At 34.0% G+C, this 55454-nt stretch overlaps 2 protein-coding genes, 2 long non-coding RNA genes and 3 pseudogenes across 7 annotated transcripts; 3 read left to right on the top strand and 4 right to left on the bottom strand.

The window, feature by feature from the left end:
- Positions 1 to 5002: 5002 nt before the first annotated feature.
- Positions 5003 to 9890, top strand: LOC143599094 (uncharacterized). 3 transcript variants are annotated; one of them, XM_077077139.1, is made up of 8 exons: positions 5003 to 5052; positions 6198 to 6954; positions 7534 to 7652; positions 7851 to 8525; positions 8607 to 8820; positions 8910 to 9072; positions 9189 to 9252; positions 9767 to 9890. In XM_077077139.1, the coding sequence occupies exons 2-8, from the start codon at positions 6250 to 6252 to the stop codon at positions 9846 to 9848; spliced, it is 2022 nt and encodes a 673-aa protein (XP_076933254.1). In that variant the 5' UTR covers positions 5003 to 5052; positions 6198 to 6249; the 3' UTR covers positions 9849 to 9890. The 3 variants fall into 3 exon arrangements, with proteins under 3 accessions (XP_076933254.1, XP_076933252.1, XP_076933253.1); XM_077077137.1 differs by having other exon boundaries at positions 9764 to 9865; XM_077077138.1 differs by lacking the exon at positions 5003 to 5052 and having other exon boundaries at positions 5820 to 6954; positions 9764 to 9865.
- A 4236-nt stretch (positions 9891 to 14126) lies between these two features.
- LOC143599093 (RING-H2 finger protein ATL57 pseudogene) lies at positions 14127 to 14771 on the bottom strand (annotated as a pseudogene).
- A 4450-nt stretch (positions 14772 to 19221) lies between these two features.
- On the bottom strand, positions 19222 to 21255 carry LOC143599092 (uncharacterized; annotated as a pseudogene). The gene is made up of 2 exons (XR_013147237.1): positions 20656 to 21255; positions 19222 to 19584 (listed from the first exon to the last, which is right to left on the bottom strand). The product of XR_013147237.1 is annotated as an uncharacterized LOC143599092 (transcript).
- Positions 21256 to 29902: 8647 nt separating this feature from the next.
- LOC143599091 (uncharacterized) lies at positions 29903 to 30340 on the top strand. Its single transcript, XR_013147236.1, has 3 exons — positions 29903 to 29928; positions 30039 to 30106; positions 30176 to 30340. It is a non-coding gene; the product is annotated as an uncharacterized LOC143599091 (long non-coding RNA).
- Positions 30341 to 38561: 8221 nt separating this feature from the next.
- Positions 38562 to 39844, bottom strand: LOC143599090 (protein SENSITIVE TO PROTON RHIZOTOXICITY 2 pseudogene; annotated as a pseudogene).
- An 8459-nt stretch (positions 39845 to 48303) lies between these two features.
- Positions 48304 to 48741, top strand: LOC143599089 (uncharacterized). The gene is made up of 3 exons (XR_013147235.1): positions 48304 to 48329; positions 48440 to 48507; positions 48577 to 48741. It is a non-coding gene; the product is annotated as an uncharacterized LOC143599089 (long non-coding RNA).
- Positions 48742 to 54770: 6029 nt separating this feature from the next.
- LOC143599095 (protein SENSITIVE TO PROTON RHIZOTOXICITY 2-like) lies at positions 54771 to 55444 on the bottom strand. Its single transcript, XM_077077140.1, has one exon. It carries the CDS (start codon positions 55442 to 55444, stop codon positions 54869 to 54871), a length of 576 nt encoding a protein of 191 aa, XP_076933255.1. The 3' UTR covers positions 54771 to 54868.
- Positions 55445 to 55454: the final 10 nt, after the last annotated feature.

The following is a 55454-nucleotide window of genomic DNA, read 5'->3' as shown; positions in this document are numbered from 1 at the left end:
AACTCTTTAGATAATATTGCTAATAATAAAAGTAATAAATAAAAATTAACGAGTCAAAAGAAAACAACTAAAAAGACAAATATAAAAAAAATCAGTCTCCTACGATTAGGGCTGTCCAAACTGCTCGCCGTTCGTTCGTTGTTCGCTCGAAAATTGCTCAAAAAATGTTTGTTCGATTTCGGCTCGGTTTGGAAGTGAGCCGTTTGGCTCGGTTCGGTTTAAAAGCAATCCAAGCACGAGCAAAGCCTCGCTCGGTTTGGTTCGGTTTGTTTTGCTCGAATTATTTTTTATTTATTAGTTTTATATATAAAAGTATACTATTTTTTTTAAGTTTTTAAAATATCCCTATTGTGTGTTGAATTCAAGGTTCAAATTTAAACCATATTAACTCGTTTTATATATGTTTTGTTGTTAACTATGAGTTTTATACATTTTAAAGGTGAAAGTTTAGACAATTTAGAGTTGAAAGTCTTGAATTAATGATATTTTAAAGTTTTGTAAATTTAAAATTGGAAACTTTGTACGATGTCAAGCAAAACCAAACCGAACCAAGCCGCTCGGTTTCAAAACCAAACCAAGTTCAAGCATAAAGATGTCGCTCGTTTATTTAAATTCAATCCGCTCGGTTCGGCTCGCTTTCAAACCAAACCAAGTATGAGCATGCCCGCGTTCGGTTCGGTTCGGTTCGTGAACAGACCTACGATATCTTTTATGGTGTGTGATAACTGACAAACATAAAAAGAGATACGTTTAGCATAACCTTCTAAATAATTAAAATTTAATTTTATTTACTTTATTATTATTATTTATTATTATTTGTCACTTATTTTCTGTTTAACGGTAAAATGAATGACTACATGTTAATCTTCTACTTGTTTCTTTCACTCTAAAGCTATAGATTGAGACAAGTGGAATATGTTTGTTGTGCTTTTCCGGTTAAACAGCATAAAAGATTAACAAAATTTATATTTCGTTCCAAAAAGAGGCAAACAATTTAGAAGTGACAACTTGCATCACCTTTACATGCACATGCAATTAATATTTTTTTAATAGTTAAATCTTTATAGTTCTAGTGTTTATTTGATTAAACAAATATTTTTAATGCTTGATAAACGTCTATTTTCCATCGAGCCACTGAAAGGGATATTAATATATACATTCAAAACCCGACAAGTTTAATCCAAACCATCCAACTACCACGACCCATGTCTAGTCTTCTATTATTTCCTATATGATAATTACATATTTTAAATATGAATTTTGATGTAACTTTAATCTTGGCCATTTTACTTGGTAACATTGTGGTTGTATCTCATGGGTTTTGTATAGAAGTGTGCATGTGTTGGTTTTGTTTGGTTTGATATTGGGTTAAAACTGAATCAAATACCGAAATGACAATTTTTGAATTTTGAAACCGTTTGTTTCGGTTTTCTCAGTTTATCATCTAGGCTTGAAAATTTTGGGTTGAAAGAAAAAAAAATGATAAAAGACAATGAATTTGGGTTTGAATTTGTTTGTCAATTAATAATTAATGATTTACGATATATTTAGCCATTTAGGTTGATATATTTTTATTAAGGTGTATATAAAACAATTATAATTTACTTAAATTAAAATAAAAAAATTATAAGTTTGGTTCGGTTTTTACGAAAACATACAACCAAACCGTTGATTTTATTTTCGTTTCGGTTATTTCAAGTTTTTTTCTTTTTGGTATGAAACATGTGTATATAATGTTTTTGGTATGAATGAATTTAAATAATACATCACTTATACAATTATACTTAGTCTTTGTGTTCGAATGCATTAAAAGTGCAAGGGAGGAGACATAAATTTTAATTAGTTTAGAGTTTGGACAAAGTGTTGTTGATGGCTATGGCGGCGCCACTCATGGCTACGTGACTTGTTTTTCTTGGTCTCAACTTCTCCACCTATTTAACGTCTATCAACCTCCCTCGCCCCCCCCCCCAATGGGCGTCTGCGTAATGGTGTTCAACACTCTTTGGTGACCTGGAAGATGTTGACATGACCATGATTGGCACCCCATAACTCATGGTTTTATGTTGTTAAATAATATTTATATAAATTTTTACAAATAAATTATAAATACATAATTCTGGCTCTTAGAAAACAAATCTCTCTACATATATATACAAACATGTTACAACAAGATACATAATGCATACAAAAATGACAAATAATTTCATGCTGTTCAATATGGTGACTAATATTCTTCCTTGGTGGAAAAAAATCACATTCAAGTGTATGATATATTTACACGTTGGTATACTTTGTTTTGTACTATATATATCATAAATCTATAATAGATACGTTTTTGTTTCTTATACACTTGTGTAGTATATATTGATTGCTATTTATGATTTGTCTAATATGATTATATATATATATCTTTTCTAAATGTCACGTTCATTAAGGTTTACTAGTCAAGTTTTAATTAGTTAGTAATTTATTAATATATTATATTAAAAATTTTGATGTTTATCTTGCAATCTCTTGATTTTTATGTAAAAAAAACGTGTTGCTAGTGCAGAATATATAAATTTTGAGAAGTTTATAACTATAGCATGATGTACAATTTTCGGGTTTAATCATAATATTGTTTCATTTATCTATGATTACATATACAACTTATAGGTAAATTGTATATTTGTTGGTTAGTTGAAAGATTTTTGGTTGACGGGTTTATATGTTGAATATGTTAACCCGAACATAACTCATATAGTTATTTGAGTTAAATACAGTCAACCCTGACATGAAAACACTTAAAATTGTGTCGTGCTTTGGGTTGACTAGTCAATGTTATGTAACGATGTTTGTTTACGAATATAAGTAATACCATTGATTTAGTAATAATAAATATAAACAACCAATACTTTCAGCTTGAATGGTTTTATTTTATAATTTAACTTTTTTTTTAGAAAAAAAATTGATTTTATATATCTTATCTTTAATTTTCAAATAGCAATCTTGATTTTATATATAGAAAACAAGAGCAGGAAAAATAGAAAAAAGAAGTTAGTGCCCGATACTCTCGTGAATCTCTTTAATAAAAAGTTACGATTAATTATTAATTGTTAATTCATAGTTAATAAAAGAAATTTTAAATTTAAGCCTATAAAAGTATATGGTAACTTTTTAAATAGTTATTAAAGTTTTAAACTTAAATGGATTAACTAGTCAACATATTCAAAAAAAATATTAAATTTTTAAACTTAAATGGATTAACTAGTCAATGCATTTATTCTTCTTTTACCCAATGAACACACAAGTCTTTACTACATATATAGAATTAAAATCCATTATTTTACCACCAAACCAGTGAACACATTTATTAATCGAGTCTTTTAATAAACGATTCGGGTTTAAATAATCCGTTAGAAAATAATCATTCGAAAAATCAACACCTTGATTACTTTTGATCCGAGTCGTGTTAGAAATTGTGGTTTCAATTAGAGGTGGGCATATAAATGGTCAGGTAGAAACCGATTAGAGAAAAATCAGTCTGGAACAAATTGAAACCGTATGTTCTTAATGGTTTGTAATTTCTCCATCAAAATCGGTTCGAAACCGATTAATTGAACCGAAACCGACCAAAAATCGGGAAAAAACAGTCAAAACCCGAACCGAAACCTATCGTAACCTGGTCAAATAACCGGTTTCAACCCGAAATAAAACCGAACATAAACCGATTTTGACTTTTGTTGACCAAAACAAATCGGTTTCAACCCAACCCAACTCAATTTTTAAGTTTTAGACTGATTTATGAATCCATTCGACTACATTGAAAATTTCAAATAAGTGTATAAATTATTAAATTAGATGCACTTTCATGGATTATTTCCAAATAATGTGTAAACTATGTCTAGTCTCTACCCACCCTAGTAATGAGTCATCACTCGTCTTCCCGTTGAATTAAAGACTCCGTAAATCGCGTAGTGAAGCAAGTGAAAAAAAAAGACGGTCCACGTTCCACAACTATTAAAATATACACCACAAAATATAATATTACGAAAATTCTAGAAGGACATAATGGTCAAATGTTATTTTCCATCAATGGCTCCACCTCCTTCATTCTCTCTTACATAAAAAATATAAATTAAAGTTATTGGTTATTATATAAGTAAATAAAAATAAGTGAAAATAAGCATATTTCAACAATTTACTTGGAATTTTATAAAACTTTTGTATTTTGAAATTGTGAAAAGAAAAATAAAATAGGTATAAGACTAGTTATAATAAAATAAAATCCAAATTAGAAAAATTTAATGAATGGTTTTAAAACTCTAGTTGTCGTTTTTAGTTTGATCTCCGACACTGGTAATTTAAGAGACATTTTGTGAATAAAAGGTCAAATGATTATTTCAAGACCTTTAACTTCTAAAAACGGGAATAAAGGTGTGATATTACTCTAGCATTCGCATACAACTTTAATTATTTGTTTGTTTCTCACGTAAAGTCATTTGCGTTTAATTTAAACACTATGAAATTAGCTTAACTTCAGAAAATAAAGGAACAACTGATGACGACGTGATAAGGGAGACACCTGTTGTTTCATTTGATCTACGTTCTATTCCTATCACATCATTTATGATAATGAGAGACTAGTCAAGTATGCGAAATTTACTAGTTGTATCATTGAACTAAACAAGTTTTATCTTATCACACTATCGTGTAATCGGACGAGTTGTCAAAGTTAAATATTTTTCCGTCAATGGCTCCTTGTATTGATTATCTTTTATGAGAGAAAAAATAGACGTTACACTCACGCCATAATATATGCACCTTCCAACTGAATAACCTCATTTTACTCTCTCTCTCACACACACACACACAAATACATACAACTACTCTATCTCTATATACATCATCTATACGGCGTGTTTGTTGAAAATTAATATTACTACTATTTAGGATTCACCTTCTACCCACCCCTGAACTATAGACGACTCTTTTAATCTTTCATTTCCATCAGTTTTCATAGAATTAATAATATTCACAGAAGAAGAAGAAGAAGAAGAAAAGTATTTGCAGGTTTTAACTCTTTCTTCATTTCTTCGCTTATAGGCAGAATAATAATCTGTTAACTGCTTGCTGTATAGATGAGTTTCTGTTCATGTTAATCGATTCATAATTGTTATATATACATATATATTATATTATATTATATTATGTCTACTCTTTTGTACAGGTTTGAATCTGGTGAAATGAGTGGTTTAGATAATTAGATGTAACATTTGTGCGGTTTATTTATTTAATAGCAAGTTTTAATTTCTGAATTATTATTGTTCGTCTTAATCGATTAATAATCTTATAATCAGTCATCGTTGTGTTGTTAGCTGGATTATAATTTATAAATATGTTTTAATCAATTTCATTTATGTCGGTGAATTTCGTTGTTTTGAAGAATAATTAATACTAATAATATCTGTATCAGTATTCATTCATTCTCTTCTTTTTTTTTTTTTTAGCTTTTTTATGCTTTTTGTGATTTGGATTTTAATGTGTTAGATTAGGAAAAAAATATTCATAATATTGTGTTTTCAGTTGAATCTAAAGTGTTTTAATTTCTGAATTATTGTTCGTGTTAGTCGATCCGTAACCAGTTGTTTAATCTTGTTGTTTTGAAGAAATATTATGTGTATGAGTTTTTTTTAACTTTTTTGTGATTAGGATTTTAATATGTTAGATCAGGAAAAAAATCTATTGCCATTTTTTTAGAAAAAAATGTGTATCGAATCTTATTTCTATACTGTATTTAGGCATACATCATTTATTACCGAAGTACAGATATCATATCCGTACCGTATTGAACAGGTACCGGTATTGGCATCCAATTTTTCATGATTTTGGTATATGGTTTTACTAATTTCCGGTATCTGTAGTTTTTAGTGTTATACTGATCTCATCCCGAGCTATAATTGTTGGCATGTTAGATTCGATATGCGCGTGTTCACATGGAATTATTCTCTGGATATTGTAGCAATTCTATTAAATTGGATTCCTTTCTTGCCAAGGATAAGTTATCTTTGTAATATTATCTAAAACATGAATTATGCAATGCCATTATTTGCGAGTACAATATTAATTTCGCGGGCATTGGCTCTTAAATGCCATTAACTATCAAGATTTCATTTTTTTTGAATTTTAAATCAGTATTTTAATTTTTATGGATTCAGGTTTTATGATGATTACAGTTAATGCTTAACTCTAGCGGTCAAGTGTAAAGCAATGGCTGTTGCTGGAATAAACAACGTTTCGGTGCTTGAATCTTCTTATTTTGGTAATCAAGAGAAACCCGTCACCCGTACATCTTTTATCCGGAAACTGTGGCGGGATCTTGACGATGAAACGAAAAACAAACAGACCAAAACGAAACAGACGAATGTTAATGACAATATTACAGGAGGCCGATGTTCATGTTCTTCAGAGGGCGGTGAAAGTGAGAATATGTCAACAATTACTAGTGAAGCTGAAAACGAGTGTCCTTTGAATCAGATCTCGGGCTTGCAGCCATCTCCTGCTATTGGTACGGCTGACAAAGAGCGTGTGAGACGAGTTTTTCGTGAGTGGGGAAGTAAGAATATTAATAGTAACGAGCGTGCATTGAATGTTTCACATACTAGTAATAATGATAATAATTGTTCGCGGGCTCGTTTGGTTTGTGATACTGAATCCTTGAGGGTGAGGACAGTGAGACAATGGTTAGAGTCAAACACTCAGCAAGCGGAAACGTGTGTATCTCCTATGGAGGAACAAGATGGATTAGGTGTCGGTCAAACGAGCGTTGGTGGACGAAAGTGTTTGCGTTTGTTATATGGTAGACATGCTCTTCTTGACTTGCTAAAAAGGTTTGAAGCGGAAAGGAAAAAAGAGATGCGGAGTTTGTTGGAAAGTCAACCCGTGTCAACTTTTGCTCATCGGAAACGAATTAAGGTTTGAACATTTTTGTGTATTTAGGCGTGTAAATGAACCGCAAGAACATGAACAAGGGCATGTTCGTTTATTTAGCATTAGCTGAACACAAACACGAACACGACCACACACATATAATCGAACATATTTTTTTTTCATGTTTGTTCATTAATTAACTGGGATGTGCATGTGTGCTCATGTTCTTCGGTTTAAACCTGAAGTAACAGTTTATGAATGTAAACAGGCATAAATGAATATAATTGACCAAACGTAAACGAACGAAATTAAGCGTACTTGACCAAACGTTCATCAACATAAATGAATGAACAGCGCGTGTATTAGTGTTTGTTTGTTTAATTACATGAACAAAAAAATTGTGTTTATGTTCGTTCATTTACTAAATAAACGAACATAAATGAACACCCCGCCGAACAGTTCATGAACGTTTGGTTCGTTTACTCTTATTTTTTTAATCTTTACACACAAAAATTGTGTGCATTGCATCTTTTCAAAGTTATTGAATTTGTTATATTATGTTTTTTATCTATAAACATATATCATTAGTTCGATAATTTGAGGCAACTTGTGATCCTGTTGTAGGCATTGCTCAAAGGTAGATTCTTGTTGAATCAAAGATTTGTTCAAGATGAAAAACCAACCTCTACCGCAGCACGTGAGTTGGGACATTTGAGGCAATCACAAACAGTTTCTGATTTGAGGTATATTATCTTTTCACTATTATATTAAACATCTGTCTGATATCAAGAGAATATTCTTCACTGTTTATCCAGTAAAGCATACCTTTTAATAATTATCAAGATTTCAACTTTTTTGGTTGTTATATTTCTAAACTATTAACATTCTGTTCATTATATTGGAATATAAAATGTCACTTTTGTAACGTTTGTTTGAAGCAGAAAAGGGTTCCTTTCCAGAGTGAACAGCCAAGAACAAGCTCATGATGGGCCTCACTCTGATACCGCGTCTATCAATAGCATGAAATATCAAGAAAATGAAGTACATGAAGATATTGTTAATGAATCTGCTACTTTTTCTGAAAATGACACAAAAAATCAAGAAAATCTAGTACATGAAGATATTGTTGATGAATCTGATACCTCATCCGAGAATGACACAAAATACCTAGAAAATCAGTTACTAGATGATACTGTTAATGATAATGAATCCGAGAGACAACAACCACTGCCACCACCACCAACACCGCAACCAACTGAACCGTGTCAAGAGTCTTTGGAGCTTAAAAGTCGGTACGAGTCGAATGTGGATGAACTTGAACTAGAAGTTGACCAGGCATTTGACCATCTAAGTGCATCAGAAACCGAAACGGATATATTGTCTTGGCAAGAAGAAATTGTGGAAGCGGAAGACAATGCGACTTTGACTAATATCGAGTCAACCCAAAGTCAAAATGCAAACTCGGTTGAGAATCAAGATGATTGGATGTACCAAGAAAATGTACATAATGGGTGGTATGATGATGATCATCCGGTGGTCACAACAGATGCATTTTTTATACACGATGATGATACTGATAACAATATTCGACATGAACTTCAACGACTCACGAGCCGGTATTTGACCATCTTATTAGTCTCTATAATCTAATAACAGTTTTTAATATTATTTATGCTTACAAACTTTTAACCTTGTAGGAGACGAGTTTCTAATCTTCTTCAAAGCGGTTTCCGTGTGAGACTCAACCAGGTTTTACAATCCTACCTGGCACGCCAACATCAAGCTTCTGAATCAGACGATGACTGGATGCTAGAGACCGAGCACCAAGAAGATGAAAATGATGAAGTTGATGAGAGTACAGAACTAGGTGACAGCTGGCAACACCCCGAAGTCACACAACAGTCCGCAACTGTAAGTTTAATTTAAATGATCTTATATAATAGATGCAAATATCGTATTTTATTTGTATATTTTTATAATTTTATTTTGATAATGCATAGGATTTGGAGATCATAAATGGTCTACGTATGGATATGGTTATGCTTCAAGAACGAATGAATAGCATGCAGAGCGCTCTTGAGACGTGCATGAAGATGCAACTCGAGCTGCAACGGTCAGTGCAACAAGAAGTTTCATTAGCCCTTAACCGGTCATCTAATTCAGGTTGGCATAATTATTAATATAATTAATCATAAATCAACTTATTCAATTTTTAATATTTTTTTATTTGATATTATATTTGTATTCAAAGTCTTCTCTCATTGTTGACCTTATTTTAGGTGAAGAAAGCTTGCAGTCTTGCTTCTTATGTTGTGACAGCGGGTCTGATTCTTCACCAAATAGGTATATTAGCGGGTTGGATCGGGTAATGGGTCAAGCGGGTTTTGACTAAACAAAACGGTTTGTTGTAAAAAAATATTATACTAATTTTCAAGGTCTATTGTGGTGACCCTATAAAGTCATAACAAACAATGTTTGTTTTCTCAAACTCAACCCCTTTGAATTGGTCATATATAAAATCAATGGAGCGAGTGATCTTCTAGATTTTGGGTGCCCCAAAAAGGTACTAAAAAAAGACCGTTATATATATATATTTTTTCCTAAGATCGACGCATATTATGATAACAATAAATGAATAAACAATAACAAAGCTATTGTGGCGATAATACAAAACAAAATTAAACGAATTCAGGGGCTCTCTTTTTGTTGCAGGCTTAAGTGCTTAATGTAGAAAAAATATATAAAAAGTTAAAAAAAAAATCGGGCCTTTCTTAATATCGGGCTTCACCAATATTTCTTTTTCTTTTTTTAATTATTTTTAAAATTTTATTTGACAATTTTTTGTTTGAAAAAGCAGGTGTGGACATGTGTACGTATGCGCAAACTGTGCAGAGAAGATTAACTGGTCAAAGGTAAAAGAAAGCGTGAGGCACCCGTAGAAAGGCTGAGGTGGACACAGAGAACACAACACTTGATATACCCTTACTAATACAATTATTATTATTATTATTATTATTATTATTATTATTATTATTAACTCCGGGGAAAAGAATAATTAGCAGGTCGAATGACAACAAGGCAGACATACGGATGGCGAGTTCATATCGGATAATTTTATTTATATTTATGAAGTTGACAAAGTGTCTTTTAAGGTTAATGTGCTGATTTAAAAAGATTAGAAGAATGGCTGCTTATGTGTTTTTAATGTGATGAGTAGTGGACAGTACCAGGCCTTAAAGCTTCCGTGTTATCAGTTTATTCGGTTCATTATTGTAACTCGCGTGTCGAATGTGGTGCTTTGCTGGACAACTTGAAATATGATTATTACAAACTCTTTTTGCAAACGTTTTAAAGTTCGACTAATGGCTTCTAAAAGGACCTAATCATCATTGCTTACATTTGTAGTTCATAATATTGCGAGTGAAACTACTTGATGTCTGCGAGTAGTATATGCAAGAGTTTTAACCCTCTCGTTAGTTTTGATTGTGTATACTGAGTTTTAACAAAAATTTTGGCTTGCTTTAACAAAAACGGGCCATCATAAAAATGTGTGTAACGCGACGCTCGTCTTTGAGATTTTTCTTTTAACAACGTTACATTGTGATAACAATAAACAAAAGTAAAGTCGTATATCAATTCTTCATAATTGACACTCTGTTATATCGTTCTTAAAACAATGTGGACCGTATGTACGACTACTTCGATTTTTTATCCCTGATTAAATGTGTAATGGGTTTAATGGACTATATTTTTTTTGGCTATATGTGTAATAGACTAATGGGCTTTATGAGCTATGTTTATAATTTTTTAAATTATATATATGTGGTATTGTGGTGGATGGGTTTTAAGAGTTTTTGAGCTATATTTATAATAAAGCTATATTTATATTATTATAAATATAAGGGTTTTTTTTTTTTTAATTTTCTCATTTTTTATTTTAATTTCACCCCCCCTTTTGCGGGAACGCCCCCAACGGTTTGCCCTTGTATCTGGTATTGTGATTAGTCTCCGTTGTAGATGGCAATGTCTGTGCGACCAATAATGGTAATACATGGGCTGATGAGCGAATCATTGCATCCTCGGTTTGCATTTATGCAAGAGTAATAGTAATATATTCTATTAGTCTCAACACTAAAACATCATCATATTAATAAGGACATCAAATTGAACCAAAACTATAATAATTTCATCTGAATAAATAATATTTTTCATAGACAATGAGATATTATTGCTGGGTATGTGCATAAGTTATAATAAAATGATTTGGGGCCTCCAGCCTTAATGAGAAGTCATGAATGTTCAAGTAACAAAGGAACTAGAAAGTTCTGCTTGGTTCGGTGTTGTGTCCGAACATATTAGTGTTTGCAAAAGTCAAAGTTTAAATTTGTCATTAATTCGTTAAATAAAATTTTATTATTCAAAAATGGTTGTTTATTGAATTACAACAATAAGCATACCAAGTAAATCTCACAAATAACAAAACTATTAATAGGATATGGAGAATGTGATATGTAAAAATCACAAAAACCTTATATTTATCCATGAAAATAGATAGACTGCTTCTAGATAGACCCCCGACACGAGTTTCTTTTATTGAATTACAAGAAACAAAAGTTTACCACTCTAAGGATGGACGGGGTGGGCTCTAAACATATGATGGTAACGAGGCAAAATGCATCATGCGTGGGTTGGTAATGGCGATTCCATGAAAGAATAAAGGCAAAAAGCATCACGTCGGGTTAGAGGATCGGAAAGAATTATGAAGATGGTCAGGACCCCGTGAATTTCGACACATACCCAAAATCCTTCCCGGAGTGGGGCTCGGAAATACCACCCTAATACTCGAGTGAGAATGTTTATTTTATACCATTTGACTACTCATATGTTTATTTTAAGGACTTTTATTTGCAACAAATCTAAAGTGATGGTTGTGAGAGAAAAAAAAGGTTAAGAGCTAGTTAATAATAATAATAATAATAATAATAATAATAATAATAATAATAATAATAATAATAATAATAATAGTTGTATTTTAATCTTTATCAGTCAACTTTTTTGAATTTTGATTTTCATTTATACAATAGTTTATCTTTTTACAATATTTTTCCCTTCAATGATTTGAAATAAAGATATGTTAAATCACATATATATAAAAGAATAGAACCAAAAGGAATATAATGTTAAATCATATATCTCACTGTCCAAACCAACGTACCTCTATAAAAATATTTGTTATCCCATCCTAAACCAATCACATATAATCCAATATCACATCTTACAAAAATATATAAATTTGTGTATTATTGTGATGGTCATAAAACACCTCTTATTGCCACCTATCATACTCTTATTAAGAAGAGGTATTTATTTGCTACTTTCATAGGATACAAATTTACAAGAGAGAGAGAATTTTAAAATATTTGTTTATATATTATTTTGTATTGTATTTAACATATTTGTTTATATATTATGTTAAAATTGAACTTTGTTAAAACTCTTGAGTTTAAGTTTGTTGAATGAAAACTATGCTTTTATATAAATCTGAATGAAATCTATAAAACTGTTAAAACTTAACACTGAAAGTTGTCTAAACCTTTTTTTCTCTAAAAGGAGTCAAACCAAACCGAGATAAAGCTATAATTTTTAACATGTTATTAAATCGAACCAACTGAAATCCGAACTAACCCCAACTACATTCAACCAACCCGTGAAAAATCCTACTGACATTGTAAACCCGGCTTACTTCTTTCATTGAGAAGATATAACTATAGGCTTATAGCATAAGCTTTATTATTTTAATCTTTACCTATACAATATATTGTACCATTTACTATATCTTTTGCTTATAATGTTTAGAAATAATTAATGACATGTTAAAATTTAAATCACATATAAAAGTATACAAGATGAATATGATGTCACTGTCCAAAGGCCAAACCAATGTATCCTGATGAAATATATGGTTATCAAATCCTAAACCATTCACATATTATTATATAGATCCAATTTCACATTTCACATCTTAAAAAAAAAGTACAAATTCATTTATAATTGTGAGTGGTGGTATAATATAACAAATCCTATTTCCAGCTGGCATATTCCTACTGGATAAGAGGTAGTAGGTTGCACAAACCGTACTACACCAAATAAATATTTGCATATATGTAAAATTACTTGTTTAGTAAATTTATTTGTATAAAATATTTAATTATAAAAATTATAATGGAATATGTTTTAAGGGTGAGTTTATTATCAAATGCTAAATTCTTGTGAGAACAAAAAAAAAATACATAAACCATTTAATTCTGTATCAGATTTATCGGTTCATAAATGGAGCGTGCAAATCGTAGCTCGGTTTTGATTTTACTCTTAATCATAACCATAAAAGCTAGCTTCAGTTTTGGTTACACGGTTATGAAGCTCGGTTCTGTTTAATCCCGAGTAAATAACCAAGCCAACTTAGACCTATAATTTGACTTAAATGAACATGGAAAAAGAACTAGTGACATCAATCGGGAATTGAAGCTACTTGGTCCATACGTTTCCTGAATCATGCAAGTATTTCGTTTCAACATTAACATAAATTACATAAACACATGCAATCATATTCATATGTACATATATTCATCTCAACGATAGCGTGTCGTAATTATATTCTTGGTGGTTGATAATTCGGTTCGTGGTGGTCTGGTTAACGACTAAGCTTTGCTCACTCCTAGTTCATATAGATGAATTATCCTACATAAAATACTTAAACTAGATGAATATAAATTATGAGTAGCTAAGAGTCTAAAACAAAAACAAATTTTGTTTTTTTTTCCCTTATTTTTATTTTAAAATAATTGAGTGAAAAAGAATAAAAACCGTCATCAGGGTGTGTTGTCTGCTGGTGTTTTGCTATTTGGTTGCTAGCTTCTTACTAGTATTTGGTTTTTAATAAAATTGGATAAAAAATAACTCTTATGTATTTAAAAAATTAAATAAAACCAAATTATCTCTAGAAGCTTTCATGTCTTACAAGTTTCAATCACTACATATTTATCTAGTATAATTAACTTACACGAAATGCAATTAAAATATTAAAAATTAGCAAACAAAAAAAAAAGACAAAAATTCACATAGTACATTTTTTACATGTCGTCACACGTGCCACTCTCCCACGTGCACCACTGCCAAAAATGTTTCCCGGCAAATTTGTCTACGTCACCTTTGGATACCTATCCGGTACACGATCGGGTTTCATCAACGTTCGTAAACAACTGAGTTGATCTACACAACGGGCACGAGCCGTGCAATGAAAGCCACGTCTCAATGCACATGGGGTGGAACCCATGCCCGCAGTACGGGATCACTTTTACCTTTTCTCTCTCCTCAAACTCAGTTAAACAAATAGAACACTCACTAAAAATATTATTAGTGGAGTCTGTGTCTGCACCATACAGTACATCTGGGAGTGACTGTACGGTGGAGATGTCAACCCCATTATGTTTTGAAAAACGTGGTGGAGAATTCTGAACAGAGTTGTCAAAATTGGTAATATTATTATTGTTATTGGAGAAGCGGCGGATGTATAAGGAGAAAAAAGCCATGAAAAAGAGGACGGTGAGGAGGACGAGGACGGTGAGGACTAGGGAGGAGTCGAAGGGGGAGGTGGAGGTGAAGGAGGGAGCCGACGGTCGAAGGACTCGATCGTCGGCTTCTTCTTGGAGTAAGAAACGATGGTAGGAGAATTGGCTCATGTTGAGTGAAGGGTTTGGAGGGTGTGATGGTGTTTGGTGTGGTATGAGTGACACTCATATTTGGAAGGTTTTGTGACATACGGTTTCACCTCACTATCATAATTATTTGTATGTATGGAGACAAGTGAGTCAATTTGACTCTTTTGGTGTTTTGTGTTTAAAGATTTAACTTGAGTTCGAGTATTTATTTTTTTGTTATTTTCACAAGGATATGAAATAAAGATATGGTTATTTTTTTTAAATACATTTGTGTTGATAATTTAATATGTAACGTATTTAAGTATTACTTAATTATTTTTGTTATGATTGTAACACGTGTCCCATACCAACCTGATACCCGCTGAGTATATGTCAAGTATATATCGAGCATACCCGTTAGTATGTTAAAAATACTCGTTAGGAATTTCAAAATACATTTTCTTACCATGCTAATTTGTGTACAATTTTATGTTTTTAACTTATTTACCATATGATATACGAGCATTTTTACATTCAGTTCCCTACCATATATCCATATATATTATATACATTAAACTAAAAATCACTACATTTTTCTCTCCATTTCAATTAAATAATACACTTTTATCATTATCCTTTATCTCTCTTTCACTCACAACCACTTTTAAAAAAAATATTAAAATATTATACGATGTAAACAGTGAAACCCCAAATTTAACTTTTTGCGTATGACATTTTCTTTCTGCTCTACCCATAAACATTTATAGCCATACCATATAATTCATATTTTTTTCTCAAATATTTTTAAGGAATAGGTTTAGAATGCTCTAAAGCCTCTAATACATGCCTATCACCACTATAAAAAAGTTGACATATCAAAAATATATGAAATTAGATATAGATTATAAAAGCTAAGCTAATGCTTGATATAAAAAGTAGAGAGATTATTTTCCAACATAAAAATAGTCCATTTCTACCTAATAAAACTATATGAATGAATGGTTACTATACCAGGGTGAACGGAAAATAAAAGTTAATATTAAAGTTATGGTATGGGCAAACGGGTATATGTTTACGGATAATTAGATTGGATGTCTAATCTCATACTCATTCCATACCCAAAAAAAAGTTTCAAAACTAATGTCATACTCAGTTTAACACCAAAAAGGACGAGAATTACCCGTCCCAAATGCTTTGGGTTTCATATATGCCCATCGGGTCATGCTTGATTGTCATATGTAATTCTCTTTTAAATTTACAACTTTGTTTATAATGAGACTTGAACTTTCAATCACATGAAATGTAGCTCGGTTTCTTACAACTTGATATGTTTAGAGTTTAGACGATAGTATGCCCTTTGGTTACGAAAGTATGTATATTTAAATACGTAACAAATTCAAAATATAAAACAAGAGTAAAGTTTTAAATATATATTCGGTATATTGGTTTTTATTAATTCCAACTATTGTCTTTTGGTCACTGTCGGTCCCAACTAACGAATTGGCTGTTGACGGTCCCTACTTTTAAAGTATTTGTTTCGAACGGTCCGCGACTAACAGAATCATAAAACCGTTAGTTGCAGGTCGCAGGAAAAACGTTTTTGGCCGAAAAGCTCACATTTTTTTCCCCGAAAACTCAACATTTTCATCCAAAACATCTTGGTAACTTCGTATCGGACATTTAGGAACTGTTTTATAGTAAAATCCCCAATTATTGAGGTCGTCAGAACCCTAAAACTATCGTCGAAATCAGTTTATGGTGCTCAAGTGGTGGTGGTTGGTTGGCGGTGAGTCAATTGCTGGTTATGGCGGTGTTCAGGTGGCGTTTTTCGGCAAAAAATGTGATTTTTTCGGCCAAAAACGTTTTTCTGACGACCTGCAACTAACGGCGTTATGATTATTTTAGTCGCAGACCGGTAGGAACAAATACGTTACACGTTGAGATCGTCAGCAGCCAATTCGTTAGATGAGACCGGCAGTGACTAAAAGACGATAGTTTGGATTAATAAAACCAATATTCTAGACAGAAAATCAATCAAGTAGTTACTCTATTCAATAAGCATTCAATGCTTTTTAATCGTTGTCTGATTTATGCCGTGGCTCGTAGGTCACATTTGATGAGTTTAATGAGGCTGTTTGTGAATGATTAATAAACTATCTATCAATTTTCGAAACACTACACGTAAGTTCGGGTGTAAGTTAACAAGTCACATGAATAATCTTGAAACACGTTACGTTATAATGTTGTAAATTTAGGAGTACGCTTGGAAGTAAAGATAACAAATCATATGGATAACATTCAAAACACGTTACGCTAAAAGGTTGTGTAAATTTATAAGTTGTTTAGAGGTATGGCGTAAGTTAATGCTACTAAGTTAACACAAGTTAGTGACCCACACCGATAGTTTTGAAAGTACGTTTAGAGCTAGGGAGTAATTTAACGTGACCAAGTTTACAACTTACAAGGATAACAAGTCACATGGTAGTTTAATGAGGTGTAAATTTTGGAATACGTTTAGGGTATTCGTAGGGCTTCATCCCCCATTATTTTTGAATCTATAACGCCCAAACACCATTACGCCTTGGACGTTTTTTAACATAATCGGCACTGCATGAGTGCAGGTTATTTTGGCGTTCGTGGCGCTTGTGTATACCCCATTTATTTCACCAACCAATAATAAACCTTATTTCTCACCTTTTTCTTTATTTATAAACTTATTTATTTAGCTTAATTATTATTACAAAGCTTTTCCTCATGTCTCACCTTTTTCTTTATTATAGAATATTTATTTAACTTAATTATTTATTGCAAAGTTCTTCGATCACTACGCTTAGAACTGGAAAAAGTCTGTAACATTGACGTGACATAAAAAACCCGTTTCAGTTGGATACCCTTAGACATAAAAAAAGGTGTTTGTAGTCTGTTACAGTACAACATCGATGAATGTCCTTAGAAATAAAAAGATGCCCTTAGACATAAAAAAGAGGCGTTTCTAATCCGTTTAAGCACTAATGCCCTTAGACGTAGGCGTTAACTAATCCGTTTAAGCACTAATGCCCTTAGACGTAGACGCAAGTTAACAGGTCATGCGGTAGGCTTTTGTAGATGTAAAGTATATTATCGTTTCATTTTTAGAAGTGTTTAGATTTAGGCACTACAAGTTTGTTAACTTGAGACAAGTCATTTAAAAAGTACCAATACTAAAATGGGATAAACCAAACCACTTCTTTTTGTTTAATTATCTTCCATTGAAGCAGAAACCCATTATAGAAAAATTTTGTTTATAAACCTGCTTTAGCAGCTTTACTAATTCCGGACGAACTGTTCAATGTAGTGGGCTTTGTGTCACTTTTGTAAGTCCAAACTTATAATCACATTTTCTGCTAAGTTTAATCTAGTCTTGTTTAGATTGATTTAGTAAGCTTGTCAACTAATTCAATCAATTTCAAACTAAATTTAATCAGTTACTTTAATTTAAAAGTTACCACCTAATTATATTTTAGTACTTTTTTCTTCGTGAAAAAGACTACCTGAAAACCTCTTTAGGACAAGAACGCTAGGGAGTTTCGTTTTAGTATCTTTTTCTTCGCGACGAAGACAACCTGAAAATGTGTTCTAAAAAATTCATAAACAAGGTAGGCATGACTTATATTTTCAGTCGAAAACAAGTAATTTACACTACCTTTAAAAATTTCTCGGTGAATATGGGCACGTATAAAAATTTCAAAACCAAAAACGGATAAATTTACACTATTGTGTAGAAAAACAAAGGGTTGGCTGGGTAAACTTACACCACTGCGTAAAAAAACAAAGAGGACCGAGGCCACCCTGGGTAAAGAAGCTAGTAGTGTAAAAAAAACAAAGGGGGCAAAGCCACCCTGGGTAAAGAAGCTACGTCAGTGCTTTAAACAAAGGGGTAGCCAGGCAAACTTGCACTACTGCGTAAAGAAGCAGAAAGGGCCCGGGTGGGTAAAGAAGCTACGTCAGTGCTTTAAACAAAGGGGTAGTCAGGCAAACTTGCACTACTGTGTAAAGAAGCAAAATGGGCCCGGGTAAACGTAAAAGAACAAAGTGTGCCGGTGGCACCCCGGGTAAAGAAGCTTCGTCAGGGCTTAAGTTTGATATCGTGAAACCTACCAAATAAAGTTTGATATCGTGAAACCTACCAAATAAACCAAAGGGGGTTGCGGCCACCCGAGGTAAAGAGGCTTCAGTTTGATATTGTGAAACCTACCAAAAAAACAAAGGGGTTGCGGCCACCCAAGGTAAAGAGGCTTCGTCAGTGCGTAAGTTCGAAATCGTGAAACTTAATCCACCCGGTGATATTAGATGGTCAAATTGTTTTTGTTCAAATATGGCGTCATAGAATGTTTCAAGAGTAACAAAACTACTTACAACTTGATAGTTGATACTATAATGTATGTTAGTATAGCATACAAACCAACTGCTTTTAACATAACATATACGTTTATCTTCTACGGCGTGTTACTATAGCATGTAAGATAGATATATATATATATATATATATATAAGCCATAGGCGTGACACCCATTTAAAATACAAAACCACCACAACAAAATAAAAACAAGAACAGAAAAAAAAACTACAAGTCCACAACGTTAGTAATATCATACTTCCTAGTCATCACTAAATCTTAACATCAAACCTAAGACTTGGTTCCACCACCATAAGCCACATAACTAGTAACAGCCTTACTCCCCTCCGCGATCGCGTGCTTCCCAAGCTCTCCAGGCAACACTAACTTAACCGCGGCTTGTATCTCCCTCGACGTCAACGTCATCTTCTTGTTGTATTGTGACAACTTCGCAGCCACCTCCGCTAGCCTCTCGAACATGTCACCCATCAAATTGTTAATTATCGTCATCGCCTTCGACGATATCCCTAAATCTGGATGCACTTGCTTTAATACCCTATGCAAATACCTTTTGTACCCTTCACCGGCACCGCTCTCGCCAAGCTTTATTAGAACAACAATTATAATGTTAGTGATAGTATAGGGACTATTTATGTAATATGGTGGCTATATAACTAGGGGTGTTAAATAGGTTGTGCTCGTGGGTCCAACCTCCTGAAATTTTGGCACGCATGAACCGAACCCGAAAATCATGTAACACATGTAAACCCTAACGGCACGTAGTGTTAAACGTGTTGTGCTCGTGGGTCCAATCTGACATGAACCTAAAAATTTGGCACAAACCAAACCCGAAAATCGTGTAGCACATGTGAACCTAGAACGCCAAACGCGGCAGCGTATTTATGGGTTGACCCGGTCCAACCTGACATGAACCTAAAAATTTTGCACAAACCAAACCCGAAAATTGTGTAGCACATGTGAACCCAAAATGCCAAACGCAACCGCGTATTTATGGGTTGACCTGAACACGGCCTATTTGTCTTGAAAGTTCTTTATTTGTTTTTCAAATTTCGAAAAACTAAATTTACATTTTTATGAACAAAATTGTAAATTTATATAAAACAATTATATTAAGTTATAGAATATTTTGCACCTTTTTAGTTTTGAGAACAATTACATTTAATTTAAAACAAAAGTACAAATTTCTATAAAACAATTAGAGCATATTTTTCTATATTTTGTATCGTTTTAGTTGAGAACAATTACATTTAATTAAAGATAAAACTAAATTTTCATTTTTATGAAAAAAATTGTAAATTTGCAAAAAAAAAACAATTATATTAAGTTATAGAATATTTTGCACCTTTTTAGTTTTTGAGAATAATTACATTTAAAACAAAAGTACAAATTTCTCAAAAACAATTATAGTCCCAATATTTTTCTATAATTTGTATCTTTTTAGTTTAAGAACAATTAATTTAATTACAAAATAGGTCCTCAACCAATTAATTTATTAAATAAAAAATATGGTCTAAACACGCTAAACCCGCTAGCCCGACCCATTTAGCTAAACGGGTTCACAGATTCGACCTGAAACTGGCCTAAACCCACAAATTTCCTATTAGGTTCATCATGTCAGGTTTTGGTGTCGTGTCAAATACAATAAATAACTACCTTCCTCTGCTTCTTTTTCTTCCCACCACCCCCGGTTTTCTTCGGGACCGGTGTATCGGCTTCCCGAACTCTAATTTCTCTCGTTTTACGCCCGGTTTTCTTCGGTGTCGGTGTGACGACATCCTGGACTTCAATCTCTCGTATCTTATGCTCGTTTACGACGTCGTCTTCCACATCATCAATATCATCGTTTAACAACATTTGTTGTGGGGTTTGAACCGTGACAATTTCAATCTTTTTCATTAGATGAAATATCCTTAGTGATTGGTGTGTTGGTTTTTTGGTCGATTATTGAAACTTGAACGGTTTCTTGAATGGTTTTCTTGGTGGTTTTGACGACAGTTTTCTTTGGAGCCATTATTTATGTTGTTGTTAAAAGTGTGTGAAAGTGATTTGATTATGATGTTTTTGTTGGATTTTGTATAAGTGGAAGTTGTGTGTGGAGTTGACACGTGGAGGACACGTGGGTAGAAGGTGCTGAGTGAAATAGCTACGTGTGGTAAAACTGTTAAAAAGTTAAAAAGTTGTGATAAACATTGGAGTTATTAATATGTTTATTTATAGAGAAAGGTGTGCATTAAAAGAAGTAATGTTTTTAACGTGATATGAATTTGTCATTATTAAGAAAAATGATTATTTTATTTGTTTGGTTGATTTTTAAAAAGATGGGGGTGTACACTGGTCGAACTGGACCGGACGAGAAGTTGGCCGTGTTCGTTGGTTAAGCTTTTAACGAAAAAACAGACGGTTCACGAACACTCTATCGAACGAAATTCATGTTTGTGTTCGTTCATTAAGAAACTAGCTTTTGAACCCGTGTATTACATGGGATTTATCAAATGATAAAAATAAATAAGTTTATTATTTCAATTGAAATACTTATGAATTAATTTAATGTACAAAGTAAAACTTATGAATTATATTTTTTTTCTTCAGTTCACGACTTATGAAATGTATATTTTTCATATTTCACCATATGTACCACATATGAAAGAAAATATGAACTTAATTAATTTCTCGTGTAATAATTTTAAAATATAATAATTAATGTGTATAGACAATAATCTAGATCATAATGTCATTAAACAATATAAATGCATACATAAAAATATATATTTTCTACAATGCTGAAAAATAACCACCAACCTAAAGGGTTAAGTAAATGAGAGGAAAAAAAAACTATTTTATCCCTAACGATAAAAAAACAAAAAAAGTTTACGAAAAGTACTAAAATAACATGATTTTGGAAACGTTAGGTGTTTATTTGCATGAAATTTAAAAAATGTACTAAAGTTGCATAGTTGGTCAAACCTCGGGTATGAAAATGCACGTAACTCAATGATGAATAAAATTCACACTATGTTATAACCCAATTGACAAAATGATTTTGACCTATGAGCCATGGATATCTAAAATGAATGAGATGAAAGATTATAAATTAGGAGAAATATAGGCTTGACACCTAAGATTCAACCTTTTCTTTTATTAGTATTTTAAGATTAAGATTGAGTTTGTCCGTGTCCGTCTGTTAATATTGTAAACGGACAGTAATGGACAAACGAACACTAATAAACATTAATGAACATGTGAACATTAATGGACAACAGACACAACAAAAATAGACTGTTACATATTAATTCCAAACATAAATCCAAACAACTTTACTTACAAATTTAGAATTACACTATATAGCATCCAAATATACTTAACACTTATGGACTGTTTGGTATGGGGTAATGGAATGGATGACGGAATGGAATGGACATGGTAATGGAATAAACAAAGGAATGGAATGGGTTATTACCATTCCAATGAAATGTTTGGTTACCAAATGGGAATGAAATGAATCATTACTTTGTATTGTTGGTAGGTAAGAAAAAAATAAAAAAATAAAATTAAAATGATAGTGAGTGGTGGTGGTGGGAGTGATGGCGGTAACGGTGGAGGTGGTGGTGGCGGTAACAGTGGAGGTGGTGGTGGGCAACGGAGACGGTGACGGTGGACGGCGTGTGTGATGGTGGGGCGATGATTGATGGATGCGGCGGGCGGCTGAAGGTGGTGGGTGGCTGGCACTGATGGCGATGGTTTGTGGAGGTGGGTGGTGGCGGCGGTGGACGCCGATGGTGGTGGTAGTGACAGCGGTGTCGATGGGCGGCATGTGTGATGGTGGGGCGATGGTTGATATATGCGACAGGTGGCTGGCGGTGCTGTGTGGCTGGCACCGATGGTGATGGTTGGTGGAGGTGGGTGATGGCGGCGGTGGACGACAATGGTGGCAGTGGTGGCGGTGGTTGGTGGTGGTGGTGGGTGTTGATGTTGGGTGGTGAAGGTGATGTAGGGTGAATGAGGGAATGGAATGAAAAAAAAAACATGAGGTATGGATGGAATGAAATTGGGGTATTTTAGAGGGAATGGAATGGACTGTGTAATGGGTCATTCCATTCCTTTGGTTAACTAAACACACTATATTCCATTACATCATAATGGGTCATTCCATTCCGTCCTTCATTCCTGCATACCAACCGTTACCTTAATATATTAACATAATGAATCAATATAAGAGACATTAGACATATGTAGTAATACAAAAGTGTGATTAATAATACTAGAAATTCCACAATTAAATTACATTAACAGATAAATCTAAACACTTACGATACCGGACGTGATTTAACGAACATTACCGGACATTGACGAACACTATCGAAAGGACTTGGCTCTTGTCCATGTTAGTCCGTTAAGCTTACCGAACAAAATTTTTTTGTCCAGTCAGGTTCGTTAATTAAACTGACGAACATTAACGAACTTCTTACCAAATGAATAACCAGACGCCCGATTCGCTTACAGCCCTAATTATAGTCTATTAGTTTTAAGTTTTTCCTCCTGGCTATTTTTCTAGCATAATGGATCAGGTAGTGAGGTTTATTTATTTATCTATTTATTATATATAATTCTTCAAGTAATGTGAGTTCGAGTCTCGTAATAGAAAAATACGTATCTTTTGAAAATATGATTAGAAAAGATTAGTGTTTTATGTATATATACAATGGTATGTTATAAAAAACCATTATATTAAATAACAGTCACATTCAAATTTTATATTTTAACATTTTGAAACGTGAACAATTTTAATTTCTAATTAGTTATTTTAGGTAATCGTTTTATCTCTTTCTTCCGTTTGCTTAAGGTTTTATCTTTCATTGAACTGTCTTCGCCTATGCCTATATTGCTGTCGGGTTTGATTTTGGAACTCTAGGTGTCGGTGTATGGTGGGTGGAAGTGTTAGCTGTTATAGCTATGTTTATGAGGATGGTTGCCGACTCCCTCACCTTCGTTATGATCAACCACCCTTGTTTCAAAAGATTTCAAAAATTTAATCTACCTGAACTTTAACAAATACACAATAAATAAAAAATCTAAGTAGTTGTTCATGCTCATTTTGTTCACAAAGAGGCCATGATTTTTTTTCTTTGCTCGAATGGAGTTTTGTAGGACTGTAAGAGATAAGTCATTTTGAAAGTGGTACTAGTTAGTGACGCTTAATTTTTGAGTTCTTTTACGATAAATAACTATAGCGCCTAAAACATGTTGATAATGTTTAATACAGATGTTTCTTATGTAACATTTTCAATTTCTATGACCCATTTACAATTATGTAGAAAAATTTTAAAGAAATAGTTGCATTATAATTTAACATGAAATAAACATGAAATGTTGTTATTCCCTGTGATTTTATGGGTGTAATTTACTATGTGTTCTTCACTATTAAACTGGAAGTACATTAGAAAAGAGTATATATAATATGATAAATCTTTGATGGGCCTATCTAACGAGCTTTTTAGCCCATTGTATCTGGGCTTAATCCAGAAATATTACCTTTTTTTGTGGTAGTGTGGTACCTTGGTTAACTTAGAGGTGAAAAAAAACCGAACCAAGAACCGGGCCCGAAAAAACCAGGAACCGGTTTTCTTATACCCTGGTTTTTAATACTCGAACCCGTACCCGACTTTACTCGTAGGATACAGATACGGTATGCATTTTAGTACCTAAACCCGTACCAGAACCGGACCCGATTTATATCTGGTAATACCCGAAAACCGACCCGGTTCCATACCCGGAACCGGGTTTTCAAATACCCGAAATTACCTGAAAAAAAAATGAAACTTTTCTGAAAAATATCCCTAAAAGTGCATCCAATCTATACCCAAAAAATATCCGAAAAAACCAGAAAAATACCCGAAGATAGAGTTTTTTCAATACCCGAAAATAGGGTATTCGAATTCACGGTTTTATAATGCGCGGTTCTATACCGACCTGAACCCCCGATACATAGGGTATGGTTTTAGAGACAATACCCGGACCCGAACCGGGTATTGCCAATACCTGATTTTTCAATACCCGGTCATACCGAACCCTATTCCATACCCGAAATCGAGTATTTGAAAAACCCGATTTGTGCACCTCTAACCTTGGTCATATTTCCAAAATAAACTACATTAAAGGTGGACTTATGTACGAGATTTCTTTTAGAGGTGTGCCAGCCTAGCACTTCAAGGTTTCAAACCTAAAAAATGAAAATAATCAAATAGACCAATAGCTGTAAGCCTGTAAGTGATCCAAATAACCGTTAAAAAAATTAAATAAAATTACACTAATAAAAACCATGCCTTACTTTATTATAACTGCAATGCGCAAACTTTTATGAGCTGTAAAACAAATAACGAATCATGGTTCCTTTCAACTTTCAGCATGCAAGGGTTAGATTGAATCGATTGCAATAGTTAACGAGATCGGGTTATTCGAATTTTGAAATTTTGAAGTTTCACAAAAAAAAAGTCACATCAGAGTATAAAATGGATTTATAAGACTGTATTTAAAATCATGTACATGATAAAAATTAAACTTATTTTAATCAAATAAAAATCAACAAAAAATGGCACCAAATTTTGTTAAACTAGAAACCAAATTCAGTTAGAATCTAGAGTTTTGAATTTCATCCCAATTCTAATATTAAACACTCTTCAATTTAATAAAAAAAGTTTGTTAATATATTATTTATAGAAAAGAATTAACTTCACGGTTTAAAAGTTACACAAAAAGAATAAAAATGAAATTGTAACGAAAAACCTTTATTTCTGGAGGGATTTTTCTTTTTATTGTTTGTTGTAGATTGAGTGTAAAAAGTATTAATTATATATATTCATATTTTAAGTTACTAGTTAATTTACACTCAAATCTTCAATCTCAACTATAAAACACCCTAAAATCCAACATTTTTTTTACAAAAATCTTACAAAAAAGTTGTATTTATCAGTGAACTTGGTAGGTTTTATATTTCTTTTTGGTGATTTAAAATATCTTTAGAAAATTCTTCAATATACATATTTTTTTAGGATAATGAGGAAGTCCTATTATGTTGCTTTGAGCTGTGTTTCACTTGTGTTATTCTTTCTACCACTTTTCAATGGAGGATTGACTATGGGTTATGGGACTCCAGATGGGTCAGAAAGATGGGGTTATGTTGAAGTCAGGCCTAGTAAGATTTTATACTTATATTTTTCTTGTTAAAAAAATAATCAATATTCAATCATTTTAACATTTTGTGTTTGTGTGTGCCTGTGTGGGTTTTTGTTGTTTAAAAGATTTTCAAGATTCAATCTTTTAAGTTTTAACATTCTTGTGCAATGTTGTAAAAGTAGGTTTTCAAGGCCGATTACTCGCTACAAGGTATGTCCCCGAGGCGAGTTTCTTTAATTCCGTCTAGTTGCTAAGAACTGATTAAAGGTGGTCAACCTCAATCAGAATCGCATCTAGTCGGTGAACTCGAACCGATTTTGGCTTAAAAAATAAAGCATAACTTCTATATCTTTAATATTAAAGAATAAATATCATTTTTTTAATTAATGACTAACAATTTTTAGAATAATTTATTATTTAAAAATGTATTTCTCTTATTTATATTGTTCTTTACTTATTTTATTATAAATATAAGTAAATTTATGATATTTGACATATATATAATATCCAAAAACTAATTTTCTTTATATATACCATGTCCGAGCAGTGGCGGAGCCAGAAACCTTTTTCCTGTGGGTTCGGAAATTTCGATGCTTGATTTTTTTTTCCGGTGTCAAAGTTTTCACGCCCGAATGGGTCGGGTCGGGTTGTGTTGATCATTCGATTAGATAAATAAAATGCAATATCAACTATCATAACAAACATATCATTAGCATTTAATAAAATACAAAGTCATTAAATATAAAAAAAGATATTGTATATTATAATTTTTCATTAAGTATTTTCATGTTTTAAAAAATATATTCAATCGCGACTTTGAAAAAGAACACATTCTCAATACAACAAATACACGCATCATATATATAATCGTCACCCAAATGATTATGCAAATCCGACTTCACATGCTTCATTGAAGAAAAACCCTTCTCAAACGATAGACAAACGTGTATTGGTTGTTGGCGATGGTTGAAACCTTAAGGCGAACGGCGAAGAAAAAAGTTGATCAGTTGCCGAGTGGATGGCAGATGCTTTTATTTGTTTATTAACTAAATTTTTTATGATAAATGGGTTCGAATATACTATTTTAAAACGATAATGGGTTCGCTCACCAAAAAAAAATGAGTTCGTTCGTTAATTCAACACGATAGGTTATATATAAAACCGAAAAAGGACCGGGTTCGGCCGAACCCGGTGGTTATAGAGTGGCTCCGCCACTGTGTCCGAGTACTCTCCGAGTACTCCCAGCTCCCCAGTCAGCCGCCTAGCGACTTTTGCAACGTTGTTCTTGTGTGTATTTGTGGGTGTTTAAACTATAGAGATTTTCAAGATTCAATCTTTTTAACATTGTGTGTGTGTGTGAGTGTTTGTTGTTTAAAAGATTTTCAAGGTTCAATCTTTTAAGTTTTAACATTCTTATATGTGCGTATTTATAATTTAAAGATTTACAACATTTCATTTAAGTTTGAACATTCTTATGTGTAGAGTGTTTAAACTATAAAGATTTTCAAGATTCAATCTATTAACATTCTTGTGTGTGAGTGTGTGAGCGCGCGTGTGTTTGTAGCGTAAATCTTTTAACATTCTTGTATGTGTGTGTTTATTGTTAAAGCAATTCATGATTTGATCTTTTAACATTCTTTTATGTGTGTTTGTGGATGTTATAATGTTTATAAAAACAGAAGCTCATATGTTTTGGTGGTACTACAAAAGTCCTCATAGAACTCAAGATCCAAACAATCCTTGGCCTATAATTCTTTGGTTGCAAGGTGGACCAGTAAGTATATGTGTTTATGCAAATTGAACCTTTCTATTCTTTAAATCATGCCTAGAAAAACAGTCGGGTCTAGGTAACGTGTCATAACTCATAACCTATCGTCTTAAAAATGGTCTTTTTTCGTTCTGGTCATAACGAGTTTTGATAAAAATGGATACAGGTAATAACGGACCGTTTTATAAATGGTCAATTTGGTTCGGGTGTTTGACGAAAACATCCCATAAATTTTAAATTGAAGTCCAAAACAGCCCAAACTAGTTGATTTCACATAGAAATGCACATCCAAACCGTTAATCGGTTAGTGACCGGTTTCTAACCGGCTAGTAACTGGTCCCCCTAACCGGTTTCTACCCATAAAAAACCGGCGGTTAGTAACCGGTTATACATTTTGGGCCAGAAACCGGATAAACGAAACCAATTTTAGGTTTTTTAAATATTTTTATTAAACCGTTTTTTTTCCAGTTATTTACCGGTCAGTTATACCCGAAACCGGTTATAATGGTTAGGGTTTTTTGCTTAAAATCAGTTAGTATCCGATTCGATTAACTGGTCTAACCGGTTAATTGACCATTGAACACTGACCGGTTATTAAATTAACTGTTTTTCGAATAAACAGGTAACCGCTTTGTTCTCACATAAATGTAGGGTGGTTCAGGAGTTGGGATTGGGAATTTTGAAGAAGTAGGCCCACTGGACTCTTCCTTAAAGCCCAGAAACTACAAGGCTCAAAAAAGCAGATCTTTTATTTGTGGTATGTAACATTTAAAAATATTGTAGCATCATTATAGTGTGTTTCATTTTTATTTTATTTATATTATTTTGATAATTTTTCGCGGGGTGTTACGCAAACAGGATAATCCAGTTGGGACTGGATTCAGTTATGTTGAGGATAATGGGATGTATGTGAAAACTGATGAAGAAGCAGCAACAGATTTAACCACATTGTTGATTGCAATATTCAACAAAGATAAAACCTTACAAAAGAGTCCTCTTTATATAGTAGCAGAATCATATGGTGGCAAATATGCAGTTACTCTTGGACTTTCTGTTCTCAAAGCCATTAAATATAAAAAATTAAAACTTATACTTGGAGGTACATTTACTATGTAATTTAGAATTTAAAGATTAAAGCTCATTCTTGGAGGCATACACATTCATAATATTGTTTTAAGATTTTTCCAAAAAAGATCCATATTTATTTTAAAATCTTGATAGAAAATTAAAGCTTATTTTTTGAGATATAAACATTGATCATATTATTTAAATTTTTTCCTAAAAAGTTCCATCTTTTTAATTTTTTTTATCAAAGATTAAAGATCAATCTTGGAGATTTACATATTCATCATATTATTTAAAATTTTCACAAAAAGATTCTATTTTTTTTAAATTAAAAAGTTTCCTAAAAAGTTCCATCTTTTTAATTTTTTTTTTTTTTATCAAAGATTAAAGATCAATCTTGGAGATTTACATATTTATCATATTATTTAAAATTTTCACCAAAAGATTCCATTTTTTTAAACTTTGATCAAAGATTAAAGCTCATTCTTGGAGGTATACACATTCAAAATATTATTTAAGATTTTCCCAAATAGATCACCATCTTTTTTAAAATTATGAAAAAAGATTAAAGCTCATTTTTTGGAGATATATACATTCATCATATTATTTAAAAACTTTCCCCAAAAGATTCCATCTTTTAAAATTTTGATCAAAGATTAAAGCTCAATCTTGGAGATTTACACATTCATCATATTATTTAAATTTTTCCAAAAAAGATTCCAACATTTATAGATTTTTGATTGATTAATCAATTGACAAACCATCTTTCTTGCACAAAATTATTCATTCTTGAAAATTATTATGTTTTTCTTTAATTTGCATAAATTATGGTAAAAAAAAAACACATAGTAATATGTTTTGATTTGGTTTTATGTTTAGGAGTTGCTCTAGGAGATAGCTGGATTTCACCTGAAGACTTTGTGGTAATTTTGTTTCATTTAATTTTGTTATCTTTTCATCCAACAAAAATGACACTTTTAAACATATCAAACATGAAAAATATTTCTTAATCCTTTAAATTTGTAACAATAAGACTTCTTGGGGTCCATTTCTGAAGGATGTTTCAAGGATAGACGACAACGGTCTAAATGAATCAAACAGGTTGGTACCATTATTGCTTTAGATCTTGTCGGGTTTTATTCTATCTAACAAGCCCGTGCCATGAAACAGCCTTGTTGAGAAAATCAAGCTGCAAATAGCGAACGGGAAATTACAAGATGCTACGGAGACATGGGGTGATCTTGAAAATGTGATTGAATACCATAGCAACAGAGTTGTATGTTTATTATTTTACTACATTGACAATATAACAAGTAACATATTTTTATAAGACTATATGTTTAAACACATAACATTTATGCTTTTTTTTAAACATTTTCTTTAATGAAACAACCTTTTGTATTAATTGTAGGATTTCTACAACTTTTTGTTGGATTCGGGGATGGATCCAGTGTCGATGGCAGCAACAGAAGCAACGAGAATGACCTCGAGGAAGAGGTATTTAAGATATCTTGATTCATTAAAGACTTCTCCTAGTGAAAATGGTGATCTTGGTATCTTGATGAATGGTGCCATTAGGAAGAAACTTGGGATTATTCCAAATGATGTGGAGTGAGTTTTTAACATTATTTTTTCCTTTTAAATTTTACTTAAGTTAAACGAATACCGAATTTACGGATTTGAGTTGTGCTTTTCGACAGATGGGGATCGCAAGGGAGTCTTGTTTTCGAATACTTAGAAGGCGATTTCATGCGACCAAGAATTAAAGAGGTGATATTTTTTATATATTAATAGCAAGATGATTAGAAATAGTAGCAAAGTTTAATTTAATTTTTTGATCATTTATTAGGTTGATGAGCTATTGAACAAAGGAGTTAAGGTGATTATATATAATGGTCAAGTAAGATCCTTTATCTCTTTGATATCTAGCTTGATGTGCAATTTTCATAATAATAAGATAAGATACTAAAAAAATAAATTGTTCACACTTTGGTGGTGTTTTTGTAGCTTGATGTAATATGTTCAACCAAAGGAACTGAAGCATGGCTAAAAAAGGTCAAGTAAATTCATATATACCCCATATATGGTAATGGTATGTATCCATTGAAAACTTACTAATGTACCCTTGTGTTTTGTATTCTTTTATGACAAAGGTGGGAAGGTCTAAAGACATTCTTGAGCATTGATAGAACACCATTGTATTGTGGAGATGATAACAAAACAAAAGGGTTCACCAAATCTTATAAAAGTCTACATTTCTATTGGATTCTTGAAGCCGGTCACTTTGTAAGTTTTACATTCACACTCCGTTTATCTCTTATAATGCTCGTAAGAATTTATTGTTTTTTGATTCGTTTGTGAACTGATTAGACGTTGTACTTATATTTTAAAGAAATTTTTAAAAACACATTTTTTTAATACTATGATTTGCAGGTACCGGTAAATCAACCATGTGTGGCACTGGAAATGGTGGGTAACTTCACTCGGTCTCATGTGCCTACAAAGTACGAGGACGCGAAGAGATGAACGTCGAAAACAATAAACAAAGAGACACAAAAACATTCATCATGCATACAAATTTAAATAATTATATGAGAAACCAATATGCTATGTAAAAGTGCATATATAATGGCACTCAACACATATTTCACATTCATAGTGATTTACATAATCCTTTCATGAAGCTTGAAGTTGTCACCTTAAACATTTTTAATCTTTACATTATTAAACATATTCGGTTATGATACATTTATATACTCCATTAATGTTTCACTATTTGTAGTCTTAGTCAACATGAAAGGTATCATTGTAACTTATATTTACATTAGTTTCAGCATCCTCAATGTTTTCCTTTACAATCCTATAAACATCTCACAAACTTCATGAACGTGTGAGCGATGATATGCATAATTTCGATAGTAGCAACACTCTACAATTTATCAGACGAAAACGGGTAAATTTACACTACGCATAAAAAATTGAAAACATGTTAAATTACACTACTAAACAAAAACACAAAGGATCATCATTTGGTCTACAAGTAAACCTTGATTACTAAAAATAGCCCCGATAACGCTAAATTCACCAATAGACGCATGCATACATACAATGAAGATGGTCTTGTAAATAAGTAGGAGTAAGTAGCAACCTTGGTGAGACATTTAAGTTCCAAAAGACCAAGGCTGTCTCCGAAAATCGTTAAAAAATCGTTAAAATTTTTTAGATCGAAGGCGAGAACAAATTATATTTGGGTTGGACAATTTTTTTTTATATAAAAATAGACTTAAATGAATTGGGTAATTGAGTTTTAATATAAATAATATATATATTTTTTCTTTCATAAAAGTAAAAATATTTCAAGCCTGGAACCGTCGCCCTCTCAAAGCCAACACTAAAAGGCTAGCGCGACGCGAGAGCTTTACGTATAAAAGGTGTTGCACTATGTATAACAAATAACTTTTATGTACAACTATAAGCTTCATCAAGAATATAATCCATAAACCATGCTAGAAACCCACACATTTAGCATCATGAGAAGCACAACATTTACTCAATAAACAAAGAGTATATTAAAGCTCAACGTCATGGAACCATTCATATATATCTTTGTAGGGGTATGGTACTAAACCCGGTTTTACGACCCTAAATTTATTATGTTTGGCTTATTTTATTATATGGACTAATACAATGTTATTGGGCTGAGGGGGTTTTGTGGAGGTAACCCTAACTGGGCTAGGCCCATTAGGGTACCATGATGGTGGCCATGAGACTCTCTATATAAGGAGGTCTCCACCTCCTTATTAAAGGGTCTTGCTCAATAAGAGCCACCACCACTTTTTTGTGTCTGTAAACAAGAGATCCTCAGGATTTCTTAGCAGTCACCTCCACACCCCCGAAAAACCATTGCAGGTCTCAAGCAACTGGAGATGAAGATCAAGACGTGGTTCGTTCATCTCGAAAATCCGTGGAAACATCGTCATGAATCAGGTCAGATTCATCTCATGCTTCGACATTGACGCCATCCGTGGGACGGCAACGAACTACCCTTCGATCTTCATCTCGGCTGTCAGATCTCTCCCAGGAAAAACCCAGATCTGGAAGTTTACAGAAAAAGGCTTCAAGGCTTGTTCTATTAAAGCTCAAAAAGATCCATAGATCTAAAAGAGGCTTCCAGATCTGTGCGAAAAGAAACTGCCGGACTCGAATGATCAAGTCTCCGGATCTGTGATGGTTTTAAATCTGCTCCGAGCTTCAGATCTATCCAGATCTGATTTACAGATCTAGATCTAGATTACAGACCTGGATTTTAGGTTTAAAATTGCAGGTCTAACTCTTAAATTGCAGATCCAAAAATTACCAGACTTCCGCCGCCATGTACGCGCGCCCGCGGATTCTCATTCCGCAGCCGTGCATGTGCCGCCGCGGGAACCACCACGTGGGTTTCGCGCAAAAGACCTCCACCATGTGGGTGTTGCGCAGAAGACTGTCGTCACGCATGCTCGCCAGCGGGTCACCATTCCGCCGACATGCGTGAGCGCCCGTGGAAACCACCGCGGAAACCACCATGTGGGTTTTGCGCAAGAGACCTCCGCCATGCACGCGCACTCGCGAGTCACCACTCCATCGCCGTGCATGCGCGCATCAGGCCTCACGCGCCAAACTTAAAGGTTGGGAATCCTCATAATATCCCATATGGCCACGCGCCATGCTTAAAGGTTGGGAATCCTCATAATATCCCATATGGCCACGCGCCATGCTTAAAGGTTGGGAATCCTCATAATATCCCATATGGCTACACGCCAAACTTAAAGGTTGGGAATCCTCATAATATCCCATATGGCTACGCGCCATACTTAAAGGTTGGGAATCCTCATAATATCCCATATGGCTACGCGCCATACTTAAAGGTTGGGAATCCTCATAATATCCCATATGGCTACACGCCATAGTTTAAGGTTGGGAATCCTCATAATATCCCATATGGCTACGCGCCGAATACAAGACCAAACGCGGCTCCGCTCCGTTCAACATGCACACCACCATGATGCTTGAGCGCAGTCGCATATCACATGCTCATGCACCACATATGCTCACGCATCACATATGCTCACGCATCACATATGCTCACGTATATTACATATGCTCACGCATCACATGCTCTCACATATCACAGTCTACGAGCACGCGCACGCAACATCCGCGCATGGCGCATGACACAAAGTCTACGCGCACGTGCACGCAACAACTGCGCGTGGCGCGAGACATCAAGTCTACGCGCACGCGCATGCAACATCTGCGCGTGCGCCTAACACAAAGCCAGAGCCTATGCGCACGCGCACGCAACATCTGCGCGTGGCGCGGGACATAAAGTCTACGCGCACGCGCAAGCTTCATTATTCTTATAGCTCGTAAGCCGCAACTCGTGCAAGCTCCATTATTATTACAGCCCGTAAGTCGCCTCACGCGCAGACTTTATTATTATTATAGCTCGTAAGCCGCAACTCGCACAAGCTTCATTATTATTATAGCTCGTAAGCCGCAACTCGCGCAAGCCTTATTATTCTTATAGCTCGTAAGTCGCCTCACACGCAGGCTTTATTATTCTTATAGCTCGTAAGCCGCAACTCGCGCAAGCTCCATTATTATTACAGCCCGTAAGTCGCCTCACGCGCAGGCTTTATTATTATTATAGCTCGTAAGCCGCAACTCGCGCAAGCTTCATTATTATTATAGCTCGTAAGCCGCAACTCGCGCAAGCCTTATTATTCTTATAGCTCGTAAGTCGCCTCACGCGCAGGCTTTATTATTCTTATAGCTCGTAAGCCGCAACTCGCGCAAGCTCCATTATTGTTACAGCCCGTAAGTCGCCTCACGCGCAGGCTTTATTATTATTATAGCTCGTAAGCCGCAACTCGCGCAAGCTTCATTATTATTATAGCTCGTAAGCCGCAACTCGCGCAAGCCTTATTATTCTTATAGCTCGTAAGTCGCCTCACGCGCAGGCTTTATTATTCTTATAGCCCGTAAGCCGCAACTCGCGCAAGCTCCATTATTATTACAGCCCGTAAGTCGCCTCACGCGCAGGCTTTATTATTATTACAGCCCGTAAGTCGCCTCACGCGCAGGCTTTATTATTATTATAGCTCGTAAGCCGCAACTCGCGCAAGCTTCATTATTCTTATAGCTCGTAAGTCGCCTCACGCGCAAGCTTTATTATTCTTACAGCTCATAAGTCGCCTCGAGCGCAAGCTTCATTATTATTATAGCTCGTAAGTCGCCTCACGCGCAGGCTTTATTATTCTTATAACTCGTAAGTCGCCACGCGCGCAGTTTTTATTATTCTTATAGCTCGTAAGTCGCCTTACGCGCAGGCTTTATTATTCTTATAGTTCCGTAAGTCGCCTCGCGCGCAGGCTTTATTATTCTCATAGATCCGTAAGTCGCCTCGCGCGCAGGCTTTATTATTCTCATAACTCGTAAGCTGCCTCGCGCGCAAGGTATGTTTCATTATTATCTAGATGCGCGCTCCATCTTTTATCAGGCCTCGCGCCACTATGATGCGTGCTATATCTTATTTATGACAGGGCACCATCATTATCATAAGGACCGCAACATGTCACCATCATGAGGAAAACCTCCCAAAACTCAAAGACAATAAAGACAAGGCCAAAGAAAAGGGAAAAAACCGCCCCATGACCTAACACACCTCATAAAGTCTAGCGCTCCACCTAGACGCTTGCGCGCCCAGGAGCAACGCTGGACTTGGGGGGCTTGTAGGGGTATGGTACTAAACCCGGTTTTACGACCCAAAATTTATTATGTTTGGCTTATTTTATTATATGGACTAATACAATGTTATTGGGCTGAGGGGGTTTTGTGAAGGTAACCCTAACTGGGCTAGGCCCATTAGGGTACCATGATGGTGGCCATGAGACTCTCTATATAAGGAGGTCTCCACCTCCTTATTAAAGGGTCATGCTCAATAAGAGCCACCACCACTTTTTTGTGTCTGTAAACAAGAGATCCTCAGAATTTCTTAGCAGTCACCTCCACACCCCCGAAAAACCATTGCAGGTCTCAAGCAACTGGAGATGAAGATCAAGACGTGGTTCGTTCATCTCGAAAATCCGTGGAAACATCGTCATGAATCAGGTCAGATTCATCTCATGCTTCGACAATCTTAAAAGTTAAAAGCTAAAGGCTAAGTGAGTATTCTATTCTTCAAGCTTATGAGGCATGATTAACGCCTTAAGGAAGCATCTTTTGACCAATAATGATTGCTTAAAGATCCTTGACACAAATGTCGGTATGTTTGTCATACAACATATAATTTTTAACCTTATATGCATTTGAAAATATGTATTATAATATTCTCTCATGTTGTATAATAATATTAGAGTGTGGCCTCTAAGGCTCTAACCCTTTTGTTATGTAACTTTTCAAGAAAAATAAAAAGAATACATAATAGGTATGTAGGTTGTGAATCATGTGGTGTTGATAGATTAAATTGGTTAAACTGAATACAATCTAGTATTTTTGTTCGTCTGATCGTGTAAAAACATCAACCCTTAAGACCATGTGTAATGGTGGCACCCCAAAGCACCATCACCTTCTCCTTCATTGGCTAGAAAAACATGGCCCCACCTTCTTCTACAACATGGTGCTGTGTACAAAGCGCCCAAGCCATTTTTTTGCCCCAAAGCGCCCCCATAACGCCCGGGGAGGTGGTTCCAGGCACTATGGGGCTTTTTCTTCCTTTATAGCGCCCCACTACGTTGGGTCTAACACGGACACTCTTAAAATCATGTAATCCAAATGTGATCTTTAAGCCATTTTTTTAAACATGAGAAACAACTAGATGAGTTGGTGGATGGTAACCAAGATGTGAATGTGTTAATCAAGGATGATCATTTCTTTCAAGAGTACGCATACCATCCTGGTATTGTACCATAATGATACCGACCGATCGTCACCTAACGGTACCGGTGTTCACATTTCATAGTTTCGTTTTTGTTATTTTCAGTTATATTAGTACTAAACAGATACAATCGGTACAATTTGGGTTTATACTTTCACTCAGTTTTGTTTTCAGTATATGTTAGTACGATACGATCCCATCCCTAGTGACTACGACTTGGTAGGTTGTAAAAAAATGGATAAAATGAGTTTAGCGGGCCGGCATGTTTAATAAAAAATGTGAAACATATCAACTTAAACTAAAACAAGATTTTTTTTAATTAAACATTTTAATCCGAGCACAACTCATTTATTAAATTACATATATGCCAATCTAAGATTTGATTGTTTTTATATCATGTTAGTGTCATATAGGAAATTGCGACACCTAAATACATGTGCGGCTAAATAGACACCACTTATGATTGGTATTCTTCTCATTATCAATAAAGGGCTAAATGCCAACGGCTAAATCTACACTACTCATGATTGGTATTCTTCTCATTATCAATAAAGGGCTAAATGCCAACGGCTAAATCTACACTACTCATGATTGGTATCCTTCTCCTTATCATTAAAGGGCTAACCAACATCCGTAACACTAAAAGGAGCCATGACATGAATAAAAATCACAACACATCTAAATACACATCACCAACCCTAAGGCATGACTCATTCAATTCATATTAGGGATCCCAGTATTATTAATATATAAATAGACCTTAATTTCTAATCTCTAAATACACAAAACTCATCCTCACACTTTGATCTTTGTCATTGAAAGGAAATCATAAATAATAATAGTAACTAACTTAACAAAATTTAAGTCTTTCACTATTAAATGAAAAGAAGGGAACAATCGTCATTCATGAAGTCACGAAAATATAAATGAGGAAATATTTCAACTGTTCATTAAAATTTGTCCAAAAAGCTTAAAAAGACGCATGATCATGTGAGCACGCGTCTCATTTTACGTGTTGCACTCTCATTCAATTGTCATATCAATAATATTATTAATTTTTCAAGCTGTAAGACAAAAACACCATATCTAAGAATAAGATGAAAATTTAGGATTGCATGTTTAACGAGCTTCGTTTTAAAATATACATGACTGATTAACTGACTAAGTCACCATTCAATAATTTACTTAAAACAAGTTTATCCATTAATTAATTATGTTCAAGAAAATAACAACTTCCCATCAACGTTAATGTCATCTTCCAATAAAGAAAAAGTCAAAAGAATTTAGAACAACCAAGGAGCTTACTTGTTCATACATTATCACAAAGGTAGGTGATTGGCATACAACAAACTTATATAGCACATGTCGTAGGTTGTCTATATATGTCCAATAACTTTTGTTGTATACAAATCATCTTCCTATCAAAAATACACATATTGACCATATTAAAAGTTATAAAAAAAGTTAATTGAATTTTACTAATCCAAATTTTCACCTATTCGTCATGATTTATTCTAACTTAGGAAAAGTTTTATAACTTTGAACGTATTTTTCACGTCATCAAAAAGCTAACGGAGTTACTTTTCAGGTAGTATGTGATTGTTGGAGGAAAATACGTTCAAAGTTGGGATTTTTTTTAAACATTTCCTAAATTGGGATTAATCCAGGCCAGTAGGTGAAAATTGAGATATTTAAAATCAAATAACCCTATAAAAGACCAACTCACCTTCCTAATTTCAGTGATTATTAATCAAAGGACTCGATTCATTAACCGGTGCATGCCCGATGAACAAGCCAACATGACCCATGAGCTTATCTTTCCTTGAAAATGTCGTGCCACATGAACATCGCCATTTTACATCCCCACAGTGCTTCTCGTGTGTTCGTAAATCCGAAAGTACAGAAAACTGCTTTTGATGACACCTTTTGCACGAGTACATCTTTGGGCAATGACTTCTTTTGTAGTGATTCTTCATGCAAATCATGGACTTCAACGGTTGAAATTTTGCGTGCTTACGATTCCATCTACACCCTTCTTGTGGGCAAGAGTACTTTTTAGCTACTTTTGTTGTCATAGAACCATTTGATGTAACGGGGTTGGCTAGAGCTGCGGTGGACTTGTACTCGTCCCCATGTGCCCTCATGTGCATCCTTAGATTCGCATCTCGTTTGAACCCTTTACCACATACTTGACAATAGTGTGTGTACTTCGCAAGCAAATCGGCCACATCCATTTCTATGATGTCATAACTTTTTGGAGACAATCTTTGTCCTGACCCTGACCCTGACTCTGGCTCTATTCCTATTCCCATGTGTCTATCTCTTTCAATCTGAAACTGTTTTCGCTCATTTGAACCACTATCTTTGTTTCTTGTGTTATACGTTACACTACCAAAACTATTCTCACCGCCACCACCACCACCTGACCACTCAAACATCATGTTTGATCGAGTCAATTGGTCAAACTCAAGCGTGTTGTCATGGTTGTTAGTGGTATTAACATGGTTAACCCCAGGGCCAGTGTTTTGGCAAGTGAACATGACATTAGACGCGATCACAATGATTTCTTGAAGCAAACTCGCAATATTCTCCATGCTAACAGATGTTGAGCTAGAAACCATTGATTGAGTTTGTGATTGAGCGAAGAACATGGCGGCTGAGGAGTGAACATGTTGTGCTTTTTGTTCAAGGATGGATAGGTTAAAGACAATGGATTCATTTGTTGTTGATTGGAGGGATGAAGCTAGAACATCCTCGTATGTGTTTGTGAAACAATAGTTAGATTCAGCAGCCATTGAAGTGGTTTTGTGAATGTTTTTGTTCTGTGGGGTGTATATAAGGAAGTTTATATAAGTGAAATATATAAATGTTAACTTGTTAAATATTATAGAGTTGAAAAGTGGAAAGTCAACTTTTGAGGTGAGTTAAAACCATCACTACTTGCCACCTTCCACAGGTAACACCATAAACCACATACGTCACATATTCTTATTATTTATTTTCTTTATTTGTTAACAGTGTTTTGTGGATAGTTTTGAGTTTAAAAAATGAGTTAATGGCCATTTTCTTTCCTGTGGTTTGCTACTTTCGCCACTTCAGTCCAAAATTTTTAATTTTGTCAATTTAGTCCTCATAGTTTTAAATATTAGCCAATTACGTCCCATCCGTCTAACGGCATCCAGCTATGCCGTTAGTTTAAGGGTATTTTTGTCTTTCTCCTTTTAATTTTGAGTTAATGGTCATTTTAGTCTCAGTGGTTTGATATCTTTGCCAATTCAGTCCAAAGTTTGAAAATTTGTCAATTTAATGTTCAGTTTAATTCAGTTTTTTATATTTTTTATATTTTTTGTTTATAACCCTAAAGAGCATAATTCAAGCCAAAAACCATCGAGCAACCTCAAATACTGGTATGCATTTACTCTGTTGACAACAGTAATCATACCCCTCCCCCCTTATAATTAGTGTCTAGACATTTCCTAAAATCTTCTCCATGGTGGAATTCAATGGTAAAGTGGTTAAGGTAATTCCCTGAAACCGAATTATACAAAAAAAACTAAAAATTGTTTTGTTGATTAATGTATAATAGTTGATTACGACCCAGATTTTCGTTATAATATGTTAATCTCTAAACCCTAAATTTTATGCATTCATCAAAGAAACTATTTTTAGTTTTTTCGGTACAATTCAGTTTCACGGAATTGCTTTGACCGCTTTACCATTGAATTCCACCATGGGGGAGAGTTTAGGAACCGTCTAGAAACTAAATACGAGAGAAGGGGGTATGATTACTGTTGTCGACAGAGTAAATGCAGACTTGTTTTGGGCTTGAATAATGCTCTCTAGGGTTATAGAAAAAAAACTGACTTAAATTGACAAAATTTCAAACTTTGGACTGAATTGGCAAAAGTATCAAACCACAGGGACGAAAATGACCAATAACTCAAAATAAAAAGGAGAAAGACAAAAATACCCTTAAACTAACGGCATATCTGGATGCCGTTAGACGGATATGACGTAATTGGCTAATATTTAAAACTATGAGGACTAAATTGACAAAAATATAAATTTTGGACTGAAGTGGCGAAAGTAGCAAACCACAGGGATGAAAATGGCCATTAACTCTTGAAAAATTGGAACTGGAATTGGACAAAACAGACATATATAACTAACTACTTATTTAATCCAAATTATTGGTAGTTGGATACATGTATTTGTTTATTGTTGTATTCATGCTTAATAGGACACTTAAAATATTATTTTATAAAATATTTCTATTAGTAATTTCAACTAATAAACAGTATGAAAGAGTAAAAGAAAAAGTCCTAAATTGGTTTTTAATAATTAAAGACAATGGTTATTCACACACCCTTTTAATACACATATTATCTTCTACGTACACTCTATAAATATTGTATAAATAATACATCCCTAATTTAAACCGTGACTCTGTGGTTGTGATTGATGATGGCAGCCTTAATTTTCATTTATGTTGCAAGGACATTTATAATCTAGTAGAGAAATAACTTCGTTTACGTGTAATAAATAATTGATCGATATTTTTTTATTTCAGTTAGAATGTAGTAAATTGATTCGAAATAAATGAACGAAAGTTACAGTCACAGAAAGTTACTTTTTTGTTATAGCGTGATTATATTTGGTAACGAAAGTATAATTAATAAAGTTGTCAGTATATATTATTATCAACTGATTAGTCATAACTTGAATTGTAAATTGAATTCTTTTTCTTAATATTACAATAAACTACCATCTAAAATTGAAAATTTTATGAATATTAAAATATAAAATACAACTAAGCAACTAGTCATGTACTCATATATGACACAAACTAATACACACGAAGTAGTTTAATCATATAAAATCCATGTTAAATTTTTACATAAGAAAGTGATTTCTAATATATTCTAATAAATTAAGATATTACATAAATACATATATAATATATTATAGAAATCTATAATATATATAAACGAAAACATAAAAATCCTACGTGTCGTGATGTGGTCGCTCCCCCCTTTTTTTGGAGTCACCAGATTTGCTTGATTTTTAAATGGAGGCTTCTCATGCATTTGACCCGAATTCATGGGTATTGGTCTTACCAAACCCAGATATTCCTTAAACGGGTTATAACACTCATTAAATTAAAAATTATTCTCACCAAATTATTTATGTAAAAATCCTATAAAATAGGATATAAGAAAAAATAATATCTTATTTATTTTAAAAAATATATATATTATTTAAATTAAAAAACCAATTTGATAGTAAAAAAAATAAACGGGTCTTGGGTCTCATCAAACAATAAGTATATTATTAACTTTCATAAATATTATTTATAATTAAAAAACCAATTTCATAGTAAAAAAATAAACGGGTCTTGGGTCTCATCAAAACTATATAGCTTTTAAACCGGGTTATAAAATCTCATTTATTTGTGAAACAATTTATTATCAAACCATAAGTATATTATTAACTTTCATACAATAAAAAAAATATAAATTAAAAAAAAAATAAATATTAAAACAAACAATATAAAACAACCCCCGTAATACTTTCCTTTGGGTACATATAATTTATATAAAAAAAGATCAATCAGATATTAGTAATTACGAAGCAAACAACTAACTAAAATAATTTATATAACATATATAAACGAAACCATAAAAATCATACGTGTCGTGATGTGGTCGCTCCCTTTTTTTAGAGTCACCAGATTTGTTGATTTTTAAATGAAGACTTCTCATGCATTTGACCCAAATTCACGGGTATGGGTCACATAAAACCCATATATTAAATTAAAAACTAATCTCACCAAATATTTGATAGAAAAATCTTATAAATAGGGAGATGCTAAAAATTAATATCTGATTTATTTTAAAAAAAAAGATATATATTATTTATAATTAAAAAACAATTTTATAGTAAAAAAATAAACGGATCTTGGGTCTCATCAAACCCATATAGCTTTTAAATCGGACTATAACATCCCTTATATTTGTGAAACAATTTATCATCAAATCATAAGTATATTATATTATCTTTCATACGATAAAAAAAATAAATTTTCAAAAAATAAACAAATAATATAAAACAACCCCCGTAATACGGGGGATAAAAACTAGTATTTATATAATTGTTTTAAATTCTAGTGTTGTTTTAACGGCATTTAAAATTCTAGGGATATGAAAATATTGTTGTAATATTGTTTAATGTTAACACAAAATCTCTTTATGATTACATCTTAAAGATTCAGATTTTAGGTAACCTATTAACTATAAAGACATGATGAACCATTACCATTAGGGTTGTAATCGAACCGAGCGAACACGAACAAGGCCTTGTTCGTGTTCGTTCGTTAAGGAAATAATGTGTTCACGAACGGTTCACAAACACTAACCGAACGAGATTTTATGTTCGTGTTCGTTCATTAAGGAAATTAATGTGTTCACGAACGGTTAACGAACACAAACGAACACAAATAAAATCGGCAAAGCCTAGAGATTAAGACCGATGCATTCGTCAATGTGAATAATGAAAGCATGTAAACGAATTGAACGAACACGAACACTTAATCGAACAAATATTTATGTTCATGCTCGTTTTTTAAAAAATGAACATTTGTGTTCGTTTATATCTGTTTTTTTTAATCCAAACTAATATAACTGAACAAAGATAAATGAACATATATGAACACAAACAAACATATACGAACATAAATGAAAACACTTAAATGACCACAAATTTACAAATATAAACTTTAAGTAGATGACTCATCCAAATAATATTTAATTATTGTTTATTAATACATAAACAAACATAAATAAACAGACATAAACGAACGTTCATGAACATAAATGAACGAACGGAACATGTGTTCATGTTCGTTCGTTTAATTAAACGAACACAGACTTTTTGTTCATGTTCGTCCATTTATTAAATAAACGAACATCCCGCCGAACAATTCACGAACAGTTCACCGAACGTTCGGTTCGTTTACAGGCCTAATTACCATACAATCCCATAAGACTATCCACTATCTGTAATGGGCGAAATTTCCAGGCGATGAGAGGGCGAGAGGGGTGAGAACACCGACCCCCCCCCCTGGCGAAACGGGGGCGAAATGGGGGGGGGGCGAGAACCTTTTGTTGACGGTGAATGTGTGTGTGTTGTGTTAGTATTGTATGTATGTATGTATATATATTTATATTATTATTATATATGTTTGTGTGTGGTGTATATATATATATTAGCCTACAGCACCATTACATCTCAAAAACGAATTCCTACCATTTGTTGACTGGACGTCACGTATAACAGTTCGCTCAATTTATAGCCTCTCCACTGCGCATAGCCTAATGTTTAAGTAGAAAACTATTATCTATTGGAGTTGCTAAGTGACGTCATGGTACACACGTTCTTGTATCACATATTTTCTTTCCTTTTCCCCTTTTTTTATTTGCTAAAAACTAAAATTACACTCAAATAAATGTAATAAAATGATCCCAATTCCCAAAGTCAACATTCTCGATCACGAGTTCATGACCAACATCTAATGTTTGGAGTGAGAGAAACTGATACCTAATATAGCGAACTTAGAAAATATCTTAAGATATGATCTATAAGTTTTATCATTATCTTTATTTCTGATATTATAAAAAAGGGAAAAGAATAACTTGCAAGCCGTAAAAATCCAAATAGTCATCTGAGGCACCTCATAAGGCACATGCGGGACATATAAACCATCCGCATAGTCATCTGAGGAAGAAACACCCTCATAGCACATGCGGAAGCATCACAGCACCCTCGAAAGTCATCCGCAAGAAGGAATATCCTTCCGCGTAAATAACTACGAGGTAATGCTCCGGGACAGTTGTTAGCAACCAATTACCTTCTAGAAGAATCGCCAAGATGCTTTCTTGGGCAATGCGTGATCTATTGGCCAATTAGCTAATGACACGTGACAAGGTCGTTATAACCGTGCACATGGCCAATATTACCCCGTTAACCAATAATAGAGCGACACGTGTCCAGGTTGATATACATGCACATGCAACGTATAAGCTAAAACTATCACATAAGGACACGCGTCCAGACGGTTATGCAGGCATCTTCTAAAAGGACAGCTGGCCCAATCACTTCCCCACATCCTTCGGCTATAAATACCCTCTCAATCATCATGAGGTATCCATTCACCATCACTATACTCTCTCAATTTACTTAAGTACTTTATCTCTTCGTAAGAACGGTACTTATTCTCATGCCGGAGGGTGGTTACGGGAAGACCCCCCCTCTTGTCCTTCCCGTAACGAGCTCACGGTGTTCTGTTTTGCAGGATTCACGTCACTGGACTTTAGGAATTGTATTCATATCGTGTTGGCAGTAACCGCATCCTACCTTGTGGACTCATTGGATCTAGGACCCATTAGTGGGGAGTAGATCCGTGTTTCTTCATTGGCGCCATCCGTGCTTTTGTTAAGAACAGCTAAAAAATTTTCCGTTCTCTTTACGATATGAGTCAGTTACCTAAAGGGCCGCGGAGAATCAAGCACAACCTCCGCGTGATCTCAACCTTGAAACACGTGAAGGAGCGACGTCTGTGTTTGCTCAAATTTCGACCCCTACCGCAAGAACCGACACTGTCAACCCAGGAATCCTTTCCTTGGGTGGTTCGACGGCTCGGGGGTTGTTTGCTCAACAAGAACGTGTCACTCCGATAGACACCGGAAATATTGTCACACCAGCTACTGACTTGGGGTACGTCACAGTCCCAGGAGGTTCTAATATAAGGAATCTATAGCGTGTTCCAAGAGAAGTCCATCGAACTCAGTCGGAGATAGGTTTGGAAGAAGATTCCGGTGACTCTAATCCAAGGAGAGCCCACCATCATAACCCCAGGACTGAAGAAACCTTGTCTCCTGACGAGTGGCTTCGTATTCAACAAGAAAGTTTGAAAACAGAGTATGAGCGTCGGGTCCGGAATGAGCGTTTTCATGGCTGTACCCTGACGTATGATGAGCCTCCCAGGAGATCTATTTCTCCTCCTATAAAGGGAAGTCACATCCAGTACAGTTTGCCACATGAGCGGAACATGAGCGACATCCGAAGGTTGCGTCCTCGTCCCCGCATAGATATGCGGGTACAATCCTATGAGGACGAACTGGACGAGTACGACTCATCTTATCGTCCGGATGGTAGTTTTTATAGTGGGGATACCCGCCTTCCTTCGTACGGAGGAACTAGCTATCCGAGCCCAGTTGTCCGCCATGCGGAATATCATAGCAATGCTGAATATGATTTTTCCAAACCATATCGCCCAGAGTCTTTCGCAGAAAAATCAAAATTCATTCCGAGTATCGCGACAGCTCCAAACAATCCTTGGCCTATAATTCTTTGGTTGCAAGGTGGACCAGTAAGTATATGTGTTTATGCAAATTGAACCTTTCTATTCTTTAAATCATGCCTAGAAAAACAGTCGGGTCTAGGTAACGTGTCATAACTCATAACCTACGTCTTAAAAATGGTCTTTTTTCGTTCTGATCATAACGAGTTTTGATAAAAATGGATACAGGTAATAACGGACCGTTTTATAAATGGTCAATTTGGTTCGGGTGTTTGACGAAAACATCCAATAAATTTTAATTTGAAGTCCAAAACAGCCCAAACTAGTTGATTTCACATAGAAATGCACATCCAAACCGTTAATCGGTTAGTGACCGGTTTCTAACCGGCTAGTAACTGGTCCCCCTAACCGGTTTCTACTCGTAAAAAACCGGCGGTTAGTAACCGGTTATACATTTTGGGCCAGAAACCGGATAAACGAAACCAATTTTAGGTTTTTTAAATATTTTTATTAAACCGTTTTTTTTCCAGTTATTTACCGGTCAGTTATACCCGAAACCGGTTATATTGGTTAGGGTTTTTTGCTTAAAATCAGTTAGTATCCGATTTGATTAACTGGTCTAACCGGTTAATTGACCATTGAACACTGACCGGTTATTAAATTAACCGTTTTTCGAATGAACAGGTAACCGCTTTGTTCTCACATAAATGTAGGGTGGTTCAGGAGTTGGGATTGGGAATTTTGAAGAAGTAGGCCCACTGGACTCTTCCTTAAAGCCCAGAAACTACATGGCTCAAAAAAGCAGATCTTTTATTTGTGGTATGTAACATTTAAAAATATTGTAGCATCATTATAGTGTGTTTCATTTTTATTTTATTTATATTATTTTGATAATTTTTCGCGGGATGTTACGGAAACAGGATAATCCAGTTGGGACCGGATTCAGTTATGTTGAGGATAATGGGATGTATGTGAAAACTGATGAAGAAGCAGCAACAGATTTAACCACATTGTTGATTGCAATATTCAACAAAGATAAAACCTTACAAAAGAGTCCTCTTTATATAGTAGCAGAATCATATGGTGGCAAATATGCAGTTACTCTTGGACTTTCTGTTCTCAAAGCCATTAAATATAAAAAATTAAAACTTATACTTGGAGGTACATTTACTATGTAATTTAGAATTTAAAGATTAAAGCTCATTCTTGGAGGCATACACATTCATAATATTGTTTTAAGATTTTTCCAAAAAAGATCCATATTTATTTTAAAATCTTGATAGAAAATTAAAGCTTATTTTTTGAGATATAAACATTGATCATATTATTTAAAATTTTTCCTAAAAAGTTCCATCTTTTTAATTTTTTTTTATCAAAGATTAAAGATCAATCTTGGAGATTTACATATTCATCATATTATTTAAAATTTTCACAAAAAGATTCTATTTTTTTTTAAATTAAAAAGTTTCCTAAAAAGTTCCATCTTTTTAATTTTTTTTTTATCAAAGATTAAAGATCAATATTGGAGATTTACATATTTATCATATTATTTAAAATTTTCACCAAAAGATTCCATTTTTTTAAACTTTGATCAAAGATTAAAGCTCATTCTTGGAGGTATACACATTCAAAATATTATTTAAGATTTTCCCAAATAGATCACCATCTTTTTTAAAATTATGAAAAAAGATTAAAGCTCATTTTTTGGAGATATATACATTCATCATATTATTTAAAAACTTTCCCCAAAAGATTCCATCTTTTAAAATTTTGATCAAAGATTAAAGCTCAATCTTGGAGATTTACACATTCATCATATTATTTAAATTTTTCCAAAAAAGATTCCAACATTTATAGATTTTTGATTGATTAATCAATTGACAAACCATCTTTCTTGCACAAAATTATTCATTCTTGAAAATTATTATGTTTTTCTTTAATTTGCATAAATTATGGTAAAAAAAAAACACATAGTAATATGTTTTGATTTGGTTTTATGTTTAGGAGTTGCTCTAGGAGATAGCTGGATTTCACCTGAAGACTTTGTGGTAATTTTGTTTCATTTAATTTTGTTATCTTTTCATCCAACAAAAATGACACTTTTAAACATATCAAACATGAAAAATATTTCTTAATCCTTTAAATTTGTAACAATAAGACTTCTTGGGGTCCATTTCTGAAGGATGTTTCAAGGATAGACGACAACGGTCTAAATGAATCAAACAGGTTGGTACCATTATTGCTTTAGATCTTGTCGGGTTTTATTCTATCTAACAAGCCCGTGCCATGAAACAGCCTTGTTGAGAAAATCAAGCTGCAAATAGCGAACGGGAAATTACAAGATGCTACGGAGACATGGGGTGATCTTGAAAATGTGATTGAATACCATAGCAACAGAGTTGTATGTTTATTATTTTACTACATTGACAATATAACAAGTAACATATTTTTATAAGACTATATGTTTAAACACATAACATTTATGCTTTTTTTTAAACATTTTCTTTAATGAAACAACCTTTTGTATTAATTGTAGGATTTCTACAACTTTTTGTTGGATTCGGGGATGGATCCAGTGTCGATGGCAGCAACAGAAGCAACGAGAATGACCTCGAGGAAGAGGTATTTAAGATATCTTGATTCATTAAAGACTTCTCCTAGTGAAAATGGTGATCTTGGTATCTTGATGAATGGTGCCATTAGGAAGAAACTTGGGATTATTCCAAATGATGTGGAGTGAGTTTTTAACATTATTTTTTCCTTTTAAATTTTACTTAAGTTAAACGAATACCGAATTTACGGATTTGAGTTGTGCTTTTCGACAGATGGGGATCGCAAGGGAGTCTTGTTTTCGAATACTTAGAAGGCGATTTCATGCGACCAAGAATTAAAGAGGTGATATTTTTTATATATTAATAGCAAGATGATTAGAAATAGTAGCAAAGTTTAATTTAATTTTTTGATCATTTATTAGGTTGATGAGCTATTGAACAAAGGAGTTAAGGTGATTATATATAATGGTCAAGTAAGATCCTTTATCTCTTTGATATCTAGCTTGATGTGCAATTTTCATAATAATAAGATAAGATACTAAAAAAATAAATTGTTCACACTTTGGTGGTGTTTTTGTAGCTTGATGTAATATGTTCAACCAAAGGAACTGAAGCATGGCTAAAAAAGGTCAAGTAAATTCATATATACCCCATATATGGTAATGGTATGTATCCATTGAAAACTTACTAATGTACCCTTGTGTTTTGTATTCTTTTATGACAAAGGTGGGAAGGTCTAAAGACATTCTTGAGCATTGATAGAACACCATTGTATTGTGGAGATGATAACAAAACAAAAGGGTTCACCAAATCTTATAAAAGTCTACATTTCTATTGGATTCTTGAAGCCGGTCACTTTGTAAGTTTTACATTCACACTCCGTTTATCTCTTATAATGCTCGTAAGAATTTATTGTTTTTTGATTCGTTTGTGAACTGATTAGACGTTGTACTTATATTTTAAAGAAATTTTTAAAAACACATTTTTTTAATACTATGATTTGCAGGTACCGGTAAATCAACCATGTGTGGCACTGGAAATGGTGGGTAACTTCACTCGGTCTCATGTGCCTACAAAGTACGAGGACGCGAAGAGATGAACGTCGAAAACAATAAACAAAGAGACTCAAAAACATTCATCATGCATACAAATTTAAATAATTATATGAGAAACCAATATGCTATGTAAAAGTGCATATATAATGGCACTCAACACATATTTCACATTCATAGTGATTTACATAATCCTTTCATGAAGCTTGAAGTTGTCACCTTAAACATTTTTAATCTTTACATTATTAAACATATTCGGTTATGATACATTTATATACTCCATTAATGTTTCACTATTTGTAGTCTTAGTCAACATGAAAGGTATCATTGTAACTTATATTTACATTAGTTTCAGCATCCTCAATGTTTTCCTTTACAATCCTATAAACATCTCAAAAACTTCATGAACGTGTGAGCGATGATATGCATAATTTCGATAGTAGCAACACTCTACAATTTATCAGACGAAAACGGGTAAATTTACACTACGCATAAAAAATTGAAAACATGTTAAATTACACTACTAAACAAAAACACAAAGGATCATCATTTGGTCTACAAGTAAACCTTGATTACTAAAAATAGCCCCGATAACGCTAAATTCACCAATAGACGCATGCATACATACAATGAAGATGGTCTTGTAAATAAGTAGGAGTAAGTAGCAACCTTGGTGAGACATTTAAGTTCCAAAAGACCAAGGCTGTCTCCGAAAATCGTTAAAAAATCGTTAAAATTTTTTAGATCGAAGGCGAGAACAAATTATATTTGGGTTGGACAATTTTTTTTATATAAAAATAGACTAAAATGAATTGGGTAATTGAGTTTTAATATAAATAATATATATATTTTTTCTTTCATAAAAGTAAAAATATTTCAAGCCTGGAACCGTCGCCCTCTCAAAGCCAACACTAAAAGGCTAGCACGACGCAAGAGCTTTACGTATAAAAGGTGTTGCACTATGTATAACAAATAACTTTTATGTACAACTATAAGCTTCATCAAGAATATAATCCATAAACCATGCTAGAAACCCACACATTTAGCATCATGAGAAGCACAACATTTACTCAATAAACAAAGAGTATATTAAAGCTCAACGTCATGGAACCATTCATATATATCTTAAAAGTTAAAAGCTAAAGGCTAAGTGAGTATTCTATTCTTCAAGCTTATGAGGCATGATTAACGCCTTAAGGAAGCATCTTTTGACCAATAATGATTGCTTAAAGATCCTTGACACAAATGTCGGTATGTTTGTCACACAAAATATAATTTTTAACTCGTAAGCCGCAACTCGCGCAAGCCTTATTATTCTTATAGCTCGTAAGTCGCCTCACGCGCAGGCTTTATTATTCTTATAGCCCGTAAGCCGCAACTCGCGCAAGCTCCATTATTATTACAGCCCGTAAGTCGCCTCACGCGCAGGCTTTATTATTATTACAGCCCGTAAGTCGCCTCAAGCGCAGGCTTTATTATTATTATAGCTCGTAAGCCGCAACTCGCGCAAGCTTCATTATTCTTATAGCTCGTAAGTCGCCTCACGCGCAAGCTTTATTATTCTTACAGCTCATAAGTCGCCTCGAGCGCAAGCTTCATTATTATTATAGCTCGTAAGTCGCCTCACGCGCAGGCTTTATTATTCTTATAACTCGTAAGTCGCCACGCGCGCAGTTTTTATTATTCTTATAGCTCGTAAGTCGCCTTACGCGCAGGCTTTATTATTCTTATAGTTCCGTAAGTCGCCTCGCGCGCAGGCTTTATTATTCTCATAGATCCGTAAGTCGCCTCGCGCGCAGGCTTTATTATTCTCATAACTCGTAAGCTGCCTCGCGCGCAAGGTATGTTTCATTATTATCTAGATGCGCGCTCCATCTTTTATCAGGCCTCGCGCCACTATGATGCGTGCTATATCTTATTTATGACAGGGCACCATCATTATCATAAGGACCGCAACATGTCACCATCATGAGGAAAACCTCCCAAAACTCAAAGACAATAAAGACAAGGCCAAAGAAAAGGGAAAAAACCGCCCCATGACCTAACACACCTCATAAAGTCTAGCGCTCCACCTAGACGCTTGCGCGCCCAGGAGCAACGCTGGACTTGGGGGGCTTGTAGGGGTATGGTACTAAACCCGGTTTTACGACCCAAAATTTATTATGTTTGGCTTATTTTATTATATGGACTAATACAATGTTATTGGGCTGAGGGGGTTTTGTGAAGGTAACCCTAACTGGGCTAGGCCCATTAGGGTACCATGATGGTGGCCATGAGACTCTCTATATAAGGAGGTCTCCACCTCCTTATTAAAGGGTCATGCTCAATAAGAGCCACCACCACTTTTTTGTGTCTGTAAACAAGAGATCCTCAGAATTTCTTAGCAGTCACCTCCACACCCCCGAAAAACCATTGCAGGTCTCAAGCAACTGGAGATGAAGATCAAGACGTGGTTCGTTCATCTCGAAAATCCGTGGAAACATCGTCATGAATCAGGTCAGATTCATCTCATGCTTCGACAATCTTAAAAGTTAAAAGCTAAAGGCTAAGTGAGTATTCTATTCTTCAAGCTTATGAGGCATGATTAACGCCTTAAGGAAGCATCTTTTGACCAATAATGATTGCTTAAAGATCCTTGACACAAATGTCGGTATGTTTGTCATACAACATATAATTTTTAACCTTATATGCATTTGAAAATATGTATTATAATATTCTCTCATGTTGTATAATAATATTAGAGTGTGGCCTCTAAGGCTCTAACCCTTTTGTTATGTAACTTTTCAAGAAAAATAAAAAGAATACATAATAGGTATGTAGGTTGTGAATCATGTGGTGTTGATAGATTAAATTGGTTAAACTGAATACAATCTAGTATTTTTGTTCGTCTGATCGTGTAAAAACATCAACCCTTAAGACCATGTGTAATGGTGGCACCCCAAAGCACCATCACCTTCTCCTTCATTGGCTAGAAAACATGGCCCCACCTTCTTCTACAACACTGGTGCTGTGTACAAAGCGCCCAATTTTTTTGCCCCAAAGCGCCCCATAACGCCCGGGGAGGTGGTTCCAGGCACTATGGGGCTTTTTCTTCCTTTATAGCGCCACTACGTTGGGTCTAACACGGACACTCTTAAAATCATGTAATCCAAATGTGATCTTTAAGCCATTTTTTAAACATGAGAAACAACTAGATGAGTTGGTGGATGGTAACCAAGATGTGAATGTGTTAATCAAGGATGATCATTTCTTTCAAGAGTACGCATACCATCCTGGTATTGTACCATAATGATACCGACCGATCGTCACCTAACGGTACCGGTGTTCACATTTCATAGTTTCGTTTTTGTTATTTTCAGTTATATTAGTACTAAACAGATACAATCGGTACATTTGGGTTTATACTTTCACTCAGTTTTGTTTTCAGTATATGTTAGTACGATACGATCCCATCCTAGTGACTACGACTTGGTAGGTTGTAAAAAAATGGATAAAATGAGTTACGGGGCCGGCATGTTTAATAAAAAATGTGAAACATATCAACTTAAACTAAAACAAGATTTTTTTTAATTAAACATTTTAATCCGAGCACAACTCATTTATTAAAATACATATATGCCAACCTAAGATTTGATTGTTTTTTATATCATGTTAGTGTCATATAGGAAATTGCGACACCTAAATACATGTGCGGCTAAATAGACACCACTTATGATTGGTATTCTTCTCATTATCAATAAAGGGCTAAATGCCAACGGCTAAATAGACACTACTCATGATTGGTATTCTTCTCATTATCAATAAAGGGCTAAATGCCAACGGCTAAATCTACACTACTCATGATTGGTATCCTTCTCCTTATCATTAAAGGCTAACCAACATCCGTAACACTAAAAGGAGCCATGACAGAATAAAAAATCACAACACATCTAAATACACATCACCAACCCTAAGGCATGACTCATTCAATTCATATTAGGGATCCCAGTATTATTAATATATAAATAGACCTTAATTTCTAATCTCTAAATACACAAAACTCTCCTCACACTTTGATCTTTGTCATTGAAAGGAAATCATAAATAAATAGTAACTAACTTAACAAAATTTAAGTCTTTCACTATTAAATGAAAAGAAGGGAACAATCGTCATTCATGAAGTCACGAAAATATAAATGAGGAAATATTTCAACTGTTCATTAAATTTGTCCAAAAAGCTTAAAAAGACGCATGATCATGTGAGCACGCGTCTCATTTTACGTGTTGCACTCTCATTCAATTGTCATATCAATAATATTATTAATTTTTCAAGCTGTAAGACAAAAACACCATATCTAAGAATAAGATGAAAATTTAGGATTGCATGTTTAACGAGCTTCGTTTTAAAATATACATGACTGATTAACTGACTAAGTCACCATTCAATAATTTACTTAAAACAAGTTTATCCATTAATTAATTATGTTCAAGAAAATAACAACTTCCCATCAACGTTAATGTCATCTTCCAATAAAGAAAAAGTCAAAAGAATTTAGAACAACCAAGGAGCTTACTTGTTCATACATTATCACAAAGGTAGGTGATTGGCATACAACAAACTTATATAGCACATGTCGTAGGTTGTCTATATATGTCCAATAACTTTTGTTGTATACAAATCATCTTCCTATCAAAAATACACATATTGACCATATTAAAAGTTATAAAAAAAGTTAATTGAATTTTACTAATCCAAATTTTCACCTATTCGTCATGATTTATTCTAACTTAGGAAAAGTTTTATAACTTTGAACGTATTTTTCACGTCATCAAAAAGCTAACGGAGTTACTTTTCAGGTAGTATGTGATTGTTGGAGGAAAATACGTTCAAAGTTGGGATTTTTTTTAAACATTTCCTAAATTGGGATTAATCCAGGCCAGTAGGTGAAAATTGAGATATTTAAAATCAAATAACCCTATAAAAGACCAACTCACCTTCCTAATTTCAGTGATTATTAATCAAAGGACTCGATTCATTAACCGGTGCATGCCCGATGAACAAGCCAACATGACCCATGAGCTTATCTTTCCTTGAAAATGTCGTGCCACATGAACATCGCCATTTTACATCCCCACAGTGCTTCTCGTGTGTTCGTAAATCCGAAAGTACAGAAAACTGCTTTTGATGACACCTTTTGCACGAGTACATCTTTGGGCAATGACTTCTTTTGTAGTGATTCTTCATGCAAATCATGGACTTCAACGGTTGAAATTTTGCGTGCTTACGATTCCATCTACACCCTTCTTGTGGGCAAGAGTACTTTTTAGCTACTTTTGTTGTCATAGAACCATTTGATGTAACGGGGTTGGCTAGAGCTGCGGTGGACTTGTACTCGTCCCCATGTGCCCTCATGTGCATCCTTAGATTCGCATCTCGTTTGAACCCTTTACCACATACTTGACAATAGTGTGTGTACTTCGCAAGCAAATCGGCCACATCCATTTCTATGATGTCATAACTTTTTGGAGACAATCTTTGTCCTGACCCTGACCCTGACTCTGGCTCTATTCCTATTCCCATGTGTCTATCT

Source organism: Bidens hawaiensis, unplaced genomic scaffold, assembly GCF_021521415.1.
Source record: "Bidens hawaiensis isolate Kalapana, Puna unplaced genomic scaffold, B.hawaiensis_p1.1 tig00051476_1, whole genome shotgun sequence".
NCBI lineage: Eukaryota > Viridiplantae > Streptophyta > Magnoliopsida > Asterales > Asteraceae > Bidens > Bidens hawaiensis.
The sequence above is the reverse complement of the archived record's forward strand: the minus strand, read 5'-3'. Positions and strand labels throughout refer to the sequence as shown.

Bases quoted from the DNA above. Each gene is read 5' to 3' on its own strand.
- LOC143599095 (XM_077077140.1), bottom strand. From the start codon at position 55,444: ATGGGAATAGGAATAGAGCCAGAGTCAGGGTCAGGGTCAGGACAAAGA.
- LOC143599094 (XM_077077137.1), top strand. From the start codon at position 6,250: ATGGCTGTTGCTGGAATAAACAACGTTTCGGTGCTTGAATCTTCTTAT. The intron at 7,653-7,850 runs GTATATTATCTT...TGTTTGAAGCAG, and splicing joins CAAACAGTTTCTGATTTGAG to AAAAGGGTTCCTTTCCAGAG. The intron at 9,073-9,188 runs GTTGGCATAATT...ACCTTATTTTAG, and splicing joins TAACCGGTCATCTAATTCAG to GTGAAGAAAGCTTGCAGTCT.